Source organism: Agelaius phoeniceus, chromosome 10, assembly GCF_051311805.1.
Source record: "Agelaius phoeniceus isolate bAgePho1 chromosome 10, bAgePho1.hap1, whole genome shotgun sequence".
Classification (NCBI taxonomy): domain Eukaryota; kingdom Metazoa; phylum Chordata; class Aves; order Passeriformes; family Icteridae; genus Agelaius; species Agelaius phoeniceus.
This window is the reverse complement of record NC_135274.1, coordinates 20,109,474-20,180,712: the sequence shown is the minus strand read 5'-3', so window position 1 is coordinate 20,180,712 and position 71,239 is coordinate 20,109,474. Positions and strand designations below refer to the sequence as shown.

At 40.4% G+C, this 71,239-nt stretch overlaps 2 protein-coding genes and 1 long non-coding RNA gene across 4 annotated transcripts; 2 read left to right on the top strand and 1 right to left on the bottom strand.

The window, feature by feature from the left end:
- The first annotated feature begins 28,190 nt into the window (after positions 1–28,190).
- On the top strand, positions 28,191–37,267 carry TTC14 (tetratricopeptide repeat domain 14). The gene is made up of 12 exons (XM_054639000.2): positions 28,191–28,397; positions 28,476–28,597; positions 28,815–29,014; positions 29,399–29,483; positions 29,573–29,702; positions 30,300–30,452; positions 31,107–31,178; positions 32,211–32,330; positions 32,410–32,532; positions 33,242–33,359; positions 35,277–35,386; positions 35,833–37,267. The coding sequence occupies exons 1-12, from the start codon at positions 28,240–28,242 to the stop codon at positions 36,791–36,793; spliced, it is 2,352 nt and encodes a 783-aa protein (XP_054494975.2). The 5' UTR covers positions 28,191–28,239; the 3' UTR covers positions 36,794–37,267.
- Positions 37,268–37,436: 169 nt separating this feature from the next.
- CCDC39 (coiled-coil domain 39 molecular ruler complex subunit) lies at positions 37,437–56,001 on the bottom strand. Its single transcript, XM_054639002.2, has 20 exons — positions 55,868–56,001; positions 55,299–55,418; positions 54,105–54,251; positions 52,939–53,097; positions 51,887–51,979; positions 51,672–51,800; positions 50,955–51,146; positions 49,244–49,347; positions 48,799–48,931; positions 45,685–45,879; positions 44,858–45,022; positions 44,154–44,291; positions 43,128–43,336; positions 41,803–41,926; positions 40,927–41,086; positions 40,524–40,630; positions 39,099–39,239; positions 38,770–38,949; positions 38,472–38,554; positions 37,437–37,860 (listed from the first exon to the last, which is right to left on the bottom strand). The coding sequence occupies exons 1-20, from the start codon at positions 55,967–55,969 to the stop codon at positions 37,707–37,709; spliced, it is 2,835 nt and encodes a 944-aa protein (XP_054494977.2). The 5' UTR covers positions 55,970–56,001; the 3' UTR covers positions 37,437–37,706.
- Positions 56,002–56,309: 308 nt separating this feature from the next.
- On the top strand, positions 56,310–63,200 carry LOC143694896 (uncharacterized). 2 transcript variants are annotated; one of them, XR_013183693.1, is made up of 3 exons: positions 56,310–56,435; positions 59,502–59,571; positions 61,813–63,200. It is a non-coding gene; the product is annotated as an uncharacterized LOC143694896 (long non-coding RNA). The 2 variants fall into 2 exon arrangements; XR_013183692.1 differs by having other exon boundaries at positions 59,502–59,737.
- The last annotated feature ends 8,039 nt before the right edge of the window (positions 63,201–71,239 follow it).

Sequence of the window (71,239 nt, the reverse complement as noted above, 5' to 3'; positions counted from 1 at the left end):
ATAAATAGAACAACTTTATCATCTCTAATACTGAGCTTGTCCTGATTTTTCACTGCAGAAGACTGCAGTTAGTTAGAGCTGTTCACATGTGGAGAAAAAGCACTAAAGCCTCTTATTTACATCCTGTATTATTCAGTCATTTGCTCTTGAGAAAAATCTCCAAAATCAGTCCCATAAAGTTTAATTTTCAAATTTTAAAAATCATGGGTTTGCTCCCTTCTGCACTGCAAGTTTGAACTCTTTCTACAAGGCTGCATTTACCCCAAATGGAATCACTGCTGTTGGAGATGGTAACATCCTACTGAGCCCCCCACTTCAATCCCTCTGATGGGGTGTAATTGAAAAGCAAATAATGCAAGACTTTTACTTGAGGATCCTCCTGATTCAAATGCAGACAGGTTTGCAGGACTGGTGGCCCAGGATTTTGAATTCCCTTAAATAGTTTCACCCTAGAGGGAGCAGTATCACTTCTGCTAATGATAGAAAATGGGGTTGGCCATGTAGCCTGGCATGATTTATGGTGGAGTGCAGCACACTATGAAGTTCTTTAGCCTTTAATTCCACCAAGACTTACAATCTCTACAACCAGAATTCCCTAAAATTAATGAATGTAGCAGATGAATAAGGGTGAAAAGGATGCACAAATTATTTCCTAATGGCTTAGCTAAAATATTTGTTTTAACCTCCACAAGGGACCTTGCTTTTCAAAATGAGGGTTCCTCATGGAGAAACCAGCTATGGAATGGGACTGATTAAAATAAGAAATTGTTTTTACATTCCTAACAGAGTGATGAAGCCTTAGAGGAACAGGTTTAACCTTCTCTTACTTTGCAGAAGGAATGCAATTTGAACTTCATCTAAATGGGATTTTTCCCTGCCAAATGTGGGTACACTGCAGCATTTAGGGGTTGCCAGTGAACCTGGCTCAGATTTTTTCAATATTGTGTAGCAATGCTGCAGGCCAGACAGTGCCACTTCTGAAACCTTTGGAGTTATTTATTGCCAATGAAAAACAAATGGCCTAAATCCAGAAAGAAAATCTGGTGGAAAAGCAAAACTTGGAACAGCATTCAACTCCTCATCCTTCAGCTGTGGCTCTTTAGTAAAACTTTGGTTGTTTGAGTAGCACAAACAAGGGGTGGTCTGGAAATGTAGCAGTAAGAAATCTTTGGTGCACAAAGTTAATATTCTTAAATATCTAATTGTAAAATAGAAAGGCATTAATTTATTTGGGTGACTTCTAAATATGAGGGTGCTCAGTGATGTATCCAACAAGCTTGTGAAAAGCCTGGGCCCTATTGGTGTATCTGGAAACACACAAGGGAGGCAGAGCCACACTCTCCTAAAAATATTGCCAAATCCTCGGCTTTTAGAGGAGTTCTCCCATAAATTACTGTCTCCAAATATTCTTAAATCCTTATCCTCCATATAAATGAAGTGCAGGAAGCAGGATATGTGCAGCCCTGTTGGCTGGACACTGCAATCTGCTGTCACAAAAAGCCAAGGCTGAGAGGGACAGTTATGACATGATCAGGTAATATGGATCCTCTTTGCTTTTTCTGTCAGGGCTTGAAAGAGCCAGAGAGGGATAGGAATACAGTCTATTTTTATGGCCTGAATATTCCTCATTATGAGGGAGTCCTACCTCTTTCTTGTTAAAATGGTGCTGAGTCAGGCAAGTCTATGCACTGTGACACAAAAATATATGAATGTTGTTTAAGAAGGATAAATATCCCATTTCCAGTCCAATTCATGCTTCATGGAAGGATCCCAAAGGAGCCAGTCCCTACAGGAGTGAGCAGTGGGTTACCACAGTTCTGCTGGTGGAGAATTTCATCCTTAACAAAGAGCAGTCAGGGAAAAATCCAGAATCTTCTTTTTTACCTTCTCCAGCCCAGGTTTACTGCCCTGGATGCCTTCCCTCTTCTCAGGAGAGGAATAAGCCCTGCCTCTGTACTGTCCCCGTGGGGCAGACAGGCTTTGTGCCAATCCTGTCCATTATCCACTTATCACTACCTTTGCAGGTTCCTACACTCAAGGCAGAGCTGTGCTTTTCCTACACCAGTGCTCAGTTCCATGCCAGTTTTCTCAGTCTTGCTTTCAAGCTGTGTGGGAATTCTAATGGAAGCACTAAATCATTTTTCTGTGGGAAGTGAGTCTGCTTTGTCTATTAGCTGTGATTAGCATTCACTTTCCTGCTTTAAATGAGCCCTGTGCTCTGGGATCCCCCTTAAACACAACATTTTGCTCATTTTAGGTCTTGCTTCCCTTTCTAATAAACAGGTACCTTGAGAACTCCTCAGCTATCATAGCTCATCATTTCTTAAGACTGGGAGTTTATGAGGAGTTTGTACAGTATTTATATAAACAATGGGTAACACAGTTGTGCAAATTATTTCCCTTTGTACTAAAGAATGGATCATTAGCATGAACTGAAAATCTCTTAGTTGATGCTTTACACATTGAATTATCATTTATGTTTATGAGATATGACTGTAAAAGCCTTCCAGTTATATTCCCTTTGCCTTGTGCAGTTCTAGGGATCAGCTTATGAAACATGTGAAGATAAAACCCATTGAGACAGATAATGGCCCATTCCAGGGTCATTCATTAGTCCCATTCTAGGGACTAAATTTACCAAAATCCTGGGAATGCCTGGGAATGTCTTGTTAGCAAATGGGCCTTCAAGGTGGGAGAGTGACAAAGTGGCAGCACATTATTGGCTGCCTTCTGCCTGCTGTCCTTGGACCAGGATCTGGGAAATGCCCTCAGCCCCAGCACATCCTTTTCTGCAAGAATATCCCTCTGGGGCTGTGCCAGCCCATGATGCACCAGAGCAGCCTCTATTAGATGGCTCTGTGCCATGAAACCAAGCCAATCTCCAGCTGAAGACAAAAGAGAGAGCAGAAGATTTAAGGTCACTTTACCTTACCCAAAGCTGTGCCTGCTCAGGGCAGTTTGGAGCACAGAGCTGCTACAGAAACCTGGTGACAGCAGCCATGAATTGGTTTTGTTATGGGACTGAAAATGCCATTTGGACACAGTCATGTACATGGGAAATGGTAAATGTGCTGATGGGCTGTGCAATTAATCCCTTCTGGGAGAATCCACTGAAATGGATTCAGGAAAGGAAGGGTCAAAAGGAAGAATAAGAGTTTGAGGGGGAAGGGGACACTTTTTTACTTTTTAGGGGTTTTTTTAATGCATGTTTTCAGTGATTGAAGGCAAAATAATTGAAGAATTGTAAAGTGAAGAAGAGGTTTGGACAGGAAAAGAAAGGCAGTGCAGGACATCCAGGCCACGAACAGTGGGAAGCTGTGCAGAAGTGCCCTGTGACAGCTCAGGGAACATGAGATGGCAGAGCAGCAAGGCTTGGGCTGAGATTTTTAGAGTAACTCATCTGTTTTGCACTGGAGCAGATAAGCAGTGCTCATCTGACCCATTTTGTTATTTCACTGCAGTGGAGTCCATCTGAAGGTGACTTTTCTACAGCCTGGAGCAGTGGTGGGAGAAGCTCAGAGCCAGGAGTGATCACTGCTTCAGGAACACTGTCCAGAACACATCTCTGTCACATCTCTGTCACATCTCTGACACATCTCTGACACCTGCCCTTCATGGTACCTGTGCCCATCTCACTGAGCTGTGACCTCCCAGGGAAGGCACCAAATTGGTCAGCACCAAACAGGCCTGATTTGGATTAAATATTTACCAAAGGGTTTGCAGGCAAAGGGACTGGAAGAGCTGTCTGCTCCATCCCCTGCTGTTTGCACAGTAAATAACCCAGGCATGCAGCTGTCCCCTACACACACAGGTGCTTTCAGTGCAGGAAAGTACAAAGCCTGGGGTTCTGAGACACAGAGAAGTGAACTGATTGAGGAAATATTTCAATGTCTAAGGAAACTTCCATCCTTCATTGCTCATATCACATTCAGAGAGACATTTCTTCCATAGAACACTTGGTTTTGGAGGAGGAAAGTAATTTCTGAATGCCCAAATGCTTTGGTAGGCTAAACATCAAGGTAGGCTTACATTGAAACAGTTATCATGCGGCAAAAATGATGTAATTGCCAGGTTGTATGGAAAGAAATACAGATCTTGTGAGTCTCACAGCTTTTCCTTTCTGAACTGAAAGCACACCAGGATGAGCAGCCATGTTTCTGCATATGGCCCCAGTCCCACAAGCTCAAACAGTGCAGCCTTTTCCCACAGTGGCTCTCTGCCAAGGTGATGGGCTACTGCCATGGCAAGCAGTGAAGCAGAAACAGCAGAACCCCTCAGATAACCCACTCAGCACTTGAACTGCTGTTTAAAAACATGTCCTCAATCCTTAAGTATATAGCAAGCTCAGAAAAATCTATCCACAGCCAAAATTTTGTCCTGAAATCACTATTTGGACTAAGCTGAGGGTGGCATGAGAAGGTACCAAATATTTATTTGGGAATTCTGATGATGCTGAGCATTATTTTTTTCCTTGTGGAAGCTCCTATCCCAGTGACCATAAATGAAGAACAGGACTTGGATGGCACAGATGGCTCAGCAGATGGTGACTTGCTCCTTTTTTAACCAGGCTTTTGTGTAAATGGAGTGTGGCATGGATCTCTGTATGCTTTTTGACTTTGAGAGTGTGTATGTGTGCTTTTGGTCTTTAATAAGTGTTTAGTTATGAAACTATGTATCATCATGATGATATGGGTTTTACTGGCTTTTTAAAGACTCAGGAAGTTCTTGAAAATGTGGGCTGTTTCACTGATTTATGAAACCAACACTGTCTTTGCCAAAGAGGTGGTTTGGTTCTGATTTTTAATTAAATGAGAGTAGCTACAATCCTTGACTGGGATTGTGGGACTGGGCAAAGCAATATTTTATAACAGCCATGAATTATTTTTTGTTTCTTGTTTTGGTTCTTCACCATTTGGCTTAATTTTCTTTATTGCCCCGAGCATTAAGGTGGCAATGAACCTGAAAGAGGTGACTGAAGGAGGGTGAGGTGTGAGGTTCACTCTGCAAACAGCTCTCTCAAGCTGTCAAAAGTTCTACAGTCCCCAGCACCTACCTACCATTCCTGTGCTGGAGCAAACAGCCCCCTCAAACATGCCAGCAGCACTGCTTGTGTGTGTGCTCCCTAACCCATTTTAGTCAAAAATTAGATGGGTTAGTGAAAACATGTACTGTTGGACCATTTCAACTAATGTGTCTTTTTTTAGACTGATAAAGGTTAAGCAAAAGTCACCTCAGCAGCCTGGGCATCAGCAGATCTGAGGCAGTATAATTTCTACCACAGGGAATCTGAGGATTTACCGTGAGGATTAGGCTGAGAGTGGCAGGATATTGCACTGGCACAGCTGGAACTGAAGAGCATGTCCTTTTACTGCCTAGGAGTGGTTCAACCAATACAGTGTCTCCTCTCTTCTTAAAACTCATATTCCTGTAACTCACCTGTACATTTACTCCTAATTTCACATTATTTCTTAAGGCAACAGAGTGGTCTTCTAGCATGCAGCTTTGTAAGTTAATGTACTTGAAGGTGGTTGTGCTGCCTCTCTTTAATGTAAATTTTTCTTTCTTTTAACATGAGGTGTTTGTTCTTTTGCTCTTTGCTGTCCCAGGTAGGAGATTGTGGAGGCAGAGTGGTGTTTCTGCTGCCAGAGCTCACAGGGTTTTCTATCTGTTTGAAACTTCACTGAAATATATTTTGGGTTCCAAGACAAAAGACAAGCTACTTGCAGAATTGTCCAGCTCTACTTTGTCTCCTTCTTGAAGTGCTTCTAAGCTGAATATAATGAAGATCTATTCTAAGAATTCCTGAGGGATCTCTTTACACAGGATCTGGAACGGATCCATGGGTTTCAACACTTTAACCAATGCACCGTCTAATATTGATTTCCTTCAGAACTCAAACCAATTTGTTTTTCTTCCCTGGAGACTTTGGGTTTCTACCTTTGGCTGCAGTCCTTGAATTAATATGGAAATTGAGAACATCACTTAGGACTAGTCTCACATGCAGGCACAACGTGCAGTCCCATGGAGCCAGGTGCTCATTTGGGCACACAGGATTCCTCAGTCTCCTCTGGCAGCTGCACAACTCACACAGCTCTTTTCTCACCCCACTCTGAGCTCCTGTCACAGGAGCAGAACACTAAGTGACTTATTTCTGATCTCTTTTTTACTTCCCCCTTTCTTCTGATCACTCTTTCTCATGTCACTGGAGAAAAGGCCAGCACAGTTCTCTGGAAATTTTCTTGGACCGGTGAGGTAATGAGGAGCTGATCACAAGCCAGAAGGCAGCTCCATGGACAGCAGCCATCTCTCCCATCATTAATCCATAGTCACGCATAGGTGACTGTCTAGCAAGCCAAAAGTTTCATATTTACAGCTAATACCTAATACCTCTCTGCTAATCAGCATTTCCAGGCTGCCAGTGAGTGTGATCACTGCCTGTGCAAGGCTTCCTTCCACCCCTGGCAGTCTCAAGGCAGAGTGGCTCTCACTTGCTTTGCCCCACAGAGACCTGCAGCTGAAATCCTAGGGAATCTGATGTCCCATGAGGGTGTTCCATGCTGGAACTCCTGCTGTGAGCCTCAGTAGCTGACAGGAGGCCCCAGGAGCCCGTGCTGTGCATGTGTGGATTGAAAGGAGCACAAAGAGACGCAGGGCACCAGAGAGCAGGGGCATTGCAGCAGTACAGGCAGCAAAGCCCTCTTTTAAGTGGCATGTGATCTTGTGAACTTGCCCCAGTGCCAGGGGAGCTGAAACAATTCCTCTGGCACACAAAGAGAAGAGTGCAGGCAGGATGGAACCTGTTAGGATCATATCCAGCCTCATTTGAAGGGTAAGGTTCTTGGTGGTGTTAAATGACAATCTGCTCTGAATTTATCCTGCCCATATGTCATCAGTACCAACCTACAAAACACACCTCTCGTTTTAGATCCAAGTTTGCATCTGTTCCAAGCAAAACATGTGCCATCTCCCTGTATATTCCTAGCAAGTCTATATTAAACAACACAGGAGTAAGCTGAAACAGGAAAATTCCTTTTGGTATTATGGGAAAATTAATCACAAATCACTGTCATTTTGACCTGGCTTGGAATGAACATAAAATCTCAGAGGAGTAAATGTCACAAAATACTTCCCCATGGTTCCATGACATGTGCAGGGCTATTGTAGCTCTGATACTGTCCCTCAGCAGAAACACCCTGATGCTTCAGCTGTGATTTGTCCATCTGTGTTTGGTGGCTGCTTCACACAGGTAAAGAGCATCTTTAAAATAAGGATCCCAGCTGTGAGCAATCTATCCCTGGATACTGAGGTGCCAATAGCTGATAAGGTTTATGAGAGCTTATAGCTTCAAAGGAATTGATTTATAATTGTTTTCTATTTTTAAATACGTGGCTGGACATCCAGTATGATCTACAGAAGCATCTGACAGGCTTGCAGGCTTAATTTACATTGACTGAAGCCAATGTTTAGGTGCTTCTATGAATCTCCCTGGCCATTTGTCTTGATCTCTAGGCAAGCAAGTGCTTTGGAAAGCTGAAAAAAACATTTGAGGCCTGAATTTCAAAATCTCACATCTCATGCGACATCAAAGGCCAGAAATTTAAAATGCTCTTTTCTCAGCATCCTGAACTCTTGCAAATTCTACCCATTTGCTGTCATAATTTGATGACTACTTTTTTCACAAATTTTGTATTTGTAATCTGAAAGAAGTCAAGCCATGTTGCATAGAAATCTGCAATCCCAGAATATAAACATTCTAATACCAGTATTTACAATTAAATGAAGATTTTTTTTACTGTTACGGTGATGCAGAAAAAAAACCCTCTAAAGTGAAATTCTGCTCTAAATAAATCTTGTTGGTGCTTTGTTTGCTTAGTCTACTAATTTTCTATATCAAATACACTCTCTTTACATTTTAAAATATCTTTTATGAAGACAGAATTTTCAGGGAAAAAAAATCAAACACATTTTCATATGTTATTGTAAAGAACAAAACTTCTGAAGGTTGGAGTCTTCAGACTTCTGGACCTATGCCACCCCTGTGCCTTCAGGGAGACCCTCAAAGGGAGGCAATGAAAATGTAGTGATTCTTCTGTTGTACAAAGCAGTAATATAAACAAATTTTCATCTCCTTAGAAGCATCGGTTACAGGAGGAATGGGAGAGCAAAAGTTTACTTGCAGCATCTTAGTGAGCAGCAATGTCAGACAGCAGCCTTGTTGAACAAGGAGGTGCCATGAGAGCTCATCAGAACCAGCCTATCTTAAAGAGTGGAAATAACTGTGTTTTATTCAATATTCAGAAGAGATTTGAATTTCCAAATATTTTTCTAAGAGATCTTTCTGCTGAGCTGGCACTGAAATTCCAAGTTGCAGAACCGAGGAAGTGTTTTAAGATCCAATTACAATGAAAAAAGAAAGCTAATTATGTCCTACAGAAATGCTGACACCAGCACAAACCCAGCCATGTTCCCAAGTGCTGCCTTTCTTAATAATGTTCTTTTTTACACTTTTTGAGGTCATGCATGACGAATTTTTTGCTGGCATGAATATTAATGTCTTTTAAGAGTTCCTTCTCTTTTCCCATCATCCCTTCTTCCTGTTAGCATGTCAATATGAATCAAAATCAGGCCAAAACGATTTTGATGCTAAAACCTGAGCTGTGTCACAATTAAAATGATATTGCTGAACTGTGCTGTGCTTTGATATATTCTGCCAACTTACTGAGTGTGGCTGAAATGTGCTGCACCATTTCACCCATCTGCTTCCCAAAGCACAAGCCTCCCTAGCAGGGGGGATGGAGAATGCTACGAGCTCCGCCTTGTTTCACAGGGCTATAGTTAGGGCTGCAAGCTCCTATTTTTGGACACTTCAGCGACTACTGTGAGAGTTTGTGTGATAAGGAAGGGAAAATTCACATCTTCCCAAATTAGCAGCCTCCATGCACCCATTTTCCTGCTCTTTGTCCCATTTTGCACCAGACCAGCTGCCCCTGTGAGGGTACAAAGAGGGTGGCAGCTGAGTGTAGCCAGTGTGACATGAGTGTGACATGTTGTAGGGTCTGAACAGCTCCTCACAAGAGCTTCAGGCTGTCTAAGAGCATTAGGGTTATAGCCTGGCCTGCAATTTATTTTGTCTGTTTTGCCAGAATCTCATTGTTTCTCTGATGTTTCTCTAAAACTAGGATCAATAAAACCAGACAGTACAGTCAGAAATATTTTTGGGACAACTTCATAATTCAACAGAAAGTAAGAAAATGCTCAGGAAGTTTAAAAATCCCTATTTTCATATATTCAAACTCCAAGTTTAGATTTTAATTTCACAGCATTTTGATTTCATTTTAATGGGACTCCAGGATATTTTAAAAATCAGTAAGGACCTAGAAATGGCTTCTTATTAGATGATAAGCACATATTAATGTGACTTGATCCAGTATAAGATTTCCTAATTCAAAATAACCCAAATGCAATTTAAGCTCAATTATACATGAAAATGACTCAAGGACTGTAGAGTTTAAAATTTTTCAATAAATTATGTATCAAATGGAGCCATTTCACCACGTTGTTGTCACAAACGCAACATGTCAAGGACACCATGGTAAGAAAAATTGTGGATGAATATAGAAAACACAAAGTATAATCAATTCCAACTGCTTTTAGACTCACTTTTTTTTTGCCTGATTAAAATTTAACCGAAATAAATTAAAAATACTGGGGAAAAAATTGTCCAGCAATCTGAAACCTCTTCCTAAGCTTTGTGCACTGGCTGAAGTTTTCTTCCTGTAGTTGTGTTGACTTCAAACAGATCAGAGCTGTAAATTTTCCAACAGATAAATGTGGCATTTTTGTGAAGCTATGAGTAGGAAAAGGTGGAGAACATAGGGAGAGATTTTGTGCTCCTGGTAAAACACCAAACACTGGGGGATGTCCAGGCAGGAATAACGATGGGCTGGAAGGAGCAGTGTCAGGCCAGCTCCTCCTGCAGCAGCCCAGGTGTGTGCCCAGCCCAGCTCAACCTCTCCAGGACCCCTTCCCACCCAGCCCAGCCTCCTGCAGTGAGATTTAGCTCTTGGCAATCCAAAATCAGCATTGCTGATACCTCTTTTAATAGGTGGGCCCAGTCAGCTCTCCCTTCCTTCCTTATCAAGCAGGAGCATTCCAGGGGTTTGTTGGTGCTCCCTCCACCTGAGAGGAGGAAAGAGCTTTGTGGCAGAAACAAAACCACCTGCAGTGAGGATGAGCTGCAGCCTAATTAAACTTAACTGTCCCCAGGTGCTTTCTTGAGAATAGTTGCTCAAAATTACCTAAACTAATCCACATTCTTAAAACCCCCTGAGGCTTTGTTTTTCCTCTGGTTTATTAGGATTCTTCTAGCTTTCTCCTTCCCATGATTGTGATAATGTTGCCTTTGATTTATGCTGAGGAACCAGCAAGCAAAATTTGGCCACTCAGCATTAAGGGTGAAATGCTCATCTTCAGACAGCTCTCAGCCTGAGGAATGTTTTTGTCTCCTGCCCACTAAGATAATCACAGAGCTCTCCATCTGATAGCACAAGGAAATTGCAAGCTAAACTCCCTATTAGAAGTTTCTGAGAATAACCAGAGTTAGGCAGTGAAAACAAAAGTTCCCACTGACTGTTACAGTACATTCAAAGACCCAGAAAGAAAATGAAAAAACTTTCTTGTTAATGAGAAAATATAATTGTCTATTTATATAACTCCTTTTTTATTCTAGAGAACCTCATCAGTTTGGGCTTGACCTTCTCTTTCTCCCTATTTGTTCACCACTTAGATATTTTCTGTGCCATGTCTCACAATTACGGGCACTGCAAAAGCAGAATTAGGCCCTGAGCAGCAATCTAACTATAAATGAGTAATAATCTAGCACTTAAAAAAAAGCCTTTAAGAGGGCAAAAGATCACTGCAGTGTTGTATAATGACTGTCACAGCTGAGCTCAGGACAAGAAGAGGAGATCCCAAATGGAAAAGGGAGAATTTAGGGGCACCGATAAAATGAAATAAGAAAAATGTTGGCTGTGCTGACATTTCAATATCAGCACATAATAAGAACTCACTGAAAATTCTCAGGAAGAATTTGTTTTCCTTTGGAAAATGCTGATAATGTCAACATCAAAACCTTTGGCTGGACTGTGTTCCATGGCACTGCCCTCCCCAGAAATGAGACAAGGCAGGGAGTTCTGCCACATCCTGCATTGCCCAGGCCAGAGCTCACCCCTTGCCCAGCTGTGGTTTTTTTCCTGAATTTCAGGCATAGAACAAAGATCCATTCTGCATGCCAGAACACAGAATTATTCACACCTCCCTTTTCCAGGCCACTGTTAAAAAACCAGCTTGGGTACTCACATCCCCCATCTCAGCCCAGCACCACGTTACCCTGTGCCATGTGGGCACATCCACATGATTGCCCACCCTGTGCCATGTGCTCCAAGGAGTTCTGTGTTCTTGAGAACAAACAGAATTGGCCTGACTCTGCAGAGCTTCTGGCCTGGAGAGTTTCATAGAGATTGGCCAAAAAGCTGTTTCTCAGTTATTGAGAAGTTAAGAGAATTTTCTCCCAATTTAGTAATAATAATATTAATGTTTACCTTCACAGGAAATGTTGAAATGTATATTTCCACAGAATTAGTATATTTCCACAGAATTAATTCCACTAAGAATTAGTTCTTTGCTTGTTTGTTTGTTTATTTAAAAAGAATAAATTATTATTTTCTGCAAGATTTATTTCTTTGGTCTAATACCACAAAATTGAGCCTCTGTTTCTCTAACAATCAAATCTTCAGAATTTTAGCCTTTCCAGAAACTCGGGGCCCTTGACCACGTGTGTGTTTTATTTAGCTTCAGGAGCAGATTATGGGTTTTATGAAGCCTGATTGATGCGTATACTTGGCCCTTGCCCTCATGTTTAATTTCATTAGTATTCCATTCATTTTCCCATGGCTTTAATGAACGTATCATTTATGGCCCTATTTTTATCACAGAATTGCACTGGTCTAATTTAATAATGAGTTTCATCTAAGATGGTTAAACCATTGCAGAAAAACTCAGGTTTTCTTTTAGTTCAATTTGAGTGGTTTATTTTGTTTAATTTTATTTCATATTGTTAGAAGTATTTTAATCTAGTTGACAACAAGCTACTCTTCTCAGTAAATAATAGGGTATTAAATCTTTTGCTCTGCTGTAATTACACTGGTTGGGAATCTGTTTATCTTATATCAATGCTGCTTTCTCATATAATCATCCTTTGTACTCCAAAATTGTAAAGAAACTTACAGATTCTCTTGCTTCTAATGATCCATTTGAGAACACTTGGCAATGGAAAATAAAACCACTGTAAAAAATCTATTTTATCTGCTTGGCTGCCAATTTTCTGTTAAGGTGAACCTGAGCAGTCATGTAAAGGATGGTTTGTTCAATTTCAAATACATACAACAGTGGCCTTCTGGACCTTTTCCTAAATAATACAAGATGTGTGCCTAGGCATTGTATTCTGCCCTTGAAATGTGTGTTTTTACAAAGAGGGAACACTTCTGCTCACAAAAGCAAAGCATCTGCATTAGCAGTCACTCACTCCCCAGCCTTTGCTGTGGGCCTCTGATGCAGCTCCTCCTCGGGCTCCTACAGCCTCAGAGTTTGGCAATTGAGAACATGCAGGAGAAGTAAAGTGGGAGCAGTTGTGGTTTATGGACACCCCTGAACCCCTTCAGTCTGCTCACCCAGAATGAGCACTTTGGAGGAAAAATGGAGATGAGAGACAGAAAGAGGATAAACACAGACTTATACATCCAAGGAACTAGAGGGGCTTATTTTCCTATTTCTCAGCTGAATAGAGCTGAATCCCCCTAAATTCAGTTTCTGCTTAGTGGGAATCTCTGTGTACTTAGATCAAAACCACAGGAAACCACCAAAAAAATACAACTCTTTCCCAGCACCCCCTGATATTTTGACTGGTTTTGATCTCTGAGGCAGCTGTTACATGAGAACTTTAAGAAATAGATGTGTAGTTAATAGCAAGGGAGCCAAAACTGTGAAACTCTGAATATGTTAGAAAGAATTTTTGATAACAAAAAGAACGATAACTTCATCTCTTCAAGACAAACACTGATATTTACCAGTTTTATATAACATACCTGGCACATTAGGTTCTACCTAGTTCAGGAGGATAAACTTTTGTGGCAATGCCAGACGCTCATTTTGGGAGCCTGAACTTCATTTTCAGGTTATGAATTGATCTGAACATCAGTAATTTTTTTTTTAATTCTCTAACACATCAAGGTGATGCAAAGGTGATCTTTTCACTGATATTTCTGACCCACTGGAGAGTTGTAGGCTAGTACAACCTTAATTTCTGTGTACCTTAATTTCCTTATCTAGATATTAAGGATTATCATACTTCTGTATATTACTTTGAGACCTAATGATTGCAAGTGCTGTACAAAGACAGTATTATTTTCATCAGTAATATTTTTATTTTTCTACAACACCTCCACCTTGGTTTTATTTCAAAGTGATAAGAGACTTAAACAGAACAGGGCAGTTTGTGGATGTACGAGGTTCACGTTTTTGTTATGTAATTGATTTTTGTATGGATTTATAATTCTCTTTGTGGATTTCCTAAATAGAAAATCTTCCTGAAAAGTTCAGGGCTTTAACCTCCCTCTGGCTATAAAATTTTTTTATTTCTCTGTGCAACAGGTTGGACCTTGGACATGTAATAGCATTCTCAGAAGCCTGTTTTGATATTTTCAGAGTGTTGATGATATTTCTAATATTTTAAAGATGCAAACTATCAAAAAGCCAGATATTACAGTACCTAAAGTAAAAAATACATTTTATGCCTCCAGCAGACAATAATCCCAGTCCAGTTGTAGCTCTGAGTCAGGCAAGATTTCCTCTGTTTCTCTTCCCAGTCAGTAGGGAGGAAGAAAGTTTTTGCCTGCAATTAGATCCGAGGAGCTGGACTCCTGTAAAGATTTTGCTCATCAGCAAGAAGGGTGAGTTCTTGTTGTTGGCATCTTTGCTCTTCCCAGCTGGGGCCCGGCACTAACAAGATGCTGTGGAGGTGAGCGGTGCCCTGGTGACACGAGAGGAGCAGGAGCAGCAGCAGGGGTGTCCCAGGTAACCCTGCCCAGCCTGAGGCTGCGCTGATCAATCAGCGAGGACCTGGGGCCAGCAGCCAGGAGAGTTTGGCTCTTCATCCCTCTCTGATGATTTCCCCCCTGCCTCAGGGCTGGCAAGTTTTAGTTTTGACCTCATCAGATACGTGACTCAAAGCACTGAAGCGTTGGAGCCCAGGCATACGAGCAATTAATAGCAGATTTACAAATGTCACCGGCTGGTGGCCTCATTGTTGTGGCACACAAAAGGCTATTCTGAACTCTGGATTCCTTAAGGCATAAAATCAATGAGTAAAATGGTTTAAAAAATATGAGCCCATAGAGCTTTATGTCCCTGTGGTTCTTGCCAGAGTAAAATGCATTAGCTCCCTGGGGAACTGTGGGAATCACACTAATTTTCCCAAGAAAAGAAAATTTGAAAGCCCTCAGCGAGAACTCAGGAAATGGCACTTTGCATTTGATGCTTGGCCACAATAAAAATATTTATTCAGCAGAATAACTGTAAGAGAACATTTTAAGAGCTTTTCTTTTTCATTTTCCCACCCAAACTTATGTCAAACAGAGGCCTGTCAACCTCCTGAAATACACATTACAAAAGCATGTCCAGAAAGTACAAGAAAACAATTCTTTGAGACACAGGAATCTTCTGAGTTGGATTTTTTTTTCTGTTTCCATTGTGAGATTTGGAAGTTCAGGTATGCCATTAATGGTTTGTGAGGATGGACTGGTCAGTGAGTGACAAATGGCTCCTGAATTTGCTGCTCCAGGGAACAGCAGGCAAAGGGAAGCAGCAGAGCCTGTCAGGAGTTCAGCTGTTTGATCTGCTGCCTGGTAAAATCTCCAGGCTCTATGCTCTGCTCTAACCTGTTCCTTATTACTTGTAGTGGAAGCTATTTTTGAGTCAGTCAGCAATCAAATATTGGGCTATTTTCTACAGATCTAATTAAAATAATACTGGTACAGGATCAAGTTATGTTTTTTTCCTTGGAAAAGTGTTTGCCTGAGATGAAACAGGGGTAATGTGGAGGCCACAGTGTGGTACATTTCAGCCCTACTTTGCCACCTAATACCAGACTCCTGAGATTAGCTTTTCTCAAATGATTCTTTTGCTCTAAGCCACAGGCCTCAAATTCAGCAATGAGCTGAAATGGCTGCTGGCTGAAAAATTTATAACTGATACAGATATCCACTGAAACTGGATTTTAGAGAGAACATTCAGTTTATACAGAAAGGAACACCAAATTACACCTCGTTAGTCATGGGTTCAGTTTCATGTCAATGTTTTGAAAAAAATATGATTGTGAGCTAATGCATTTGGGCTGAAATCACTGCTGTCTATCCCAATTGCTGTGACTTCAGTAGTGTTTGCTATCATCAGATTCTGACCTTCCTATATCAGCATTATCAGAAAAGTTGTGGAAATTGATGTAGCTTTTGGAATCCATGGGGATTTCAGCATGTCCTGAGGAGGTACCAGTACACTGCAAAACACAGGAAAATATCACAGGAGAATGCAGAGGCCATTCCTTAACAAAACATCAGTGTTCAACATAATTTCAATACATCCTTGATCCAGAGGCTTAAAAATTACATTATCATATGTCCTGATCTCTCCTGATATCTTTTGTCTTGTGTGTGATGAATTCTGTAGGTTTTGTTGTTACATCTGACATAGAAGACAGTCATCAGCACAGGAGATCACCATTCATTTTTCTTCCCCAGTGTTTGGCAAAAACAAATAATAGCTGGAAATAAAATGGCTAGCACAGGTTTATTACCTTTGAGGGGAACAAATCACAAAAGGGTAAATTGAAATTAACTGGGTTGAACACAAGGTAAATCAATAGGATTATACCAGGTTCACAAAAAAGGGAGGACTTTCTTCTATTCTATGACCTTTTGTGAGGACAATTTGGAGGAAAAACACAAGAATGAAGAGAGGAGATTCTGAGCTCTAGATAAATAGCAGTAACCAGATGTTTTTAGCAGATGCTGTAAGCCCTAAACAGTGGGATTTTGCTACGTGGGGCATTATTTGTCTAAATCCAAGAAAGGACATAGACTAAGGCCAGATGGGTGCAGGTGGCCATGGGCACTGCTTCCAAAGCTCAGTGGCATGCTGGGAATATGGAAGGAAAATTTCTTCTCAACAGACAACTCATCTAAATACAACTCCCTTAAACAGATTTTCAGGCTGATTTTGTATGTCGATATTAAGCGGAAGTGGTTATGACTACTAAGACAGATTTTTTAAATAGGAATTTGCATTTTAAGTTGAATTCAACTGGGAAAAAATTCCCTCTGAATTACTTTCCTCTATTTTTAATTCTCATTTTGAATTTTAACTTCTTGATTTCAGGTCACCATCCAGGGCAGTTTATGTTATGGCTTCACAGTGCATTATATCATTGACTACAGCTCCAAGTTTGCCAGACCTATTGCTGCAAGCAGCAGTTGCTGCCGTCTCTACTCCATTACTAAAAACTGATTGAAATATGAACTATGAAATGATGACTATGAAACATAAAATTGTCATCTGTGCAGTGAATCATACTAGTTTTCATAAATACATCTGTTCATATAGACACCAGAATTGCAGATGTTTCCTTTCCTGAAATAAGATTCAAACTACTATGATACCTTTTAGTGTTGCCAAAGAGTTGTTTGTTTCCTGAAGCTAATGGTGAGTCAAGATCAAGATGCAGTTTGGTAAATGGTGAATGCTGGGTTAGAATAAGGTGATTAATTGTACAGCAGAGATCACTTGTAGCTCCTGGGAAAATAAAGTCACTAAGAGCAAAGACAAAGGAGTAAATCCCATGTTAATGAAACCTCCCACATGTGCTTTGGATGCACTCTGGATGAGTTAGGGGAAAAGTATAGAAAGAAACTGGGAAGCAAATAGTCTCTTTCTTGGAGGTCTTAGAATCTTGATGAAATGCAATAAAATTGAATTCAACCTGGAAAAATGTCAATTCATCTCAAGGAAAGACGTTCCTGTTGTACATACTGTGATGGGCACATCTGGGAAGGAGTAACATGAAGGACAGAAATTGGATGGAATTTGGCCTGTGCCCATGCAGCATGAATAAGGAGGCATTGTTCATTTCCATTTAACACTGGCAGGAGAGTACATGTGTTTTTAGGTAGCTCATTACAACAAACAAATTGAAGGTTATTTAGTATAGGGCAGAAATAAGCACAGAAGGACTTTTGTATAGACAAAAAGGGAAGATTGGAATGGATCAATATTTATAGGCTGGTGAAAAGAAGGTTAAGTGGCTGAGAACAAAGAACTTGCCAACAGTCTACAAATGGGATAAGCAGCAAGAAATAAGAGGAGTTCTTTAGACTGTTCTAAGGCAGAAAGGATGAAGAAATTAAAATTTAAGCTGAACACCAAGGTAAAAACTCTGATACAGAAATGAACTTGTGAAAATCTCATAGGGAAGTATTTGAACCTCACTGCTTGAAGACTTGGACACAGTCTAGACTAAAAATATTTCTGGGAATAATTTATTTCCATTAGTATCAGGACATGACCTTCTCACCAACTCCTATTAATCTACATTGTGTAAGTGCCTTATGAGGCAGCAGCAGGGACTGGGTTGGCTGTTAATGCTTGGCTGGGAGACAATAAACTCCAAACAAGTGCAGCTCAAACCCATGGCAGGGCCTGGGACCAGTCCCACCTCCCAGATGAGGCCATATAGATCTACATTAAGTGAGTATCCCCCAAAGACCTTGAAACTCGTAAGTCATTTGTATTAGAATAGGATCTACAGTAATTAACTTCTTTATCTATAATAACTCCAAAGTGAAATGAGATTTAAAAAATAATGTCTGTCTTTCCTGTTTGGGAGTTTGCAGATTTTGGCTTTCCTTCTGGATTGACTTTTAGATAACTCAATGACTTTCTGTTCTGGTCCTTAGGGATTTTCCTCATGGGAACACCAAGTGTCTCACTGTCTTTTCCTGGGCTTCAGACAAAGCTCCTGACTGTCATTTTCTCATTCCTCTTTTGCCATGTGTGCCAGTGGGACCATCTTCACCAAACAGGCTCAGTTGCTTCCTCGGGAAGGAGCAGTCTCCCTGTGGGCTAGACAGGTCTGTTGAACTTGGACACTCTTTTAAGGAATATTCTCAGACTGAAAATGCCCAAATCAAACATTTACTGTTCATTGCAACCTCCCATAGTATTCATATCCCACCTCTAGTTCAGGCAGGTTCAGATAAAATTAAAAGACTCCAGACTGGTATCATATGTGAAAGCAGCTGTGACCTCAAATCACAGATAATGCAGATAAAAAATACTAAAAGCTGCACCTGGCACTGACAACTCTGTTGGAAGTCACAGTTATGTGTGTCACCTAAAGATGAATCAAATACAGATTTTCCACAGGAACCTTTCAACCTAGGAAGAAATATAATGCATGTGGGGGGAGGTTTTTGATGTTTGTGTTCATATGCCAAGACTACATTGCATGTTGACATTCACATTATTATTAAATTTAGTAAATGAAAGTCTGTGCAATTATATTCAAAATCATTTGGGATGAGTAGCACAGAGCTGCACAAAAAGAGCACAATCTTTCTGGTGGTTTTGTAGTTCTAGGACAGTGGAAGAGACCATTTTCATAGACAGCATCTTTTTAGTTTTCCAGTATGTTTTGCCCTGCAGAAATACCCTCTGGTGTGTTTTGTTGGGGATTTTTTTATTGTCACTGTGGGAGTACAGTGTGTGCCTGGGAGAAAATAATGACTCTTAAGATGATTAACACGTTATTAAACTCTGGGATAATCGCTGTCCTGTCAAGTGTCAGCTCGTGCATTTCATCAGCCCCATGTGACAGCGCTGGACTGCTCATTGCTTTCTTTGATCTAACGAGAGTATTTTTCATGATCAGCTGCTGAATGTGACCCCTGTGGAACTGCAAACAGCATAAAGAAAACAAAAGTGGGTAAACAATACTAAGTCACCCCAAAAAATAATACTGTTTTTATACCAGTTGAAGTAAGCCTAAGCTGGCTCCTCATGTGGCAACATATGGGTGGGACTGGTACCAGTGAACAGCTGGGGCATAAGAAGTGTGAACTTTGCAAGAAATACAGATAATTCTGCTTTTCAGACTGGCTGATGAGTCACATACAAGCACCTGCATGATGAAATGGACCTGTGCCATCTGCTACAAGTGCTTTTGCATTGGCCAAAGAGCTAAGCCCAAGTTTATGCCAGGGCCTTGAGTACATGTCCTAATGGAGTTGAGTTGGATGAGTTTATGGGCTGAGCTCAAGATCAGCTTCTTCACTGCCAAGAAGTACCATGAAGAAAACTAGAAGTGGGGCCTGCCCCTGCTCTCCCTAGGTAGTTGCTGTTGAGGGTTTAATATCATTTTCCCCATGTTACTCTGCAGCCCTGTTGCAGTTGTGTCTGCACTGAGCTCTGGCCTCCAGACTTGAGCCTGGACCCAAACCCACTGGCTGCTTGTCCAGCTGGAGCTGTGCCATCACTGAGGGCCCACTGGGCAACCTCTGGGCTGTGTCTGACCCTGGTCCCTGTTCCCAGCCCTGATCCTGACACTCCCGTCCTGCTCACCTGCTCTTCCACTCACATAAGGTGACACACGTAACAGGTGGCCTTTGCTGCTCTTGCTTTGTCACTGATCTGGTTTTATGCATCTGAGTAACTGGGTTAACTCTGCTTGGTTTGGAGCCTCCAAATAAAACAAGTGAAGGGATGTAATAATTGCTTTCCAAGGTCCATCACGTTGCATGGTCAACAACTGAAATGAAACTTGTGAGTGATGGTGTATTTTACCCCAACAGAAGATAAAGATGCCCTGGGAAGAGGTACATTCAAACTACAGCTCACCTGCTGAGTGACTTTGATTTCTACCACCCTGCTGCTGCCTCTTTTCAGCTGTGAGAGCCACTGTACTAAAGAACAGTAGCTTTCTCCACTGAAAACTTCATTTGTTTTGTTTTTTGGGTTTTGCCAGGGAGCCAGCATTTAATCACTAAGATGTGACATGCTGCTAAGCTGTGTGACAGCTTGATGCACCAAGAGATGCTCCTCACTGAAAATGTAAACAATTTATGCTGTGTATTTTTCCACCTAAAGAATCTACAGATTTTTGCTAATAATGGCTTTCTTTTTTTCCAGGTACAAAGCAGTGTCTGCATTATTTGCAATTACAGAAAAAGTTTCTGTATTTCCATTCTGGTATCAATGAAGCTAAAGAGCTCTTGTACTCTTATCTTACTTTAAAATATAGGGTTTTTTTTCCAGTGATCATTATTTTAAAGTACAAAGCAATAATATGTTTACTTTGGTGGGGAAAAAAACCCCAAAGGATTGGTATATCAGACTAGCCAGGCTGCTGCTTTCCCCTGCTCTTTCTGGCTTGGCTTCTAACACAGCTATTAGAGACCAAAATGACTGTTTCATCTCTCAGCTGTGTGAGTGCAATTTCTGAAGTTGAATGCAGAGGGTTATGGTCCATTTTAGGTATCAGCAGGAACTATTGCTCAGAGCCTGCCATTACATCTCAAAGTTCCACAGCAGCTCTTGTTATGTTTTGATACATTCATTTGCTCTTATTAAAAATATTGTGTATCCTCCTCTACCTTCCCCATCCTTTCCCTGTCATGTATCCTCCTTGACATGCTGCTGGTAGAGTGGGCTTTTTTTGGCAGCACTTTGCCATGACTGGTTTGTCAAAGACTCTCTGTAGTTTCTGACCACCTGACCCTGTAAATTATCCTTACAAGAAGGCACTTCTAGCTCTGGGTAGGGAAGGCTTTTCCTTTTATCTTGGCACTCAATGCCAAAGTAACTCTGACAGTCTGGGGAAAATCCCTTCCCCCTTTTGAAATTTCCAAACCTCTTCTGGATTGCAGGAGCCAGAACTCTCTTTGGATGCTGAAATTCATTTAAATTCACCAGTTTTGAAGAAAAACTGTTCTTCATCTTTTTCAGATGCACTTTGTGATCACTCCTAACACAAGGCAGGTTTTTCCATCTTTAAAGAAGTGAAGTGCTAAATTTGCATTATGAGATTACAAACCAGGTTAGAGAGGTGAAAAAAAAATAGCAGGCTGCATTGAGGACCTGACAATTATCAGTTTTCCTGCCACTAGGATTTCTCAGAGGCACATTCTGGTGGGGGGTGAGAGGAGGGGTGGGCAGCCAGGCACTTCAACCACCTCAGCCTGAAGTGTTACTTTTCAGGACCAACCTTTTCCTGGGCTATTAACCTTCTGTTTAAACTTTAAATTGCACATGTGCTATCTGGCACTACCCAAGCTTTACAGCGTTTTTGAAAGTGCTACATCATTTCCTTGCAGCTTCTCAACTAAGGAAACATTGTATTGGAGCTTTGATTAACCCTCACTGTCAGTGAAGATACAGATTAGAACTCGAGTAGCCTGAATTGCGCTTACAAGGGTTTTGTTGATGCCTTTTTATAGAGAGTATGTTGACATTTTGTACAGATGGAAAAATCTGGATTTCTTTCTCCCACTTGCTGCTCTCCTCCGCACGTACACACAGTCTCCCATGTATATATTTACCAGCTGTAGGAGGATCAGATCATCACAATTACAAGAGGGGAGTTTTAGACACCAGTGGTTTAGATTTGTATGTTTATTTCTCACTCCCAATCAAATCAGCACAGAGCTACATCTGTAATTAGTTGCGACAGCAAACAATTCCATTTGCATATGTAAAAACTTAATTTGTGCTATACTAATTATCATCCATTCTTAGGCCAGAATCACAAAGGTATTTAGATGCCCAACTTATGTTTTTTTGACTTCTTCTTAGGTACATTCTGTGATTTTAGCTGCCAATATCTTTAAGAACACAATTTGGTATCAGTATTGTAAAATGTACTAAAAAAGGAAGATGCATGGAATGCATAACTTGTATTTCAGTTGTCTCTGCATTTGATTTGGGACACAGTATTGAAGGCTGGGGTTTTTGGTTTGGTTTGGGGTTTTTTGTAAGAGCAGTTCTGGCCTTTGCTGTACTTTTGGCAGAGGTCCCTTTCTCCTGCTCTAAGTCATGGTCATTACCTGCACACATACACATCTTTATTTCACTGTGGTATTTCTTTTTTTCACATTTCAAGCTACCTCCTCCCATTTCTGCTTTAGATTTTCATCTGTTTCAGAACCTCTATTCCCTGTGCATTTTGTTCAACTGCCTTAATAAGACAAGAATCAAGAGGAAATCAACAGGTGTGTATTTCCTATATTCCAGAAGCTCCAGCCAAACCATGTCTGGACTTTGACACTTGATTGCTCTGATTAAATCATAATTATAGACAGCAGGGAAAGAATAGAAAGTTTAGTTACCAATTTCTGTCTTTCATGCTTGACCTGAAACCTGCTGAAGTCAGTGGGAGTCCCCAAAGTCTCCTTCCAAAATCCCTCAGAGGCACAAAACTGCCCATTAAACCAGTGGCAGTTGTTTTGTCTCAGCCTTTGTAGTTTCTTCACTGAGCCAAAAGGCAGACTGGAACGCCAGGCAACAGGTTTTACTTACAGTTTTAGAAAGTTTTATGATAGAAACAGGAGGCTTCTAATAATAAATTACAAACTTAAAGATAATTATTAAATTCAGAGCAGATTTTTTTTTCCATGTCTTGTTAATTTACTTGCAAATAATTTCAGCTTTCTGGATTTAACACTGTGAGGAATTCACCAAATGTTTAAACAAACAAATATCATATCCATACATCAGTTTGGCATTCCACTGTTCCATCTGGCCTCTGCTTTTGGTTGATAGGAAAAACAAACCTGATTTGTTGAGACACTAATGAATATCTGCTTATGGCTGTTACTTACTGGAATTATATCGAACTGATAATTCTGTAATTAACTTCTCTTTCTGTTTCTAAAAGTATTCCTTAATCACTGTATCTCAAAAAAATTCTTATTGAGATAAAAATTAATTGGAAATCATATCACACCCATTCAGCTTATCATTTTTAATGAGAGATACACCTGCTAAAGACAAAAATAATTTTGATACATTTTATTTTTTTCAAGGTATGCTCATGCATTAAATTGGAGCAAACATGAAGATAATTAATCTGTATTGTGAATTTGTATTGCCAACTGTTTAGCTCTTCATAAGTTAATTAAAGCAGTTTCAACTTTCTAGTTTTAGTGTATTTTAAATAGTGGCAAATTTTAAAAAAATTAGGAGGATGCTAATTAGTTTGTGACCATGGTTACATGCCTGGTTCATTGCAAGCCATTGAGAAAATAACTTCTGATTTTTCTACGTTGCTATTTAGGCAGTATTTATTGCACATGTTGCACAAATAGAATCTTAGAGCAACTGACCATGAGATATATAAATATAAGTAGGTTGTTTTACCAGAAATAGAAGAACTCCAACTGGTTTAGATCTTCAAAATATTTTTAGAGACTCCTTTGAACAACTTTTGAAAGTGCATGCATGTTATATGACAGTTATAAAGATGCAAATTTCTGAAAAATAATTTTATACTGAAAACATGAATATTGCTCTACTACAAATGAGAGGCTCAATAACTGAGAGAAGTTGCATGCTTAAAGATCTCCTTTTAGTGCTTGCATCCTTGAGGTCAAACATCCACACTGCATTTTGCTACACCCTGGAAATGTAATTTTGAGCTCTAAGTAGTGATCTGCTCTGCTGACAGGAAAGTTTTGATGCTGCTTTAAGGTGCAATCACTCTAAAACTGGAAAACCAGGATGATTCTCCCTTGCTATAAAGCAGGAGGTACTGCCAGTCTGTGGAGTGATAGAAGCTGTAAAATCCATGAAAACCTCACAAAAACCTGTCTGCTCAGCATACCTGCTGCAGAGCCCCCATGTACCACAGGAATTTGCTCTGCAGGCAGGATTTCTAGTTGTACTGCAAGCTGTACAGGTGGGTGTGTACATATTGTCTGTGTCATGATTGCTGCTGAGTTGCCTGAATGGGGCTCCTGCCAAATAAGCAAATTTCATTCAACACAGTCTGGTTTTCATATTTAGGGTAAAAAAATGTCAAGGGCAATGTTTCCTCCAGTTACCTTTTCAGTTTCACCTGGAACCTCTAAGCTCTTGTCGCTCCTGTGCAGGCACAGAACGCTGGGCTGGGTGCACAAGCTGAACTCCCAGCGTACAAAGGCTCAGCAGTGCCACTGCCTGAGCCTGACAGAAATCCACAGGGGGGTCTCCACTGACATTTCTGAACCATTATTCCTGTTGGACTCCAGCAGGCTCTAACCGTCGATTCAGAGCCCAGGCAGTTTTCAAAGTCTGTCTTTGTATATTTATAACATGCAACTGACTATTCTTTGTCTACCTGTTTCTAGAAATCTGAGAAGTGCAAAGGTCCTTGACACCAAAAACAGGTGCTGAGCACACTCCAGGTAAGTCTACACCACTGAAAGTGTACTCTCTTACAGACCATGCCAAAGCTGGGCTGAACAATGAACTCATTACAAAGGGAAATGCTTGAATGGCCATGGCCTGGGTTGCTCCATCACTCAGAGTTTGGGGTTGTCTCCTCATTTTCTCCATCATATTTATGGTTATATCTGCAGATATCTTGTTTTCCTCACAGTAGGGCTATTAACTAGCTAGCAGTTATTCTGTGCTGAAGGTCCCTTCATCAGTCTTGAGCTGAAATAATATCTTGGATATTGGACAGTCTCTTTGCTGCTTCATAAATTAGCAAGTCTAGGCAGCAGGACTGCTTTTGGCAGAATTTTCCATAAGTATAACACAGCTGGAAGTACAACTCTTCATGTTCATTCTCATTACTACTATTAGCTTCCTCTTCTTAGCCTAAAGGACATATTTAGTTGAATATTTCACTCCTCTTTGCAACAGGCTAAAATTTATCTTCAAAGATGCCCAAAATTTACAGAGAATAATACTTTGACATGTATGATCTTGGAGACTCTAATCTTTTTGTCAGTGATAAAATGTGGCTCGGGGCTCTGGGCACAAAATTCTTCCTTGCAATGAGATTTTCTTGTAAGCTTCACCAGTGATATTGCATACTTGGAAACATTTGAGAAGCAGCTTGACCTTGTTGCATTCAAGCTGTGCTCACTGGATTTGGATGAAAATCTGCTTAGTGTTTCATATACCCCCTTTGAAGTTCTGTCATGCCTGTTTGGGGTTGTTCGGGGGCAATATCACTGCGAGTTTGACGCTGGGTCCAAAGCTGGTGTGGTGCAAATTCATCATCTTTTTACTGTGGGAGCTAAAGGCTGCAGGATGGATTTTGTGAGCTGCCTTTTAGCACGCAGGGACCTGAGCTGTCAGAAGATGTACACCGGGCGTGCTCAGACACGTCTGGTTTCAGAGTATCTGGAGTGTTCCTCCTCCAGCAGGGTGAGATGTTGACTTGTATCCATCCCTTTCTCCTGCAGGATCAGGACACTCCTGCCCACCCTGTGTTTACTCAGCAGATGGGATCAGGCACTACTCATCCAGGCAGTTCCTAAATCAATGGAACAGAGGATTAACAGCATATGGAGCATGCCCCATCCTCAGGCCTGGCATCTCCTGAGCAGTGTGTATATCTGGCTTTATTCCAAACTCTTCCATTTATCATTATTCCTGTCTGAACTATGGTGGCTGCTATTCTCTTTTATCAAAAGCATTTCCTATTGGGCAACTGAAGCAAAACAAGCAAAGAATGAAAAGAAAAGCAGAAAACTTCCACCACTGAAAATGCAATTGATTTTATTCAAATAAGAAAATGTCTGTAAGAAGAATCCACTGTTGTAGGTGGTTGTGCTTTTACAGTGATTTTTGGCTGCTGTTTTAAGTCCAGAAGTTATAACACAATGGAAGTCTACTCATAATGCCTAATTTCTTGTACACTCTGTGTGTGTGTGTGTATCTGCATATGAGGCTGGGGAAATGCTTACACAAGCAGAGTTCATGCTTCAAACAACTTTTTTTTAGCTCTTGTATTTGCTAAGCAACACCAATTAACTCTTACTCAAAATACCATTCCCTCAAATAAAACTGCCGCTATTTGCAGTTGTGCCACACTGCTCAGGACACTGCTCTTGCCACAAAACTCTTCCAGGAAAGGCTCCTGTTTGCACTGCATCCATGCAGGTGCATATTCCATGTCAACCTGTGTCTAATCACTCTTAATGTCTAGAAATTTCCATCTGGTGTTAATGGTGTTTCCCCACCATGGTAGCCAGCAACCTAAGAGCACACCTGGTCTCATACAGATCAGGAAGACTCTAAATCAAAATCTTGGCAGCTGTTTGGTACATAGTAAGTGTTGTGCCTCCTTTATCTTCTTTTGTAGTAAAACAGGGGGACGTGAAATGAAACTAAAATATAAATTTGCCCTTCCAGTGTCTTCCCCAAGTCTGCTACACCAGTGATATCCCTGCTGGCTTTGAACTGAGCTTCTGAGACCAGAGTCTTTGATATGATCCTTGCCCTCTCAGTCATGCTGCTTCCTAGAGGAGTCCGTGTCCCTGATCTGCTGACAGCCAGATTGCTATTTTTTCTTCAGCTCTGTACTGAGGGGAGAAGTGACATTATGCTGTTTGCAGTGGGTTTTCTCCCACACCCACCTCCCCTTTTAAAATTAATTATTAAATGCGATGCCAGGGACAAATTATCCTTGGGAGCTGAAAAACTGCGATCCTTCTAATAGGCTTGGATTATTTCCAGCTGGTTTTAAGCACCTTTCTCCATTAGCTGGAGAGGTGATTAGCATGAAGAGCCTCCTGAGTGAAGTGTCTTTTTAGCATCCAAAGTTAGCTCTGGGGAGCAGGGCGCCTGCCCTGGCGCCAGGCCCATGGCAGCAGCTCGGCTGTGCCCTCAGCCCATTGCCTTCTGCCGAGGGAATCGCCCGTATTCCCTGTTCCAGGAGAGCCAGGATGTGTCACCTGTGGGCTGTGCCAGGGGACCCTGGGCAGGGACAGGGCAAGGAACCGGGATTAGGAGCACTGCGGAGCTGAGCCCCAGCCCTGCACTGCTGTGCTGGCTCACGCTCTCTCCTTTAGTCACAGAATCACGGAACCAACTGGGCTGGAAAAGATTTCTGGGATTATCGAGTCCAACCTGTGGCCCAACACCAGCTTGTCAATTAGACCACGGAACCAAGTGCCACATCCAAACTTTCTGCAAACACCACCAGGAACAGCAACTCCAGTACCTCCCTGGACAGTTCGTTTCGATGTCTCATCATCATTTGAACGAAAAAATTCTGTCCAGTGTCCAACCTACACCTCCCCTGGAACAGTTTGAGGCCGTTTCCCCTTGTCCTGCGGCTGGTTCCCAGGGAGCAGAGCCTGACCGCGCCCGGCCGCACCCTCCTGTCAGAGAGCTGCAGAGAGTGACAATGTGCCCCCTGAGCCTCCTTTCCTCAGCTGAGCTCCTGCAGCTGCCTCAGCCGCTCCTCACTGCACTGTGCCCCAGCCCCTTCCCCAGCTCCGTTAGCTTTCCCTGGACTCCACAGCCGTTACTCGGGGCCGACACGGCAGGGCGGGCCGAGCCCTGACCGAGAGCCGCCCGTGCTGCTCCAGGGCCGCTCCCTCGGAAGCGAACACGCTCCAGGCAGCGCCCGGAGAACGCGGCGGTGCCGCCACTGCGCCTCCTCGAGCGGCGCCGCGACACCCCCGGTTCGGGCCGTGACACCGCCGGTTCGGGTATGTGACACCGCCGGTTCGGGTATGTGACACCGCCGGTTCGGGTATGTGGCACCGCCGGTTCGGGCCCCTGACACCGCCGGTGTCACCCGCTCTGGGCACTCCGGGCCGGGGCCGGCAGGGGCGCAGCGCCCCCTCCCGGCAGCGCCGCCGCGGGCGCTTCCCGCACGGGCCGCTGCTGCCGAAGCGGGGAGGATTCCCGTGAGGAAACTCTGTGTAATTTGCGCCATGTGTTTTAACTGTTCTCTCTTTCATTACTGTCTGTTTATAAACTAGAGACAGGCCCACCAACAGGGCGGGCAGCGCCGGCGCCGCTCAGCGCGATCCTCCGGCCCGCCGGGGGCGCTGCGGCCGCCCGGTCCCGCCCCGTCGCCGTTGCCCGAGCTGCGGTTCCCGTTCCGGGCGAGGCGGCGGCGGCGTTGGCGCCGGGATGGATCGGGAGCTGCTCCGGCAGGCGCTGAACCACCACGGCCCGGCGCTGCTGTCGCTGCTCCGCGCCGAGCAGCACGACAACCCCGACTTCCGCGGGCTGCTGCCGCCGCCCGGGGCCGCCCCGGAGCCGCCTCGCGGGGCCCCGCCGGCCTCCTGGTGAGGGGCGCCGGGGCAGCGGCCGGGCGGGCTGTGAGGGGCCGCGGGGCGCGACTCACCGCGTTCTCCTTCCCCCAGGAAAGAGAGGGCGAGCATCGACACCGAGATAAAGCGCTTCATCGCCAAGAAGGCGGATCTGCTGTTCGCGCACTCGTGGAAACCCAACGGGCCGATCGAGGACAGCATCGAGGAGAATGAGGGTGTGTGAGTTGGGAGCGGTCACTCTGTAAGGACAGCACTTGAATTTGCGGTACCTTTAAAAAGAGGCTGGAAATTTTTCCTGTTGATTTTTATAGGCTATGCGTAAGCTTCCTGTTAGCACAGGAAATAATATTTTCACGTGTTTTGCTGTCGTCAAATGTTTTGTGATGTGGGGGTGCAGCTCGGCCGTTTGTAACTGGCTGTGCCTGTTTGCAGAGTGTTACGCTGTCATGCCACCCCTGGAGAGGTTCCTGGAGGTGCCCAGGGAGGAGAGGAGGGAGCTGTTCTTCCGCGACATCGAGCGGGGCGATATCGTCATTGGGAGGATTACATCTATCCGTGAATTTGGCTTTTTCATGGTGTTGATTTGTCTGGGAAGTGGTGTCATACGGGAAATTGCAGATTTGGAAATCACTGTAAGATACAGCTTTGGTCAATAGTTCGTTTTTGACATTTATTTGTTGCCTCTTGCACCTCTTAATGGAGTGGAATGTGTAAAGGTGAAACAGCTTTGGGATGATGGGTAGTGCCTGACTTTGTGGGCAGCTTGTGATACTTTGCTCAGCTAGTGAACATGTCTTTCACAGCAGTGACCCTCATTATTGGGTTGAAAAGTTCATTTGTGGATGCATGAATTTTTACTTGAGCCAAGCCATATTTTAAGAATTGTAGTTCTGATGTGCATTAAGCTTAAAGTAATCTTTTTTGGCTTGTTCTTGGGGAGGAAAAAAAACAAAAAACCCACCTCTGCCCAACATAAATGTCTTCATTTATGGCATTCCTGCTGTGTTCTGTTGCAGGCCCTGTGTCCTGTGAGGGATGTGCCTCCTCAAAGCAACCATGGAGATCCTCTGTCATATTATCAAACTGGAGACCTTATCCGAGGTGAGTAGCTGCAGAAGTTGTCAGGAATGGGTTTGCCTGAGGTTTGAGCCATTTCTGTGAATTTATCCCTCCCTGTATTGTTTCTGCAGCTGTGCTCAAGGACGTTGACCGTTACCATGAGAAGCTGGCGGTGTCGCTTTACAGCTCAGCTCTTCCACCCAAGCTCTCCAGTACAAAGCTGGGTGTGATCACCTCTGATGACTTTCCACTGCATTATAAGTAAGGATGTGCCGTTTGGCTGCACTGGCTGGGTGCAGTCAGGGTGTCTGAAGAGCATCTCTGACAGGCTGGCTGTCCCTTGAACTCCTCAGTGGGCTTTCTGATTTAATTGGCTGATCACATCCTCCTTGTTGTTCCTCTCTTTAGCATACTTGTGTCTGGATAGGTAGGTGTGGTTGGCTTTTTAGCTTCTTTCCAAAAATATAAGGAAAGCAAAAGGCAGGGTGAGACATCTGTTGCTTTTGGACTGTGTTAACAAATGAATACAGAAACCCCAACGTCTTGGGAGACTGGAATGTTAATTCTTAGCATTTTCAAATTCCCATTAGAAGATGGGGACACAGCTGTCTGTCATATTTGTCATGTTTTTGTATGGCCTGGCAACAGGGGGTAGGTGCCCAAATAGGTTTCAGAAGCTCACTTGGGGTAAAGGACACAAGGGTCAGTAAATAGCAGGAAAACACGTGCCTGTAGAAGAGAGCAGTTTGTGAGCAGTAATACAGGTACCATATGGGCATTTTTATTCTAAACATAAGTGTGATGAAATAGGGCACAGAGCCTGAGGTCTCCTTTGTGTACATTGGTGCTGTTTTGAAGGCGAAGCCTGGAAGTTGCCAACACAGGAGAGACATTTGAAGAGGTTTTGCATCGTTCCCCAGGATTTGCTAATCCATCATTAGTTGAATATTTAGCAGAAAAACTGGGACTAAGTGAGTCAAATCCACCGTCTTTGCTGAGAAGTCTTCAAATGTAAGTGATTTTTACATTGTTCCTCTCCTGTAGCTCTGTGGAGATTATTCTAATCCATTGAAACAGACTCGTGAGTGGGAGTCCTAGACCACTTAAACCTTTTACATTTTGACTTGCATGACTGCAGCGTACACGTCCTTAAATATTTAAAAGCAAACTCCTCTAGAGTAAGAAATTTGCATTTGAAATCCTATTGCTCTGAATAAGCAAGACACCTTACCACACACAATGTTTGATATCAGATACTTACAGAATTTATTGTGTAGCTGCTGTCAGCATCTGTGGATTGAAATGCAGGATGTTTAGGTTTTAATGTCTTCTGACAGATGTTTATTTTACTAATAGATTTGACCCCTTTTTTAAAATAGGAGTCAAATATATGCAATGATTGATGCTGTGACCCCTATATATATTAGGCTCAAAGCAGGTGTGGACTTTGTTTTTACTGCAGTTGTACTGGTTCAGTTTAGCACTTCTAGAATGGGTTGGGAAAAACTGGTTTCAGAAATATGAAAGAACAGACCTGAGTGAGGGAGAGCAGCAAGACATGGACAAATAATATTTCAGCTTATTTGCACTCCACTGCATATTGTAAGCTTAACTTTGTAGACTCAGACAGCCAACTTGATGTTTTTATTTGTTTGTTCCTTAAAGTAAAAATTTCAGTGAAGAAGATTTTGCCCCTGCCTTGAGGAAAAAGCAGTCTGCATCTTGGGCCTTGAAATGGTATGTGATACTTCTTGTCAAAGCTTGTTAGATTGGGTTGCAGATTATATTTCTGCAAAGAAAACACACATTGAAACAATTTTTCCACTGCATGTATAGCAGTGTAACCAGGATCTTATTGAAAATAAACCTGTCTGCCAAGTGGGAGTGTGACAGATAAAGTCCTGAGATTCAATTCCAAAATGTGTGTCAGGTTTAAGGGAGTTGTTCTTAGAATACTTTTAATATCCTGACCCATTCTAGAGTTAAGAGCAAGATTTGTGATAACACCAAGCACATAATTTTGTTTTATAATTGAGTGTTGAATGACCTCATACTTGCCTAGTCATTTAAGCCTCAGACTGCAGATGGAACAAGTGCACTTGCTGTCTTTGGAAAGTTAAATGGAGCAGCAGCCTTGGATATTTACTTTTGCTTTTACACTGTCCAGTGCATTTGCAATGTTAATTGCAGAAAAGGTTGCATATAATGTTAAATTAAATTTTAATTTTTAAGAAAAGTCTGTAATGAATTGTTTTAAAAATCAACTTATATAAATTCTCTTCTAATAAGTTAATCTCTTGGAAAATGTGCAAGAAATGTTCAGGGAATATGAAATGTAAAGCCTGAGGATATTTGTGTGAGGTGAGCTGGTTTGAGCGTGTACCATCTGCCCATGCCACCTTGTGCCATTGCTCTAATGGGGATTTTTAGCTTTGGATATAATTAAGCCTGTTCAAGGTTAATGATGGTAGGTCACACATAGTTTTGTGCAGAAAATTGCTTAAACAATAATTCCATAAATAAAAACCAATGTAATATAGCAGCAGCCCTGTCTGCAGAAATGATCTCGAATGCCTTAAGATATGGGATTAAAGACAATACATTATTGTGGAATTAGGTCAGTATCACCTAACTGAAATGCCAGTGTAAAGTACACAATAACAAGGTCAGTTTTTAACCTGTCTTTTGTTTGGAATCATAATTTGTGAATAACAGAACAATCTGCATGGACTAATTGTACATACTATTTTCTAACTATTTTTTCTCCAGTGTAAAGGCTGGGGTGGATTATTTCAAGGTTGGGCGCCACGTGGAAGCCATGAATGAGTACAACAAGGCTCTGGAAATTGATCCCCAAAATGTTGAAGCTTTGGTAGCACGTGGAGCTCTGTAAGTCTGCTTGTTTCACTTTTTTCCACTTTTGTGAAAGAGAAGCATCACTGTTTCATATGCAACTTTGTTGTTCTAGGTATGCAACCAAAGGAAGTCTGAACAAAGCCATAGGGGATTTTGAAGTTGCTTTAGAAAATTGTCCTACCCATAGAAATGCAAGGAAATATCTGTGTCAGACCCTTGTGGAAAGAGGCGGGCAGTAAGTGTTGGGGTTATGAGTTTGGTTGGTTGTTAACAAGTTTTCTCATATTTTTCTTAATACCATTCTAATGAGGACACAAAATGGCATCTTTCCTTCCTGGCTATGTGTTTAAAGAAAAATAAAAGTCCTTGGAAATATCTGTCCTTGTGTAATTGGTTTACACTTTGTCCTCTGTCCCAGTTGAAATCCTGGCAAAATATTTGAGGTTTAATCCTCGATATCCTTTTTAATCCTTGATACCCTTTCACTGGTGGGATACCAGGCTTGCATAAAGTCCTGTGAATTGTTTGAATATATTCCAAAAGGTTGAGGATTGTTTGGTTATTTTTTTTAAAAAGTTTTGTAACAAAATTACATTCTGTTACTCTGCTGAAATATTGGTGACCCACTCGAATGCAAAATTTTAGTTTTGAATATTCAGGGAATAGGGTTTTTTTAAGCCCTGTGATAAGAAGACAGAGTATTTTTAAAAATGGAATTTGTACTTCAAAGAATAGTGTTACAGGTCAGAATTAGGAGTGATAAGGTCAGAAATACCATTTTGTGTTGTTAGTGAGGTGAGCTGAGGTGACAGAGGGGGTCTCAGAGGGATGCAGTGGTAGTGTCATAATGATAAAAAATACTTGCAGATGAGAAAGCCCCCAAATAAGAAATAGCTGTCAAAATCTGTGTCCTAACTGTATAAAAACTTTAACTTGAATTTTAGGTTGGAAGAGGAAGAGAAACTGCTAAATGCTGAAAGTTATTATAAAAAAGCCTTGAGCTTGGATGAGACTTTTCAGGAAGCAGAAGAGGCTTTAACAAAACTCCGTAAGCACATGCAGGTGATTCTTTACTTTCTTTTCATATGGTGCCAGTGACAATAAATGAACATCAAAAATCATATTTAAATCGTTTGAACAGGGAGGGGTGAAATTGATGGTTTGTCTTATTCTCTGCTTCCCTACTCCACAGTAGATGTTTTCTAGTGAGCATTATGGCTGTACCTACCAGAAGAAAGGTACCTCCTGGTGACCCCACTGTTTTGGGATAGTAAAGAAATGCCAGACAGTGGAGACAGGGAAAGAATATCCCATCACACAGGGTGATGAATGATATTGATTTAAAACGTTCTCTGAATACAAATGTTCAAAGTGTAGAACACTACCACAAGCCAAATAAACATTGTTACTATAGTCTGGCCAGACCCTTGGTCCATGGGGTAATTAGAGAGAGTAACACCAGGCAAAGCTGAGGCACAGGGAGCTCACATGAGAGGAAATTAAAGGTAATTTAAAGGAAAACAGGAGGTGGAGGGTGGGCGGGCAGACACTTTGAATATCTCAGCTTTCTCCTCTGTTGTCTGGTGGGTTTTTTCTCTCTTCCCTTGCACGCAGCATGTTTCCCAGGTGAGCCTGCTGGGTCTCTGTGCTAATCTGAGTTGTCATCTTTTCCTTTTAATTTACCTCCTTTGCTTGTGTTGTCTTCCAGAGTGGGTCAAAGAGTAAAATAGATCACTGAGGAACAGGCTTGTGTTGTTCTGTGCTTCTGCATGTGAGGATGTACACAGGCTGGGGTAGATGGCCTTAGTCAGCAGTTCTTCAGTTGGTGGAGCCATAATGCTGACAGGATGTGTGGAAACAAGGGGGAAGAGGAGATAGGACAATCTGATAAAACTGAGCTACACCAGAGATAAAGAGGTGTAATTTGAGCAGTACCTGCATTTGGCTGCTTTAGAAAGAGGTGTCAGTAAAATGATGAAGAATATTCTCAGCAAGTAGAAGATAAATGTTACTCCTTAGACATTCTCCTGTGGTCACTGATGCAGCAGATAAAGAATATGACAGCTGTTATTTGTTGCTGTGCATGGCCTTGGCTGCAGTGAAGGGTTTCCTTTATTATAGCTGTTAAGACAGTTGCTGAGCTTTGAAAACTATAAATCAGACTTCCTGCTCAATCTGAACAGAGTGACTCTGTAGGGCTGTAAGTGGCAGAAGGCTGATCTCTTATGGACTTGAGTAGTTTAAAGATTTTTTATCTACTTAGATGCCCTCCTGCATTTACCTGTAACTTAGTACATAAGTCTGATACTGTCCTTGCTGTGTAGAATGGCTGAAATAACTGCAGTGTGTTTTCCTGTAATTCTGATTATGTGTTTTTCTCCAATGCATTTCCCTCTGAACGGAACTGTTGTTGCTGTGCCTGCGTCTGGTGCTGCTCATCACCACCCAACCCCTGGAACTTGATTTCTTACGTAAACTATGCATCAAACTGCTCTGTGAAATTGTTACCAAACGGTTTGTATTCAAACATGGCCAACTCGAATTCATCTCCAACTGGGTTCTGCCGTGTTCCTCTTGTAAACTACAATAATGATGACACTGTCCCTCAAACTCTTCTCTCTGTTTGGGTTGTTTGGGGGTTTTGTCCTTATTTTTCTACATGTTGGTAATATTGGGGATTTTTTGCATATTCTATCTATAACTTTTGGGTTCTATGCTTCCTGGTGTGCTGGATCATGGGTACCACTGCAATGACTGGTCAAATTTATTTTTTTTAATGGAATAAAAACTGCAATATGGTCCTTAAATATAAACCTGTCACAATGGCCAATACCAAATTCCTGAATAATATTCATTTTTGGTCTGGGAATCCTGGTAAAAAATTCCTGGTGTATACATTTGGATGGGGTTGAATGGGGGTTATTACCCGTATTAACACTACTAATGTAATCTTTTTTATGATGCTTGGGTTCAAAAAAGAAATCTTTGGAAATGAGGGAGAAACAAGCTGCCAAAGAAGAGAGACAGAAAGCAAAGAAAATAGAAACAAGTGCAGAAAAATTGCGTAAGCTCTTAAAAGAAGAAAAGAGGTAACTGTTACATTCAGTGTACTGGTTATGTGGCAATAAGTGCAGATGGGACTGTGAGCAACCCATCTCAACAAACAGCAAGCTGGGGAGAACTTCTCCCTGGGTAAGCTGCTTTTCCCTCAGAATGTTTTTGTGGATAGTGTCTTTTAGTGCATAGAACCTTTAATGGAGATGTGTGTGAAGGAGAAGTTGTTTAAGGAATAATTTGCAATGTGACATATTTGCAAAGCGTAATGCCACGTGAAATTGGGAAAGAGGTCTTTTATAACAAAATGTTCAGTGGATTTAATTTGTTGATGAAGAAATGACATTTAAAATTGTCATGTCAGTCAGGCTCAGTTTCTGTTCCCACCTTACAGTCCAATCTGGGGTATGCAGACTTGCTTTCTGTGTGTAGTTTTTGCCTGACACTGAAGGTTATCTCACAGGTTAATTATTTTTTTTAGGTTGAAGAAAAAAAGGAAAGTATCAACTTCCTCCTCCTCTTCTTCTTCTTCATCCTCCTCCTCCTCCTCATCATCATCAAGCGATTCATCATCAGATGTATCAGCTTCTTCCTCCTCCTCTTCCTCTGTTCACAAGAAATGTAGGAAAAAGCGTCGGCATAGATCTGAGTCTGCTCGCAGCTCCAAAAAAAGCTCATCTAGAGCTTCTTCCCATTACAAAGATCAGAATAGGAAAGAGGAGTGGTATTCCCCTCCAGCTGATACCTCTGCTTCCTTTCTTAACCAAAGTTTTGAAGTGGAAAAGCTGCTGGAAAGGCAGGACAGCGTAGCGTGCCCAAAAATGGAGGGAAAAGAGAAAGACAGACACTGTTCTTTTTCGAGGACTTCAGGTGATGATGAAGACACTTTTGGAGGTAGGTCTGAAGATTCAAGAGATTCTTACAGTAGCTCCAGAAGTCAGCCAAGTCATAGCAAAACTGAAAAATACAGTAAACCAGAGAGATTTTTCTCCAGTTGGAGGGGTCCTTCAGGTTCGTATCATAAATCAGATTATAAACCCAGGATGCATTATCACAGGAGATTTGAAAGGGATGGAGAGTGGAGAAGGGAGCAGTTTAAGAGACATGGCTCAGGTCAAGACAGGTATTACACATCCCCAGGGTCTGACTATTATGGCAGGTCAGGGGGGAAGTACAGGTCATATTCTAGCAGCTGCTCACATGAAGGTGACAAAGGTTATGATAGTGACAGGCAGCATAGAAGTGAAAGTGAGTATAAGAATAGAAAAACAAATTATGAAGAGACTGATAAAACAAAGGAACCAGATGAAGAAGTGTCATTAAATGGTACAGAAGAAGGAGAAAGTGGTACTAAAAGAAACCTGCCTCAGAACTTAGTTAACATTTTTAATCAGATAGCTGAGTTTGAGAGGGAAAAAGGAAGTAAGCAGAAGAAACAGTGAAGTACCTGAGAGTACACTACTTGGATGAGTGTAGTTGTGTCAACTTCTAACTTAGTATCGTGTGAGGAAACACACACAGTGAGATGAAAGGCAGATTTTTTTTCTGCATTTCAGAATGTCAAAGAATTCTAAAAGATCATACGGTGGAAAGAGATGGAAGAATATCTTACCTAAAATATCAGTTATTTAAAATACAAGTTTCCTGTGCTCTTAATTTGAGGTGTTCCTGTACAATATTCTGTCTGATGGGCTGAAATCCCTTGATACCCCTGGGTGTAGTTAGCTGTGCTCACATCAAATATGCACTTTAACAACAGCTGGGCTTGGTTTTCCTTGTCCCTGGGGTACTATTGACTGTTGATATTCTTCTATCAAACTTAACTTCCAGCTATAGAAAAGGGATAACAGAATGAAGTCATGTGCCATCAATGTATATAGCCCATTTGATCATTAAATTTTCTTAATTTTTCTTAATTTTTTGTGTCTGGGTTTTTGTGAATGTTGCTGGGATGTTTCATCCTCGTGCACTGTTACATTTGCTGTCTACTCCATGGAATGGTGCTGTGTCTGAAGGCAAGTGTATTGCATGTTCTCTGAGAGTAATGTGAAAAAAACCCAAAACCCCACCTTGAAGCAGAAGAGCAAGTTTTGCAACACCATTTATTGTCTTGGTAAGCTCAAGTGTGAAGCCTTGGTTTGAGCTGTGGGGGGGATTTGCTTACAAGTGCTTGGAGGCAGCAGTTGTGTTGCTGAAGAAAAGCTTACATGGTTTCCAGGGAGATCTGCAAAGGTGAGTGGCAGAACCACACAACGACAATTGTACTTCAGCTGCAAGTCTTCCAGGTAACTCCATGGATATTAGTTTGTTGCAGAAAGTAGGAAATCTCAACGACAGCGGCCTGTAAAAGATGACTTAACTCTTCCTGCGTTGAGAAATGCCAGAGGTGCTGCCCCTGCTGGCTGGCTGTGCTGCTGCTGCTTCCTCAGGGGTGGGGATGGGCAGGGTCAGCTCCACCACTTTGGGTGGAGAAACCTCACTAGAGGCTGAAGTTCTTCTACTAGGAGCTCTGAAAGACAAAGATTTACTAATTAGGGTACAGAAATCCCTGCATCTAAAGCAGTGCTGCCAAGGGGGGCTCACAATGAAGCCACCCAGTGCCATCTTCATTCCAGAAACCCCCTAAAAGATCTCAGTAGCCACCACCACTAAATGGCTTCAGGAACCCCTGAGAATTTTGGATCATAACTAGGTCAGAATGACACAGGTTCTATTTGAGCATACATTGAACAGGGGAAAAAGATACCAGTAAAAGCATCAATATCTTCTCTAGTTAATTAGGAAGGAATGTTCACACTGCCAAGTGTAAAATGTGGCTCAAAATTGTCCTTTTATAACATCAAACCCCTTTTTTTTTAGTTAGAGCACAGTAAACAAAAGTAAATGTAATTATTCTGTAATTATCGGGTTTTCTAAACTGTGATGGATGCTGAAGTAAGCTTCCTCATGTGTTAGAAGAATGTAGTAAATTTGAAGGACAGGGTAAGGAGAAAGTTTTTACAGAGTCTTCAGCAAAAAGAAAATTGAGATGACCTTCAAGAGTAAAGAATTCTTTCAGTTATGGACTAATTTTGCTGGTTTAAACTTGATCTTACAAAAACCTTGAGTGTTAGAACTTACCTGGTAGAAGGTAGTGAGCTCTGTGGGGACTGAGAAGTCTGACTACCACTGGGAGAAGGGGCCACAGGAAGCTCTAAATTGTACTAGAAAATTTGGAAAGAAAAAACAAGTTGACCTGTTGGTTGTATAATAGGATTGGGATATCAGGAGCATTTATAGTGCTTGGCATTTGCAGAGATGCTGGAAGCAGGTGAACACTTCCCTGCTTTCCCATATTGTGAGTTGTCCTTGAAAGACAATCAGTCCTAGGCTGGAGCTCTCACTCAGGATTTTGGTGGCAGTTAAGTGGAAAGCTCACCTTGTCAAAGTACATTTGAAAGGCTGCAAGTAAATCAGGATTTGCTTCTAGAACATCAGCTATCACTTGGTTGACAGTTTTGTTGAAGGCTTTCAGTTCCCGAAGATGAATGTCTCTCTCTTCCAGTGTTTCTGTTCCACCTTCCCTCTGAGACTCAATTTCTCTGGATAGTTTGGAACACTTAACACAAATATTTTTAAAGCATTATTCTTATGAAAATACAACACTTTTTCAGAAACCTGCTAAGTTAAAATCACAGTTTAACCCACAGAACTTAACCCACACTACTGTCTATAAAGTTAAAAGTTCTCATCAATAAACACACAAACCTGTTTTAGAACCCTGTTTAGTTTTGGCTTCTGTTCTTCAATGTCTTTCTTCAGCTGGAAAATAAGAGCTTGTTTTTCCTTCTTTTGCTCTTTGAGGAGGGCTTGCTGTGTCTGTATTACACCAAAGTGTTGTTGCATGCTCTGCAAATTCATTTGAACAGTAATATTACTTTATAAAGTAGGTTTGGTATCTTTTCACTTTTTGTATTTGTGGAAGAGTCTGTTGTCATTACTACTTGTTTCTAAATGTAGTTCAAGCAATTAGTGCTAATGCTAATTTGAAACTTACTGCCAGGCCAACTGTTTGGTGGATAGAGACCTGGACAAACAAACTTCCAGGTAATTTACATCCCTTTTAAATTCACTGGTAATGAAATTACAGGTATGTCTTTTCAGATATATCTCATAGTGGCCAAAAACTATTTACTTGGCACCCTATCAATTTACCAGTGCAAGCTATCCTGAAAAAAACCCCAGCATTGTTTCCTGTAGGAGAAGAGGGATACCTTTGACTGGAATGAATAAAATCAGTTCCAAAAGGGCAACTGGGTTTTTTAATAAATAAATAAAAGCAACTTTAAAAAATTAAAAGGCAGGAATGGGTTTGCTGTAACACCTCATTATATACTAGGACTTAGTCCCTGCTGAAGATCTGTGTCCCTTTTCTTTACCTTAAGAAATAACATCTCTGAAATAAGAGCTGTGTCCTGTGGTGGTAGAATAAGCAAAGGGAATGATTATTGACTGTAGGCAGTGACTCAGGGCTTAGAACAATCATGTGGAGTGACCATGTGCCTTTGCTTTTCCTGCCTAATAAAAGTATAACTGAAATGTCACACACCAGAATTAAGTGTTGCTCTTTCCTAAGGTCCAAGTGACTTTTTGATAACCAGGGGAACCATGAGTGATTCCTTGCTATGGAGCCTGAGACCACATGCTCTTGTTAGCCTGCATTCAGTGCTCAGCCTGCTAAATTGCAAGTCAGCTAATTTAATCCTGTTTAACTGAGGCACCCTCAGTGCTAATAACATTGAATCTGTTCCAAAAACATCCTGGGGTGTAGATGCCAGAGTCCCAAACTGTGGATTTCTCTCTGTGGTGCTGGGCAGGATGGTGCCATGGTGCTGTGTGCTGCACATGTGGCTGCTTTAGTGGCTGCCAGAACAGCAGCTGTCAGTGCTGTCAGTGTGGGATTGTGAAACTTCCAGCTGAATGTGACTAAACCCCTGAAGTTTTGGTGTGATTCAAGAAAATTCAAATAATCACTTTTTGAAACAGGATGTAGAATCTTTTTAAAAATCATATCTTAATAAAAGAGCAGAAAAAAAAATTGTTCCACAATTTCCTATTCTTTCTCTAGGATGACTTGCATGGATTTAGGTACATGCTGCAGTCTTGTCTGACTGAACCTTACTTGTATTTTACCTGGATATTTTCTTGAAGTTCCTTGATCTTTCTTTTTTTGTATTTGTATTTTTCCTCAGCATCCTTTTTGTCCTTTTCTAGTTTCAATTTTTCTTCAAGATCCTCACCTGTGATCCCAAACAATGAAGCAGCATTATTGTTGTGCATACAACTCAATTTTCACTTGAAAATAACTGCATCTCAGAATATTACTATATTGGTGTTGGCAGTATTTCAGTGCCTCAAGGTTTGAGGGGTTTTTAAGTACTCTCCTACTAATTCTAACTCACTGTGAAAAAGTAACTGACTTCATGAGGGAGAATGATTTTAGAGCTACTGGTTCCAGAGCCAGCAGAGGGCACAAAAATTAAATAATAAGTATTATTTAGAATTGTCCTTTCTATCTAATTTCTATTTCACATACTTGTCTCAGGGACTGCCTTTAAAGAGTTTTTGTAGTGTCTGTTCCAGTTTTTAAGTACACACAAACTGTTTTCCATAGCCATGATTTCTTTTTCAGCTTTGCAGATCTTTGCATCCAAATCATCACCTTCTTGCTGAAGTGCTTCCTTTTCCTGTGCAGCCTGAAAGCAAACCCACTATTTTAGGTGACTGCAGACATACTGAAAATATTAAGATAATTATACAGAAAATATTTATTATACAGCAATATATAGGGGTTAAAACCACTTGAACTGAGATTTGTGTGCCTAGGGAACTGGAAGGAGGAGTTATTTACAGTATTGAAGTTCTTCAAGGTGTTTCATTATGGATACCTGCCTCTCTGCCTGAGCTCACTTAGTCCTGCCAGCAGCATCTACATTTTGTGGAGATCAAAACAAAGAGATTCTTATTCAAGAATCAGGGTATTGCATTTTGAATAAAGACTGATTTCCTCTTTTTTTCCAGGGAAAAGCTGAAGTATACATAGGTGATTGGTAAGTGAAAGAGGAAAGGAGACATTTTTCAAGCTATAAATCCCATATGGTAAAATGAAAGGTAGAAAGAACTTAAGATCCTGTGAGATTCCAATAAAGTTCTTTCTAGTTCTTAGTGGATTATAACTTGACCACTAATTCTTCTGTATTTGTAAATTAACGAGCACTGAAGTTTTCAAAGTGCTCAGAATTAAAGCTCCACATAAATTCTTGTTAAATTCTGTATCATTTAAATTACCAATGGTGTCAGATAACAAAACAATTAGACTCAAAGTAGGCAATAGGCAAAGAGGTTGTCTAAGAGCCCGGGGAAATCTATAGCTTAAATAATTGAATTATAATGAATGATGTTGATAAAATACCTTAATTACATAGTAGGCCTGACTTTTCATCTCCTCTCCTTCGGGTGGCATCATGGAAAGAGTAAAAATTTCATATTTGCGTTTCAGTTTATCAATTTTCCATAGGCGATCTTGAAATTCAGCACTGATTTGTTTGGGGAGAAAGTAAATGGTTGAGAAAATGTTTGGTAGCGTTTTGTAGGCAGTTCTTGCTGCAACAGTTTAAATTCCTGATGTTATTCCAGCAGCCTCTACCAGGAATTGTGCTGCTACAGGTCTTGGTGGTTTTCTGTGCTCTCCCAGCCACAAACATCCCTTGTTCTGGTTACCTATGTGCCTTTTTTAGTTCTAAACTGAGTCAAATCTGTTTTCACATCCCAGATCACTGCATCCCAGGAGGCTGTGCCACAGTCCTTGCCCAGATTTGCAGGTTTGGCAATGCACTCCCAGAGCTGCCCCAGCTGATGGTACCTTAATATTCCCACTGCAGGATGAGTGTGAGAGCAGCCAGGAACAGCCCCTGATCAGACTCTGTGGGAGTATCCAAGAGCTGGGTGACACCAAAGGAAGTGGTGTCACCACAGGCTGTGCTCTCAGTCACACTAAATCACTCTCATTCCCATTGTGAGGGTGTGAGCAGCAGGGCAGCTCAGCTGCTGAGTGTTCATTTTTGGCTGAATCCAGATACTGGGATTTCAGGGCTAAAACCATCCCAGATACTTTGGACTGATTATTACAGGAGGGAAACATTATTTCTATGTCATTGCTTTATAAGAGGGTGCATTTGAAATTAATAAGATTTTATTTGTTGTATAGGACACATAATGGAAACTTTATTAGTTAAAAAGAAGCAAAAGCCCAACCAAATGAAATACACCACAAACCAAACCAGTCTTACTGTTTGAATCAAAGAAATTACAGTTTTATCAAGCAGCTGGGAGTAAGCCCTCTTTAACAGCAACTTTTCTGTTTCATATACTTTGGCATATCTCCAGACATGGTTTCACATGTCCAGATTATTTTGAAAAAGGCAGAGTCACACACACAGTGTTTACTGTAAAAAGATGTCTGTGACTGAGGCTTCCTCTCACTTCTGCTCCTCACTCACACACAGCAAGGCCACTGATCACTGTTCACTAAAGGGTCAAAGCTGCAGCCTGGGGGGTCACAACAGATGGGGCCTCTTGCTGGCCTCAGCTGTCATGGTAGATAACTTTGAGCAAGATTTATTTAATCTTCAATTTCTCTAATGGTGAAGCTGGGTAAAATGCTTCTCTTTTTAGTAAGTGCCCATAAAAAATGCACTTGATCAAAGTTACAGGTTCAATTTCTGTAAGAACAGTTACCTCAGGTGATGCCGTTCCTGATCCAGCAGCCTTATCTGGGAATCCAGCATTGCCTTATGGATCCTGATTTCCTCAGTTCTTTCTGCTATGACTTTCTTTAACTCCAGTTGTTGTTTTTCCAGTGTTAGGACTTTCTCTGCTTTATTACACAGAGTATTTCGAAGGCGCTTCAGTTCTAGTTTTAAGAGATTATCTTCCACCATCATCTCCTAATCAGTGCCAAATGGTATCAAAATAAGAAATCATTGTTTTAATTAAGATTATTTATAATTTATTAAGTTAATATTTATTCATTATTTTACCTTTAATATATACCCAACTGTAAAACTCAAAAAAGTTCCATGTTTAGGGAAAGAGCTTTCATTGATGAGGAAGTGCACCAGTGAAGTAAAAGGCAAAACTCTTTCCCCTGCTACTTACTCTGCTTTTTGCTACTATGTTAGTGCTTCCTTTAGGAAGGCTACTGCAGAAAAAAAAATTGTGCAGTAAGTGGAGGAGTGAGAACTGTATTCTTCTGCTTATCAAAATGTGAGGAAAGGATTTACACATTGTTTCTAATTCCTTAAATTGGAATACAAACTGATTCAAATCATCTGTTAGAAAAAACATGCTTGGACTTTAATAACAATACTGTGCCAAACTTATTACTAGGCATCACAACTTGAGAGTAAGAACTCAGTGTTATGTAAAGACATCCTTGAGCAGTAAATATATTTTCTATTTTAAAGCTATTGGTTCTCATGGGAAAAAACAACAACACCCCCTGACCTGGTGGATATTGTAGTATAACTAATGTGGGATTAAACTGATACTTCATCAAACTTCTTGCTGTGGAGGGAGGAGAAGCAACAGTTTGCCTAGTAAGATGATAGTGATGAAGATGACTTCAAAGTCTGGGAAAGAAGTGTAAATCAGAAAACTACAGAAGGTGTATTAATGTTTGTAATGATGTAGCACTGTGGAAGGCAGATGAAACCCCAAACAAAGAGTGTCCTGTGTTAGTAAAGTTGCAAAATAATACTGTACCTGCTTAATGTGTTTTGCTTTTTTTAACTCCTGAAGCGATCTCTCATTGAAAAGAGTTAGTTCTTCTATCTTCTCTATCAAACCACTTGTTTCTTCTCTTGTCTTATCAATTGTTCTCTTGGTGATTTGGACATCATTCTGTTTCAAAATAAGTTATATTGAGTTTATTTCAGTCAATGTAAATTGCAGCAAAAGCTACAGTTAATTTTAAATGAGATGAGAAGTATTTAAGTCCTGGAACCAGGAACCATCACCATGATGTGCCCAATATATTGCTCTGCCAACTGCATGGCATGACCTCATGCCGAGTGCTGCACGGGGACTTTGGACAACCTTAAATGCAACTGTACTTACAAATTTATGAAAACTATAAAAGTAATAGCTTTACAAAACAGAACTCTCCTATTTCTGCAGAGGCCTAATGATAAACTCAGACATTTGCAAGCAGTCAGTCACATGTTGATGAATGTTCAGTTTGTCTTTCCAACATTCAATGCTTGTCTTCATGGTAAGGTGTCTCACCTGGGCAGTAATAATCTATTTTTTGGAAGTTACAGGGAATTTATGAAGTTTTCCACATGGGTTACACAAAGTTCTGACACCCTTTAGTCTACTACCAACTTCTTAATTATTAAGACCCAATCTACTTAATTTGCTGAGGGTTCTAAATGAAACACAGTCAAAATATGTTCTAAGGAAGTTACCTGAAGTTTCCTGTACAGTGACTGTAGAACATCATATGCCTTTTTCTTTTCTTCTAAAGTTTTCTTCAGTTCAGCAACTTTTCCTTCCAAAACTTCTTTTTCATCTGAATTAATCTCCCCTTCTAACCGTGACAGCCGTCTCTGTATTTGCTGAATATAAAAATCCTGTTAAAATAAATTTGAAGAGAATTAATAGTCTGAGATAAGCAATAAACTTGGATCTAAATGTTGGCTTTAAGACAGTCACCCAATTAAGCTATTGTTTCCTGGCTTTTAGACCTCATTAGCAAAATATCTCAGATGACTGATGAGCAGTGATGGTTTGGGGTAATCTTCTAGAAGAGTAACAAAGCACGCTCAGCACAGGCTGCTGTAAGGAGGCTTACAATGGAGTTGCCATCTTGTTGCTACCAGTGGATGCTGATATAAAAGCAAATTTTCAAAGTGCATAGGAAATATGCACATAATCCAATTAGTAAATAACAGGATTTTGGCATGTACCTCTTGTATTGCTTTAAAAATATACCCTGAGGTGTCTGTGGTTCAGAGGGATCAAAGTAAAGAATGGATTTTAGGAATTAGTTGTAAAAGCAGCAGATCCAAAAAATAATGAAACACACAAGTGCAAAATGTAGGTGATATACTTTGTCAAGTTTCAGTAATTTCAATTTTATCTGTACATCTAGAAGCAGAAATAAATGCAGACTTCAAATGATACTTCATAACATTTCCAAAATGGAAAACTGCTCAAGATTACAGAATTCAAGCAATGTGCTATCAGTAGACTCAAGAAACAATCATAGCATGAAAATACATTATTATTTTACCTGGTTATATATTAATTCTTGTTGTTTTAACAGATCTGTGTCAAGTTTGCACAGTCGACTCTTGAGACTTTTAAGTGTTTTTTGACCTCCCTCAATTTCTGCCAGAATAATCTTCTCCTTATCACTCTGTGCTTTTAACTCCTGGGTCTTCTTGAAAAGTAGGTCCTTTAACTGTCTCATTTCATTTTCTTTTTCCTGGTGACAAATTGATCATTAAGTAGAAGAAATAAGTAATTCATCACATCAATTCATTTCTGAGAAATTGTTTTTATTAATCATAGATAGAAAAATATTATTAAAATATCCATTAATATGAACATGGAATTTTTTAAGTCTTCAAAATGGTTGGCAAAAAAACTATTTGACTTAAAGAGGAAGTAATATTTTTTATTCATTTTTTAAAAATCTAATCCTACCCTACAATTACATGACTTTTTCCCAGTTATAGGAGTGTTCTTCTTTTCAGCCTTTCAGAAAACTAAATTCCTGTCATTCTTTTCAAAAAAAATCTCCTTACTGCCTCCAGCATCTGTGAATCTTTGAGGAATATAATACAAAGCTTTTCAATGGTTTATTAAATGTTGTAACTCTGTGTGTGCACATATATGTACGTGTGTGTTTATCTAAGATGGAATCATTCTGAAAAATAACACTTTCTAAAATCACTCCCTCTTTCTCAGAGGTAAGTTGCCATTAACACCTAAATCAGTTCAGGAAATGAGCTTTTAGCAGGATAAAAAACAATGCTGAATATTTCAGGTAACCTGAAATGGACTGAAAACAATGAAAATTGAGATTATTTTCTTTTTATAACCCTAATAAGAAAAACAATTTTATTCTTTCCCTCCCTCCTTCCACCTCTCCCACACAAGTAGCCAAAGACCTTCCAAAGCTCAGGCCATTGAGCATGCCAGTTTCCATCCCAAAACAAGGGATGTGCTTTCCCCTTCCTGTTCCAAATGACTCACATTCAGCTCAAGTCTGGTACAGATGTACATTTAAATTAATAGGCAAAACACCTGAGAAATCACTTTTCTACACTGAGTAACAATGAGTTTATTCTGGATTTAATATGTACTTAACCATCTTGCTGGCTTAAATAATGGTGAAAGATAATTTAATGCCTTCTCTAAGGGGTTTATAATCACATTGCCCATTCTACCCAACAGATTTTTTTTGTAGTTGAACTTGCTGTAAGTGCAATTCCAAATTCAAAACTCCAGATGTGAAAGGCAAGTGTAAGTTTAATAAGAAATGATTATGGACTGTAGGACATGTCAGTAGGCTTTGCATCATGCTTGAACAAAGGAACTTTCTTCTGGAAGCAAACTGATTTTTAAGCATGTGCCAAATGCTGAGCTGTATTTCTGATGCTAATAACAATTATAAATTCATCCACTGACACTGGATCATGATTTGACCTTCACTTCATGGTCCTTACTCCATATCTGAATTAATTTCTTGAACAGAAATTGTTGCTCTCCCTTGAAGTGAGGTTGTTAAAAGAGATAAGACATTCAATAAGCCTCACTGTTCAACAGTGTTTTGCCACAAATTGAACAGGGAGAAGTACCACAGAACTAAGAGCAAAACAGTGACATTTCATCCACATTGTTCCTGTAAATATCTCTTCACAGCAAATTAACAGATGCAGCAAATAGCCATGTGTGTCTAATGGTGATGGAAGGGAGGCTTCTGACTAATACATTACAGACATTGTTCAAGAACAGTTCATCCTAGCTAAAATATTCCCCTGCAGCTGTGGAGCTGCCAAGCTCAATGTCATCTTAGGTTATCTGCCACAGACATGGGTAAAGAAACCCTGCTAAGGCTTTTGCCACCCTGGAAACTGTCTAAAGGGGAAGAAAAGAAGGTTTTCATTTTGATGAAATGCTACATCATTACTTGTTTTCAAATTATCTGAAAAGCCAAAACAGCAAGGCGTGTAATTTAAGAAACTCTCTATAAAGGAAAGACATCCCATCTCTAGTTCCTGAAAGTGTATTTAAAATGTGTGATTAATGCCTGTGGAGTTAAAAAGTTTGAAAAATGACATTCACTCTACTGCAAGGCATCATTTCACATGCATGCTCTAGGAAACACAAAATGGAGAAGAAAAAGAGAGCATACAGTGGTATGAGAGAGCATGCAGAGGGACAGCTTTGTTGTCAGTCGTGTGGGACACCTGCTGTCACATTAATTTAACCTGGTCATTCTGGAGCAATGAAAGCTTCAGCTTATCCAATGCTCAGTTGTCCAGCAAAATGCAAAAGAATATATTTCTGTCATGTTCAGTCAGAAGCTAAGTAGTGAAAATACTTTAAGAGAATTAGTAGCAAAATGACAAAACAGTAAAAGGATTTCCTGAAATGCAGGAAAGTTGAGAACATTGCATTACATCACTGCATTTATTCAAAAGCTCCTTACAGCTAAGCAGATGATAATGAATTTTTTTCCCTATACTTAATTTTACTTAATTTGCAACCTAAGAACTGGGTTTTCAATTTTTTAAAAGTATTATTAGGCATGTTAAAAAAATAGTCACCTTATTATAGCTTGTATATGCCACTTCCCAGATCAAAATCTTTAATCACAAAAATGAATTTAAAGTGAGCCAGTAATTATTTAACAGTCCACAAGTTGGATGTATCAGAGTATCATGCTGTAGAATTAAAATAATGAAGAGCAGACCAGGCCAGCCAAATCTGATTAAAAGATTTCTAAATATTTTTTAAACTGTTTGCCAAAATCGCAGCTCTTTGCAGGTTTATAAATTTTGGTGGTGTTTTACTAGAGCCAAGAAGTTTTTGGTGGCAGTGATACTGAAAAGTCATCCTGACAAGATTCTCACTCTTTAAAAAACTTATTGATGGGTATCAGTATCCTGAACTAATATAGTTGGAATTACTAGGAGCATTTATTTTCTTTAAGAGTTTTCTCAGCACAGACATATCTACATGCACACTTCAATATTTGATGAAATAGCTACACATTCTATCAATACTTTAATTTCATTTTAATAGAAAATTTTTAAATTAAAGAGATAATTTTAAAATATAAAGCTTGCAAATACAAACAAATCTTCATTTCTAGAAAGCACGAAAAACATTTTACCTCAACACTTTTTTCTTCTTCTTTCAATATTTCTTCCAACCTCAAAGCTTTCTCTTCTGCTGTGAGTGTCTCCTCAATTGCAAGCTTCAGTTTATCAGAAAGACTTGCATTTTTTTCATTAAGAAGTTTTAAGCTAAACAAAATAACAGAGGTTAAATGTAGGTTCCCTGGACAATGCTGCCAAAAGGAAGCAGCAAATCTGACTGAGCCTCAGTCTAAACTTCAATCTATGATAAGCAAGGCCCTGATTATTTTTCCCCCACCCTTTAAAAACAAGGATTACCAAGAGAATTTTGCCTAAATTACCCAGTGCCAAATCTATGCATAAATAACCAGAAAGTTGGAAGTTTCAGTCATCAACATTATTTAAGGTTCTTTTCTATCTCAAGGATTTGGTTGTATTATTAATCCTTACAAATGTTATCTTTAAAGGTCTGTTTCTTACCTGGCTTGTTTTCCCTGAATTTCTTTCTTCAGATTGGTAATTTGTGTTCTCAAAGACTCTAGATCAGAAGCAGTTCTGTTCACAATAGATTTCAAATTCTGCAGCTAATAAATGACAAAATTGAGCAAGAAAGCTCTTACTTTCTTTGGTACATGGTAAGATACTTAAAATTTTATTTTCATATTTATTGGAAAGTATTCCATTGCTTTTAACCAGTGCTCTCCAAATGAGGAGTGCTGCAAATTCTGAGCTACTTTAAATTGGCCCAGCTAGTAAATTCAATAGACTAATTACACAGTATGAGTACTAGGAAAAAATAATAATAATTAAGAACATGAATTATGGAGGTGCTATGGACTGCAATTCTTGTCCCACAGCATCTCTGTAAGTGGAACCATGGTTTTATATTGCACAGTTGACTTGGCTGAGGTTCTTTGTGAACATGGATAACCTTATATATCTAATAAACATTTCTATGTCAACCTTTGCTGGATACATAAAATTATTTTGATTAAGATATCACTGTGACAAAAACACACAGATATTTAATTTGGTAAAAAATACATGACAGCATTCACTTATTAAATAGGATAGGAATACAATCAGTAGCTCTTTCATCTTCACAGTATCACTTAGCAGCATAAGTTTAATTGTTTTCACTTTCACAGATGAAGAAAACTGATCAGGAGCATGTATAGCAGGTTTCTTAGAGGTCACACGTTGTTGGCTGAACTGTCTCCTTCCCTCCTTGTTTCTCACATGCATCCCACGGATATTCTAATCAGGGGAGACTGTTCTATTATCCCATCATGGAGCATTAATTGTGAAAAACTTCAAGCAAGAATCTCACAGCTTGAGATGAAAACCGAGCAATTCTACAAACCCTCAAGCTTGCATGAATTATAGGGTAATCTAATAGCCTACACCTTGTTTGAGCTACCTACAGTTTAATTAGGAGATCAGTCTATAAACCACCTGCTACAGAAAAGCTATCCCAAAGTTAAGGCAACAGCAGATGCAGGGTTTTTCAAAAATCACTAAGCTTGCTGAGTACCCCAGTGTTAGCATTTTCTTGTTAAGAAAATACTTACTCAGGTAATACAAGTGTATACCTTCTCAGCAGAGCCATGAAACTTGAATTACTTCTTAGAAATACTTCTACAGGCATTTAAGTAATTAAGCAGTGCAGCTCATTCCCAAGTTTAAGTGCAAATTCAGTATGGACAGCATCAAGCATGGCTTGTTCACAGGGCAGCCCTGTCCCACTGCCTCTTGATTAGAAAGCCACGTGAAAGCAGTGGGTGTTTTCCCCAGGAATTGTAACCTCACTACCAGGCCATCAACTCACACCCCTGAGAGCACAGGACAGGAACTGTTTGGAATCTGGAAGAGATTTCTCTCATCTTTATACAATACTGCAGTCTATGTCTGCTAAAGGAAAGAAGCCTCCTGAGGCATCTAACAGTGTTAGACCATTTAAGAGAGAACTCATCCATTTTACACCCACACAACAGAGAATACATTCCAGTCTTTTCACCACTCTCAATGACAGGATTAAGTTGAGGGTTCAGATCCCAATAAACAAGACTTGGCTGAGAAAAGCAACATTTTGCTGAATTATTAAGAGCCTAGTATAAAACCAGAGAAAAGGAGATGCTATTCCTGTATTTCCTCCATCTGGTGCTCAGTTCTAGTTTCAGTCACCCCTTACCTCATCCTGCAGCTGAGTCCTTCGAGTATCCTGAGCCTGGAACTCCTTTCGGAGGTTGTTTGCTTCGCGCTCAGCAGTGAGGATTCTCTTTTCATATTCCATGTTATTAACAGTTTCATTCACCAAAAAGGCAGTCTTCTCTCTCAGCAAAATTTCTTTGTTTCGGATCTCCTGTTTTATCTCTGCAATTAGCTGTCAGGATAAAAACTTCTTAGATTGGCTTGCATTAGTTGTGTTAGATTAATAAAGGGTACAACCAGAAGATCAATTCCTATTATGATTACTATTTTCCTGAGACAGCCCAGTTATCATTCTTAAAATTACTTTATTCCATGGATACATCACACCAAACACTACAGTGGTTTTGGACAGGAAACTTCCAAAATATTCCAATAATTTAAAAACAAAAAGACACTGTAAACTCTTATGAAAATAAAATAGTTCTTTATTGATTGAATTGGGGAAAAAAGAAGCTAAGCAGAACTTCAGGTAGACTTGAAACAGATGAAATTAAACAGGAAAATTACCAGCATTAATGATGCTTGCTTTACCTGACAGATTTATAGCTACTCAGTGAAAATTGTGCATTTTGAAAGGTTAAGTAAAACATTAGCTACCCAGAAAATTATACTGTAGTTTTGATGTTAAATAAAAAACAAAAAAACCACCCCAAGTCAAACCCAAACCCCAGAAATGGTTCAATTACAGCAGTTTTACCAAAGCACATTGATCTATCTCCTGATCTCTTTTCTGCATCTGATGAATTGCATTCTCCCACTGCCTGATGACTTCTTGCCTTTCTTGATGAACCCTGCGAAAATCCTCAGCTGCTCTGTCAAGCTCCATCTGTTTAAAAGAAAGCACCTCCATGATTTCAGAAGTTAAAAATGCCACATATAAACAAGGGATCTTTGAGAACCTTAAGCACAAACCTGGGCTGTGATGGTTTCTGTAAGCTCATTATCCAGAGCTCTGCGCTTCTGGTTTGCTTCCATGGTCAACTTTTCTATCTGAAGGTTTAATGCCTAAAATGAAAGGATACGAAAATATTTGAAAATTAAGTATTTGAAAATAAATAGATCACATTTTATAAATTCTTAAAGCCCTGCTACAATCAGGGCTTAAATTATTGAGGCATCAATTTCATTGTGTTTTAGAAAACAAAAAATTGACAGTGTAGCCTCCCAAATTTTCAGTCAATACAAGTGGCCATAAGAACCAAACTTCAGGAATGCCTAAGTAACCCTCAAGTGATGTGTGTAAATGTGTGTGTGGTGTCCTTGGCATACAGCAGTAAGAGTGTTTGTATAAACCAAGGTTTTTGGGCTAAGTATTTAATGACTAAAAATCAAAATTTTCCTTACTGTATTTAAATAATACTTAAGAATAATAATATTAATAAAGAATATAGAATATTTAAATAGAGTAATAACCAGGGTTACTTATCTCTATATTAATAATATACTTGGGAACTCACCCTTATAAACTCTGAACTTTTGACTGGTTTCCTCTTTATACAGACATATATGTTTATGTCTTCCACTATTCCAGGTAGCTTTACTGAAGCAGCTGTAATTTGTTCTCAGCAATGTCAATAAATTCAGTTCTAAAGGGAAATCCTACACTATTCACTCATACTTGGTGTGAATTTTTGAACTAACTCCTCTTAATTCAGTAGCCCTGTTTTCTAGACTTTATTATCTATTTGTGCACCCTCTCAAAAAATTTAAACTTAAATCTTATGCAAATGAATAAGCAAATTAATATCTACTATTATGTCTCTCATTATTATAAAACCTGCTCTCTCAGCTTCAAAACGAGCCTAATATGGAATTGCACTGTTGTGCTAAATGGAAACCAGGTTCAAAGCAGTGTTGTACAAAATCTTGTCCTCATTTTATCTGACTTGATAACACAACAAGGTCTTTAAGTGATAAAATGGTTCTTCCTTTGGTTTCTGAAAATTGCTGTCATTTCTACTTACTCCTAGTTTCCCTTCATCTTGCAGCGCATACTTCTGGATTGCACTGGCATCATTATCTGTGCGGTTTAATTCCTTTAGCCAGCTCTCCAGAAGTTCCTCATCCCAGTCCATCTGCTGTTTTAAGTTTTCCAGCTTCTTAGTGTTCTTTTTTATAGTATTCTAATGAAAGAAGAGAAAATGAAAGGTTCAATATCAAATGTCTAATACCCATTGAATAGCAATTGAAGCAACCAGTTCAAGCTACTGCTAACAAGTCTGCCCACATCTTGTCCACAGAATTGATAGTTTTCTTTTTTATTAATTATACTTGAGGAATGCTATTGGACATCCTGGTCTTAAAGAAGAAACAAGCCAGTAGGTTGCCACAAATTTAAAATGCAAATAATTTTAAACAGAAAAGTCAACCTCTGGCAAAATATACCCATATTTGTTTCATATAATAAACTGAATAAACTGTCTGAGGCATCCAAAGGTAAAGTTTCTCCCTCACTCATTGAGGCCCAGTTGTTAGACCCTTACCCTACATATCAATTTTCAAATGGGACCTCTTCACATGACTGTGAAGAGACATCCTGACACAAAAATGAGAGAATCTAGATCCAGATGAACAGTGTGAATATACTCATCCTGCTACCCTTTCTGAGAGACTGGAAATTACAAACAGACTTAAAGAAGAAAAAGAGCAAATTTTAAAAAATATAATTAAATAATGAATAGAAAGAAAAAGAGACAGTTCCAAACCCAGAAGACCACCTGTAATTGAATAGCATTACACTACTTTGTAACTTAAACGAAATCTTTGATCTTGAAATTATGTTCCAAGTTTATTTTATGTAGAGAAGACTTGCCAACAACCATTTGATTTTTAATCCATTTGGAAAATACCTGTGAGAATTAGAAATACAGTGAGATGGATGTGTGGCTGTGTATCTGGCTTTACAAACAGAATTCTTTCATATCTAATTAATATTTGCTAAGTCTTGACCAGTCTATGCAGTAACATTCTCAGTGTCACTCTACTTGCCTACACAGGGAAAAGATCATCTACTACAGTTTATAAGCTTTATTGTAATTAACTATTCATTACTTATACGACCATGTGCAAGTGAGGACAAGCCATAAAATTTTGCAATATAGGTGCTCCCTTCCAAAATTTCAAACCTTACTTCTTGAGTGGTTTTCTTTTCTCTCAAGGAAGCTATCTCATCTTTCAGTCGTTTAATGTCGTTTTTGAGACGTCCATATTCTCTCTCAGCAAGGGCTTTAAAGTGATGTTCAGTTTCAATTTCATTCTCTTTGGCTTTGTAAAGAGACTGCAGAATAATAAAGTTCAGTATTTTACAATAAACAAATGGCATACGTCAGCAATCTTTTCTTTTATACATAATTGAATCCCAAGTCAGAGGTGGTTTCACCATGTAAATGAAGGAATTTTCAGAGAAAATTTATTGGTTTGATTTTAGTATCTCAAATACACATATTCTTATATATATATGTATACATTGTATCAAGTATCCACAAATCAACCTTTTGTAGCCCTAAAAACTCAATTCTAAGATTTTTCACCCAAGCTTTAGAAACCTAGCATTTCAACATCAAAATCTTGATGCTTTTGATCACCAGTAACTTTACTGGTGATCAGATCCAGGAGGCATAGCAAAAAAATATTTTATTGTTCTGTGCTGATAGAGACCTCCCCTACTGGCCTATAGCAGTACCTGGATATTGCCTAACTTTTCTTTCCTTTAATTCAAATTAATGCTTGAATCTGGCCAAAACAAATTAAGACGATTAAGAAGTTTTTCAGCTGCAGGGAAGTTCCTTAAGACTTTTTCACCAGGATATTTTATCTGAAAGGTGTAAATCTTTGTCTCAAGACTCTTTAGAAATCTAAACTAGCCCTTTTGGTCAGTTAATTCAGAGTGTAGGTAAAGACTTAGATCTTGACCATCTCACTTCATTTTTCATGCCTGTGAATTAAGTCTTCACCAGCATTTCACAACTAATTCTTCACCATTATAAAGATTATAATCTTTTTTTCCTTACACTGGTGTTTTTCTTGACCAGTTTTTTTATTTATTAATATCTACAAAAGTTCCCATTCAGGAAGAATTCTAAAATGCACCTTTCTGGCTTTTTTCTAGGTACAGTACTTTGAATTTGGATGGTCTTAATGACCATCAAATAATATCACTGAGGTATGTAGTTTAACTTTTGTTTCCTGTGGAAATCCTGGAATAAAGGCCTAACAATTTTCTAACAAAGCTGGCAAAATAGATAGGGACACCAGGCACAGAGAGATACTCAGGTTACAGCTCTGTCTGACTAAACGGATCTGCTGGAGGGGGTGGGTGATTTACCTGAGAAAAGTTTATCTCTTGTCTCACGTTTTTCAAATGAGATGTCATTGCCTCTATGCGCTCCTCACAGTTGGTCAGCTCATTCTGCAGGTCCTCTTTTTCCTTCTGCAACTTGTGCAGCTGTTTAAGAGTCAGGATCGTCAAGTTACTGTGTGTGGATACCTGCTTATTACCTGCAATTACCTAAATACAGTCACTGCAAGTATTAATGAAAAAATAATGTAAGAAGTAGCTGCTACATCCCTCCAAAGCAGTGAAATGAGGGATTTCAGGAGAAAACCTGGAGTTTGCTGAGGGAAGGGACAACTTGCACCGCTGCTCCTGCGGGGCTCGGGGGATGCGGGCATCGCCCTCCCGATCCCCGGGCAGCTCCCCGGAACCCGTGAGGTTTCCTTCCTTCCTTCCATCCATCCATCCATCCATCCATCCATCCATCCATCCATCCATCCATCCATCCATCCATCCATCCATCCATCCATCCATCCATCCATCCATCCATCCATCCATCCATCCATCCCTCCCTCCCTCCCCGGCCCGGGGGAAGGCCGGGCTCCTCTCCCCGCGCTCACTTCGTCCTCCAGCGCCTTGTTCTCGGCGTTGGCCACGGGCACGGCATAGCCGGGCTCCCACTGCAGATCGGCCAGCACCAAGGCGGCGGTGGGGTTCTCCATGGTCGCGGAGGGGCCCGCAAGGGCCGGGGCTGCGGCAGGGCCGGGGCTGAGGCGGCTCCGGGCGCTTGGCAACGGCGGCAACGGCAGCAACGGCGGCTCCGGCCGGGAGGGGCCTCGGGCGGCGCCGCCCCCGCTGCGCCCGCGGGCCGGGCCGGGGCGAGCCGGGCCCGGTGCGGATGGACGGGGCTCGTTGGGGGTCAGCGGGCCGGGCACGGGCCGTGCTGCGCAGGAGGGTGTCAGCCCCAGAGCCGCCGGCCGCCCCTCAGAGCCCCCCGCTCCTCTGCCAGAGCCAGCTGCACCGCGCCTGGGCCGGCAGAGCGGCGGGTCTTCTGGCGCTGGAGACACCAAAGAGGTCTGGGGCTGACAGCACCTGCCCTGGGGACACCGCCTGACGGGCGTCTGCGAGGGTTCCCTGTGCGTGTCCTGTTTGTGAGCAGGCCTTTGGCATTGTCTCCACAACTAGCAGGTGGGTTTCCTGAGCCACACTGCGCTCGGGTGACCATAAACACTAATGTCCGTCCTTGTGAACTTGCCTGTCACCTTGTGAAGCCTTCTGTGCTTCTGGGGTGTAAATTACACTGTGCCCCTGAGTCCCACCATTCGCAGACCAAGGCAGACGCAACACTCTTGGCCCCTGCCGTGGGCAGGGACACCTTCCATTAGCCCAGGTTGCTCCAAGCCCTGTCCAACCCGGCCTTGAACGATTCCAGGGATGGGGCAGCCACAGTAGCTCTGGACAACATGTGCTGGGGCCTCACCACCCTCACAGAAAAGAACTTTCTCCAATATCTGATCAAAACCTATGCTCTTTTAGTTTGGGTCCATTCCTCCTGGTCCTGTTTTACATGCTCTTGTAAAAAGTCTCTAAAAAAAGGAAGGGTAGCCTTGATGCAGAAACCCTCTGTCAGTGACAATTGTCTGGCTAAAGCCTCTGAAAAGACATGAAAGGAAGCATTCAAAGCATGATTCAAAGGTGACTGAGCCAAACAGCAATAAGTACTGACAATGTTTGGGAGGTGGTTTGGAGGAGCAAGGAGTTTAGAGTGAGATTTCTTACAAATGTGGGCCTATGGCAGACTACTAACACAGACCACAGAAGACATTGGTCTTGCTACATATCTATAAATGTATTATGGGATATTTTTAGAGAAGAAAAGTTTGCTGAAGGATGGTGAAAGTCAGGCCTGATGAGGATGCACCAAAAGCATGACTTGAAGTATTGTACAGATTATGGCACTGATCATCCCCTGAGAACAGTCCTGCATTATTCTTGAAGTATTGAAAGAAAAAAAAAAGGAACAGCAATGTATGGGGGCAACAGTTTCTTAAAAATAAAGAAATGGTACAGGGTTCAGTGCCTCGAGCTACCTGTGAAAAAAATACAGATGTGATGAGGAAGATCTTTTTTGCCTCTTGTCTTACCTGGCATAGTTGGCTGTGGATATTTGTAAGAAGTGCTGATTAATATTTTTGAAGCATCAAGGGTAACACAGTGTCTTGAGACAGTAATTGGCAGCAAGCAGCCCCCTGCCACCTTCCTGCTTGCCCTCTGGGATGTATGAAGTTGTGATGGCCAGTGACCTGTGTTTTGATCTTGCTGTATGTACATTTCATAGCTCAGTGATGATGTGTCTGATTGTGAGAATGATGTGCTGAGTACAGTTAGTGTCTTCCTGAGCAACATGGGATGATGAGAGCTTCATTACCAATGTGGGCAAGACAAAGATGCAGATGCTGCAGAAAGATAGCTGGGATATATGGCCATGAAGAAGAAGGGAAACTTCTATAGGCAGAAAATTCAGACTTAAGATATATATATATATATATATTCCTGATTCTAGCATACATGGAGCAGACATCTAGAAGCTGGACATGTATAGCCAGGTGTCTTTTCAAAACAAAATCTTAAGACCAGCAGCTCGCAGCACAGTGTCAGAAATGGGGATTAGCACAGAGGGGTCAGTGCAGAGGTGATGCAGGGGTGTGATGACAAGGAGGGAGCCTCAGCTGAGCCTCAGCTGCTTGGACAGTGTTGGGTGAGTGCCTGCAGAGGACTGAACCTTTTGACCCCCTCAAGGGCTGTGTGCCAAGAGCCACCTATTGCAGAGTGCAGGGAGGTGACCTGGCTCAATGGGAAGGTGGAATTCTAAAGACACTACAAGCTACTAGAGAGACAGCAGAGACTACAATGCCACATCCCTGTGTACATATAAGGGCCCCTTCCTTTCCTACCCTAAGTGAGAAGCTCCTTTTACTCACTATATGAGAAGAAAAAATGCAACTTGCCTTGCAGGGGTTTTAAACTGACACCTGTAATTCATTGTGGCTTTGCAGTGATGAGCACCTGATAATCTTGTATTCTCCAAGCTGAGCTTTTGTGTGAAAGAACATGAGACCATATAGTGCCTGAGAAGAAGAAAGCAAATTATTTGAAAACTGTTATTAGGTGAGCAATCAGTCCTGTTCACTAAGCAAGGCTTCCAGTGAAAAAAAATGGTATTTTATAAACATGTGCCTTAATGTGTGCATGAAGGAAATCAAATTAAATAAATCTTGAAGCAGTTAGTTAAATTGCATACCAAACTTTTGAATGTTTGTCATCATAAGTGTACTGTTCACATATTTTTGAGTCCAGATTTATACATAGTATCTGAAAAGTATAAAATGTTATATGAGTAAAGAGTATTATTTCACAATTTTCATGGAAATTCCAGCCTCCTCACTTTCTCTTGCCTGATGCTGACTAAACAAATCTCCATGAGATGCTTTTGTTTGTATGGTTTCTCTCTTCTCCTGCCTGTGGAAATGTGTTGAGTAAATGCAGGAAATGCAGAACTGTTTGCCAGACCTGCTAATCCACCAGATGGTGCTGCGTGTCTGTGGATTCAGGGGGGTTTTGTTGGTGTCTCTTTTTAAAATACCAGCAGTCAGTTATCGACTCTTCAGTTAAAAGGGAATATAACATTCCTGTTCTTATATATATACATATACACAGAAGGTTGTTTTGTTTCGTTTTATTTTTAAAATTATATCTCTTAAAGGTATTACAGGAACAGGAGTACTTGTAGCATGAGAAACTGTTTTTCTGTTAATATTCCTTTTGGGTTGAATTTTCACTTATGTAGACCACTTTGCCCATTTGTTCAAAAGACTTAAATTTAATACCACTGTTTCTGGCCTTCAAAAGAATTAAAGCTCCTCTTGTACCTGTTAAAAATGATCATTTTTGTTTGTGCCAAATCTCCTTAAACATTTATCTGTATGAAAATAAAGATTTCAGTTATAGATTTCTTCCTAATACATGATACCTCTGCTATATAAAATATGGGGAAATATTTTTTCCTGACTGTATATCTAAGCTATCCTCTGAAAAAAGACTCATTTAAGGTTTTGCTGGATTATTTATAACTAGCCCAGTGTAGCCAGTTGGTGTCAGTTATCATTGTTGATAATCAATTTCCCATGTGAACCTGCAAGTGGCAGGGTGTTTGGTGATGGGATGTAATGGCCCACGCTGTATCTTCTCTTTCAGATGGGTGCACTAAGGCTGCTGCAGAATGGAAGAAGTGAAAATAGGAAGAGAGATTGAGGGGACCACACAAGTGAGTGTGAGATCAGGGCATGCAGGAAGTCTGAAGGATGGAGGATGTGGCATGATAAGGACTGAAGTATTGACCAAAAGCCCAATGCCTTTATTGAAACTTGGACCTCCTGACTTGAGTAGGAGAAGCACAACTGCATGAAAAAGGAGAATTGTTCATAATTCAGGTCTGATGTGTTATCAGTTATGCTTATCACTAACCAGTGAATGATATAAATTGACAGCAATTTAACACATTGATATTGGGGGGAAAAAAGGACAAATATGAGCTAAAACCAAATACTTTTGAAGTTCGAGGGAGCTTAAATTTATTCTCTTTATCCTGTTCTACACTTTTTGCATAGTTCTGCTGGCAAAGGCTGCACTGTTGCTGGTACAGTGCAGTGGCTTTTGTGCGATGGGTGAAGAGGACAAACCCCCCACCCTTTCGCTGCAATATTCAATTGAAAAGTTACTATAAGACAATGTGCCGTAGGGTAACTCGCGTTACTCGTAGGTCCCGGGTTTCAGCGAGCGCCGGGAGGGCAGCAGTGGGAGCAGCGCCTCTGGCGAGGCGGGAGCGATTCGCGGAGGGCAGAGCAGCCCCGGCGCGCCCCGCCCGGCAAAGGCTCTGCCGGCGGCGCGGGGTGTGCGTGCTCCAAACACCGCTCAGAAAACGGTCATGTAAAACCATTACCAGGGTTTATTTAATAACCTCCTAACCCTCTCTCTCTCTCCTCCTCCTCCCCTCTGTTCCTCTAATGCCTTTTACAGCTCTTGCTGCACAGCGTGAAGCCTCAGAGCTGTATTCATCAATGACTCACACCCTTGCTTAGGGGCCAATTTTCATGGAAGCTATACAGGAAAATTTTGAAATGCACCTATCTCATGCAGGGCACAAGATGATTTCTCTATTCATTACTATTCCAAAAGGACTTGTTGTCCTTTGGAAATGTTCACATATTACTTACATTTGTGTGTGGGTGCATACATGTGCAGAGCTGACTTGCCTTTACATTTGAGTGGTCGAAAAATAAAAATGTATTGTTATTACCATTGACACCAGTCAGCTGAAGGGTAACTGAGGGCCTGCTTACACTCAGTGAAAGCAGACAAATGCAAATGAAAACGCAGCATTGTGCATTAGGGGAGCAAATTCTACAGACTCAAGCACAAAACTTGTTAAAAATCACCCTTTTGTTTGATGCTATGAGTAGCAGCTTTCTGAGGAATTTTGGAGTAAAGCTAAGGACTTACTCTGAGAAACAAAACTGCAGCTCTGAAAGATTTCTGTGTTGATCAAGGTTATAATACCTTTCGAAAACACTTCAAGAAAACACGTTCATTTCCCTTAAGACACCATGAGTTAACTCAAGTTTTAACTTTGAGCGGAAAGAGAGGTAAAATCATAGAAATTATTATCCAAAATGACCTTTCAATTTAAAACCCATTTGACAAGAGGGGAATCATTACTGCAGAATTGCCAGTCATAGACTAATTGCGTTCTCAGGGGTTGCTAATTATATCCAAAATTACTTTAAACAGTTTTGGGGAAGAGACTGAGACTCAGTGCTTAGCATAAAGCAGTTTATTTACGCATGTACAAAGTAGCTTACATCCCTAAGGGATTAAAGCAATTTCAATATTTTACTGTAAGTTGTTGCAAAAATTGTGTCATGCAATGATGAATCAGAAGTGGTAGGAAAAAAGAGGGCAAAATATACTTTTGCTTTCCATAATTTTTCCAACAGGCATTTCAAATTGTAATTCTAAAAATAGCCTTTTCCTTCACTTTGTTTCTTAAACAAAATGGAAAAAATGGAAAAATCTCTTTCTGTAAATCAGGCCCATCCACTGACATTAATTTCTACCTTCTGTCTGTGCAGGTGAGTTCCTCAAGAATGTCTTAAAGATCCTTATTTGTTGATGTTGTTTTGCTGAATGAATTTTGCTAACAAAACTTTTTGCTTGACAGATGAGCTTTGTCTATGGCCTAACAAGAGAGAATTGTCTTACAGAAATGCACAGAGTTTCCAAGCTCCACATGTATGTTACATAGATCAGAAAAATTCACAGCCCTGTCAGAGCCAAAAAGTAGCAGTGAGTCCTGTGAAGGCAGTAGTGTGATCCTTGTTTTAGAGATGACAGAACAGAGGCATGAAGAGGTTAAGTACATTCACTCATATTGCCCAGCATACCAAGTAGGAAATTAGAAATGTTTTATTTGTAATTATTTTTAATTTTTTATTTATTTTATTTCCAGGCACAGCTTTAGCACCTCTGGGGAAGTAATGGCTGTTTTGTTTACAGTGGGCAGCCCTGGACCCAGTTCTTCCTTCCCAAAGTGCATTTGTGCTGCAGAGAATATGTAGGGATTGTGAATGTACTCCTAAGTAGCATTCCACAGTTGAACTAATTGCCAGGCCAAGCGAGGGACCACAGTAAATGGGTGAATAATTTGATCCAAGATGGATTTGTACTCTACCAACACAGCCTGAAATCTTCTAATGCTTTTGGATTTGACTGTGAGCTGTTCATTGTTGTTTGAGCCTGTTCTTTTCTATTACCATATTTTCTCTGGATATCATTTCTGTGTACCTTATCTTTGTATAAAAGGCCACATCTTTACCATATTTCCAGGGAGTAGTCAGTAGAAGCATACAAAATTTACTGCTGTAGACCAAAATATGACAGATAAAGGTAGTGCATTACAAAGTTCTTGCCCTCAATCATGCAGAAGGCTCTCTATGCCTCTGTGAGCAGTGGCATGAGTGTGGCTGCACTGTAATGGGAGAAGGGTTAACAGCAAACCAAGACATTTTCTGCAGCAAGAAGAGATGGAATCTTCTCCAAGCAATTACCTTTTATGTAATAAACAATGTCAGTGGTCAATAGAGGGAGTTTTCTTACCCTAATCCCCTTTCATTTAGCTTAAAATAGAAGTGCTATTAGTTTGACTAGCAGGTTGGTGTATCAAGCCTGGTCTTACCTGGTTACATGTTAAATTTAACTGCTAGAGAAATGTTCCTCCAGCATCTTTTGTCTATGCTTTCCTTGAATAAAATACAATAATACATGCTGGAGCTTCAGTGGTGTTAGATGCTTTTGTCAGATGTGTCTATTGATATGCTGCAGCCTTTTGGAATACAGAGTGCATTGCTTTTTATTACAGATCTTATTGGCATCATGAAGTTGTGAGTAGATTTTCCTGTACTTTTAGCTTTTATTGGCTCTGAAAATCCAGCTCTAATTACTAATGGATACTTTCAAAAATAATTTATTTCTGGTAAAGGATGCACATAATCTGTTATCATTAGATATCTGCTGGCAGTAGATATAGCACAGCTTGTGCTTTGGCTAACCCTTGAAGGAGGGGTAGGTTTGATAAATGAGAAAAACCAAAAGCTTTTGTGCTTATATGTGCTTAAGGTAATGAGGAATTCAAAGATTACAATGGCATATCTGTCCTTCAATGGATGTGATGTTCCTCATGGATGCAGTGAGATGTGACAGAATGGTCACACAGCTGAGTAGCCCTCAGCTCAGTCACAGGACACACAAAACCAGAGCTTCAAGGCACCATGTTTCCTTTGTGTTGCAGACATCACCTCTGTCTGCTGTCCTTTCTAGTGGAGTGCAGCTACTGTGATCTCTTTCCTGACCATCAGTTTTCTTGTGTCTTCTTTTTTGCTTCAAAAATATGTTTATTTGAAGCAGAGTTGAAGTAAAAAAAAATAAAAATGCTGCTCAAAATTAGAAATAAAGGAAGTTAGTTCTACTTAATATTATGAAAGGTTATACACAAAAGCAGTGAAAACTGCAAACTTTTTAAAATTTCTTTTAGTGTTGTTTTAATTTTGTTTTCATTCTTGTTTTTATCACCTTCTTTACAAAGAGTGTAATGGTACAGCAAGGGTGGTGCCATGGAAGGCCAGAGGTCTTCCAGTTAGAGAAGGGTGATCAAAGAGAAGAGCCTTAGCCTGACCTTAGCCACAGCCATTCCCAGCTCTTTGCTGAAATCTCAAGCAACTGCAATTTCTTCTGTTCCCTACTTGTGTTTGTGAATTCTCAGTGCTTGAATCCTGCTGCTCCTGGCTTATAAAATCCTGTGTCTGTAACAAGTTTCTTCATTTGCTTTCTGGTTTTGTCACTACTGAAGGAATCAGAACACTTTTAGTTGTTTATTCTTTAGCAGGTCTGTATTTTGTGGAAGGAAATTGGCCTTCCTCCTGCCAGCATCCGTGGAGCCAGAGAACACCCCAGAGTTGTCAAGGCAACAGCTTCTGCTTGGGGAGCTGCAGAAGAGAAAGAGACAGGAGCATCCTTTGGGCTTTTGTTGCAGGGCACAGAAACACGTGTGGTCCTTTACTGCAAGCACCATCTATGGGTGGCTCGGGGAAAGTAGAAGTTACTCACAGTAACATAATGAGGTGGAGCTTCTGAGAGCAGCATCCTCATGTGCACTCTGGCCTGGAATTACAGGCACACTCTGGGCTTCTCTTCAGTGTGTTTGTTCTGCTGGGGAAGGCCCTACTGAAATAGTGGCATAAATCAAGTGGGTTTAGGCTTTTGGATGGGAAAGGGAGCTTGGTTCTCTTTACTACCGAAAATTTTTAGCAAGTAAAACTTTCTATTTAAAAATTTTATCACTATTCAGTGCTCTAGAAGGGTTTCTATAGGTCTAATTACTAACTGTATCCCTGTGGTGATCTTGCTTGCCTCTGCTGGGAGATTTGCTTCTCATGCTGGCCAAAGCTTACAGGGAACAAGATCCTTAGCTAGAATAAGGCACAGGGCTCACCTGAACCAACAGACCTGTGCTAAAATTTACCTGGTGCACACTGTGAGCTGCATGATTTCAACACAGAAAATGCCATTGCAAGAGCTCTAGAAATGCATTGAATCTAGCTATGTTCTATGCATTTCTAGAGTTCAGAATAAAGTTCCTTCGTTCTGTCCCAAGGACAGGATCTAAAGATACTGTCTGCATTGTAGTATTCCTGGTATTACTTCTGCTTCAATTACTTCAGCCAGCAGTTAGAAAATCTTACACCTGTACATTATATTGGGATACTCAATGCATATTTCTGTGGAGACATGAAAAATTATGCATTCCCCATTAAACATTCTATGAGGCTATCAAGGGTTTCACAGAGTATTTTGCATGGGGAGATCAGATGGCCCCAAGACTTGTTGCTGTGCTTGGTATTTGGCATGCAGTGTCACCCCCTTCATGCAGTAGCTACTTGATACCTCTGAAGTGCATATTTGCTGTCATGTTACTGCTATGTGCATAGTAAAATGCTATATAGGACATAGCATAATCTTGTTTGATATTATGATCCTGTAATTTACTTTAAAAAGATTAATCTTGTAAATACTTTAAAGTTATATTAGTAGTTGCAGTAAGCTGTTTAAGATTTATGAAGCAGCATTATTTATATTTATAGACAGTGACCTTGATACCTTCTACTTAAAGCTGAGATATTTTTATGACTTTGTTTCTTTATTTTCTTGGCCTTTGTTAAAAAAGAAAAGCACTCCCAAAAATTAAACAAAAACATTTAGATTTTTGTTAGATTTTTGATTTTCAAAAGATCTCCCAAACTTCTACCAACTGTGATCCACAGAGATTTTGGAGGTTATTTTAACACTTATTGCCATTTCATGTAGTCATTTAAGTCATTAGGGTGTGAGTAAGGTACACTTAGAGAGACAGGACATTATCTATGTATTAGCCTCTTTGAAGTGCATTTTATTGCTGTATCAGTCATTTCAGGAAAAGGTTCTGAGCCTAAGAGCACAGATGAAAATATATACAATCCTTTAAAAGGTGGAATATTTGAATTTAGCTTGCAACATAGTTGCATGAAATTATCACTCCTGTCATGTCAGCTGAAATATCAGAAATCCTATTTCTAAGCCCTTCCATGTAATGTGGCACAGGGACACAGATACATATCAGCCACAAAGGGAGCCAGCACAGCCTTTCCAACAGACTCTGCAGGCTGCCTACAATTCAATTCCCCTTCTCCAGCCTCCCCACCCACTGGCTGAGCCTCTTGTTGCCCTTCCAACACCTAATGCACCCCTGACACAGTGGAGGGAGGGCAGGAGCAGTGTGGTGAAAAATCAGACACTGCAGACAAAAACTTGACAGACTGTCTTCCTCCCAGTGCCACAATATGAACTGGCCAAGTGAAAAGTGATGGCCATTATCCTGTCTCACTGAATGGCTTAAGTGACTTACAGCCACATGCAGAGAAAGTTCTTTGGACTATTTCCATGGGGGGGTTTAATTTAATTTGCATGATTAGATGTACAAGGTAGGTTTTACAGTTTGAGGCAGCTTCATTTTCCTCTGACTCCTATGTAAAGTAAGGATAATTTCACTGAAGCCATTGGAGTAACTTCATTATCAAATGGATGTTGGGAGAGCACTTTCAAGTCCTTAGGCAGCTTTCCAGTCATTGCTCCTCAATACACACCCACCACAAGCTCCTATTTCCATCTTCCCTGGGGCTGAGGGTTCTGGGCAGGCTGGGCACTCCCCCAGCACCGCACAGCTCAGGAAAGATGGCTCCTGATGGATTGCTCAGTGCTGTACAGGACATAACCTGAGTCAGCAACCAGGAGCCTCATGCACCCAAACAACTTCTGTACTGACAGCAATATAGAAAATGCAGGTGTTCTGTGAGCACAGTGTTGGATTTACAATGGTACAAATGCTGCCTCAGGTTCACTTGAATGCTTTGTCTTTGACATTCCAGGCTGGTACCTCTATCCCAGTATGCTGGCCATGCATCTCTTTCTTTGCTTTGTCACAAATACTGACTTGAGATACTTTCCTCTCTGAAAGTTTTGCTGAAATGGATAAACTCCAGTGAAAATTTTCAATTCAGAGAACTGATTTCTTGAAGGACTCCCAGCAAGTTCTTTACAAAAGCTCTGACAAAAGCAACTGCTCTTTGCCTCCCTGTCTAGTGACTCCTGCTAACTCAAAAGCAAATCCATGGGCTTGAGAGGAGCAGCTGTAAGAGCAGAAGCAGCCAGAGGCTAAATGTAAGCAGAGGGAAATGGACCAAGGTCTGTGTACCTCTGTAATTGTTGTATCACATGGGAACTTGAGGCACCAAGCCTGGCTGTTCCCTGGTGTGTGCTACAGCTTCTGGAGCCTGGCCTGACCAGTAAATCCTTCAATTATTTACAACTGGGCCATGCTTTTATTCATGTCCAAGAGCAGGAGAAGGCTGCTTGGACCCACTCACCAGCTGCTGTCAGTGTGTACAGCTCTTAGAAAGCACACATAGAGCAGCCAGGAAGTTTGACTTGAGAGGCAACAAAAGATGCTGCTTGTCTTGTATTTTTCCCTAAAGTACATCAGATACTGTAAATAATGGCAATCTCAAAAAAAATTGAGATTGAATTGAGATTGTTGTTAGTGCAACATACTAGAAACTGCTTTTTTCCCTTTGCAGTGGAAATGCATTTAGCAATCACTTCCCATTCATTATTTCTGATGGAAGCAAAATCTTACCAAATAATAAGACAATATTTCACATACCTGAATCCACGTTCATCCTCCCACCAGCATCCTCCATCTTTTCTCCCTTTTCTTTTTTTTGGAATTTGTGGTTAGACAGTACTTGTAGTAAAATAATAATATTTTTATGATTACTTGCAGAAAATCAAATAATAATGTGTAGTCTTTTTCATTTTTTCACCTTTGTTCTGATGTGCTAAAATCATGGATTTTGGCAGTCGAGCACTCTGTTGATAAAACCTGAAATACATGACAATATGAGTGAAACTCATTATCAAGCAAAGAGTGTACTGAACTTTGCAGCAAATCATCACAAAGTAATCTTGCTTTTCTCTCTGGTCTTACTCTAAATGCGATTTGCACTCTTATGGAAAGGACTTTATGCTGGTTTTTGATGTTACATACAAATAGTCTTGCTTTGTAAAATTCCCATTATGCCTGTTTACATTGAGCAGCAGTGCCATTGATTCAAGCTGTCCTGATTGGAAAGCAGAAGTCGTTAACGCTAAGCCCCTTCAAAGTTTTTCATAAATTTGTGGCATTTTTCCAGCGTTGCTCACAAAACAGCATAGAGCTGCTGGAAGGAAATGCTCCAGCTGCAGGGATAAGAGGAGCCAAAAAGTAACATCCAAATAGAAATTATCCAGTTCGTGATTTCACTTTGATCACCAGATGTTTGCCATGTGACTTCGGGAACACGAGAGAGGAGAATGTGATGCTGTGGTACTCAGCTTAAATCCAGCACAAGGGCTCATAGCTCAGCAATAGATATACACAAACAGTTATTGGCCTTTTCCATCTTTTGAGAAATTCCCTGCTTTTAATATTGATTACAGCAAACTATGTTCTCATGCCAAGCTCTGCTTTGGTTTTTCAATTCTTTAAGTTCTGAAAGACTGTGGAAGCAGAGCAAGATACACTCCAGATTAATGGTACAGTTTACTCTGATTTGGTTGGTAATTTGTCTCTATGAAGACTGGTTAGTCATGTTAGCAAATCATAAAGGGCATTATTCTCCACCTCTAAGGGTTTCACATTTAGATTTGGATCTTTTTCCTAACAGTCACTTAACTGCCTCCAATACAATGTACTTGAGGGAGATTTTTCAGCTTGTCTTAGTTAAGAATTAGTTGAGGCATTTAAAAATGCACAGAACTGAAAGAACAATTTAGAGTTTTCAAGTTTTAACCCTTTATGACCTTTGCCAACCATCTCATACAGTACAAAGCTCCATCTAAAATATTTTTTACCATTTTTGCTCTTATTGACCTCAGAGTGTGGCTGATGCAAATTTTGGGTGCTTCAGAGATTAAAAAGTGTCTTGAAATATCCATTTTAAATGTATCCAGGGTCTGTTTATAGCCACTTATTCTCATAATTGAAAAATTACATGATGCATGCCACAGATTTTTTTCTAAGTGAATTTGGATAAATGACTGAATTTCTATGTATGACTTACTTATCCCAAAGCAGGAATTTTTTCCCCTCCATCCTCTCCCACCTGGCCACACATTTTTTTCTCTTGCTGCCTCAGGTATTTGCCAATTCCTTTACTGATCACAGTACCTTACTGTGCCTGGTTTTGAAGGGATGTTGTTATGCTGGAATAGTGAACCAGGACAGCTCAGCAATGGCCTGAGGAGCCAGGCTGAGCCTTGCTGAGGGGCAGAGCCTGGCAGTTACACTTCTGGTTTAGCTTGCTCTGGAACTACAGCCTCAATTCTAGATTGAAAAGGTATAATAATTCTTTCTTTCCTAACATTTTGAATGATAATTCTTCCTTTTCCAACATTTTAACCAAATTCTCTTTTTAGATTTTAAGTTCTGCAGATCAAAGACTGTCTTTTAGTGACTTGCACTGTGACAACCACAGTGGATCCCCACATTTAGATATCAAGACATTGCAGGTACAAAACCATCACAGAGCCTTTTTGATTGTTGACCTTCTACCTCCCCTTTTTGTGTTGTGCTTCAAATATATCCAGCTTCACTGAAAACAGATGATATTCTCTGTCATTTGCTTCCAGCCTAATATTTACCATTATATACGATATAATGTGAATTTTTAATTAAGTCAGCTTTATTTTTCATTTGTGCAACAGCATGGATTTCATTAACTACATAAATTCCCACTTTTCTTTATTACATGAAAGTTTCTTACTTGTGAACTTCCTTGACCTACTTGGCAGTCCTAATAGTGAATAACATTGATCCTCTTTATTTTTTACCTCTGAAATATGTGATATTGACTTACAACACAAGTTTCAATGTAAGATGAAATAATGCCACCTATTATTTTGGAATCTGGGAAAAAAAGTATTTTATAATAGGTTCTTTTATGTGAAACAAAGTGTTCTTAATATTTTTAGCAATTTCTGAATGTACTGTCTCCACCCTTCACTACAGTGTTTTGTCTGGGATTTCTGGGTCTGTTTCTCACAGCAGTGTTGAGAAAATTTCATGCTTTCACATTTTTTAGCTGTAATACTATTTACTTTGAAGAGAACTGAATATCCTCTAGTATTCTGCCAGGTCCCTCTCTAGACTTCCACACTGAGGTAGTTTTATTTGATCCTTTTATGTGAAAGATTAAATTTCCTTGTGTTGTATGGTGAGATACCAGTGCTTATTTTCAGGGAATTATCTCATGGAATGTTCTGTGTTCTAAATTATTTGCACCCAAATCCAAAATGTCAGGAGCCTTTGTTTCAGTAATAGAACATCTGATCTGCTCTTGCAGTTCCAGGGAAGTTCCATTTCCAGTTCCATTCCCCAATATTTACTCCATCTTCCATTAAGGAGTTAACGCCTTAATTCTTACTTAGAAAAAAATAAAAGTAATTATGGTTATTAATATTCCAAAGATAGATGCATAAACTTACATTGAGTCAATTGCTGGGAAGGAATTCTCTGAGAAATTTTGAATATTTATTGGTTTTCAGGTATATGAGCTTAAACTGAACTTAAGGCATTTATTCCAAAACTTTATGCAATTTTGAAATTCTTGACTTTCTGAAATGTTCATTTAATTTACTGTATAAATGCCATAGGTATTTCAGAGCCTGAGCACACTTTCTATGCTCAGACAAATACCCACTGTCTCCAATGAGGAATTTTACATTGTGATAGGAGTTTTGACTGAGGAGAGGAAGCCGGATCAGTCCCACATGTTGTAGAGACTTAAAATCAGGAATTAATATGCAGCAGAGCTATGACAGTGGCTTTAATTCTACTCACATTAATTTTCACTGTTATTATTAATTAAACCCTGAAAATCAGGGATTTAATGGAAACTCTGACAGACCTTTAATTATAGCATTTCAACAGACTTATAGTATAGGATGTCCTCTACTAGCTCACAGGACATTCTGTACTTGAGAGGGTATAAAAAGAAGTCATAGTTTTTGGTGTACTTTATGTTCACAACATTTTTTAATTCTTGATGGGCTTTTACTCATTGCTGTCTGCTGCATCTGGCTAAGTTACACAGAGTGAATACTTTAACTATTGTGTTCAAGAGCAGTTTGGAAACAGAATTTTAAAATGTTTTTAATGCAATTGGTCATTATTGTTCAAAGCCATCTGTCATTGTTTTAGGAGAATGGGTTTCTCACCAGCTATTTGTGTAGCAGAGTGCATTATGCTCATGAATACGTCTACAACTTAAATTATTTGGGTTGCAGATTTCTGACAGGAAGAACAACCTTTTCTTTCTCTGTCTGTGTGCCATCTACCATAGTGGGGTCCTGACCAGAATTCCTATGTGTACCCCTAATATAAGCCATAAACTCCAGTCATTCATCCCACATGCTTTGTACCAGTGTCTCAAATCTTTGCATTGTGTGCCCCATTGAGGCCTCTCCATGAGCAGCTCAGGCCTTGGCTGTGCAGGGTGAGTTCTATCAAAGTCATTCACAGGTATGGAATTGCCAGGAGGGAGAGGAAACTGTCACATACTGAGGGCAGCAGTGTTCTGTAATGTTTCCTACACCACATTTCAATTTGTCCAAGCATACAACCATACAATGAGCATTTCTGTGTGTGAAAAACAGTATTATACCCTGCTAGCTAATTTTTACAATTTTACCACGAATTTTGCAATGTATACTTTCTGACAAAGAATGTTCCTGGATTCACAGGGATCCAT

Bases quoted from the DNA above. Each gene is read 5' to 3' on its own strand.
- CCDC39 (XM_054639002.2), bottom strand. From the start codon at position 55,969: ATGGAGAACCCCACCGCCGCCTTGGTGCTGGCCGATCTGCAGTGGGAG. The intron at 51,980-52,938 runs GTAAGTAGAAAT...CTTTCATTTTAG, and splicing joins AAGATGAAGGGAAACTAGGA to GCATTAAACCTTCAGATAGA. The intron at 41,087-41,802 runs GTATTTTATCAA...GTTTGCTTTCAG, and splicing joins AGGCCTACTATGTAATTAAG to GCTGCACAGGAAAAGGAAGC.
- TTC14 (XM_054639000.2), top strand. From the start codon at position 28,240: ATGGATCGGGAGCTGCTCCGGCAGGCGCTGAACCACCACGGCCCGGCG. The intron at 28,598-28,814 runs GTGTGTGAGTTG...GCCTGTTTGCAG, and splicing joins CAGCATCGAGGAGAATGAGG to AGTGTTACGCTGTCATGCCA. The intron at 32,331-32,409 runs GTAAGTCTGCTT...TTGTTGTTCTAG, and splicing joins TTGGTAGCACGTGGAGCTCT to GTATGCAACCAAAGGAAGTC.